Consider the following 71,232-nt stretch of genomic DNA (forward strand, 5'->3'; position numbering starts at 1 on the left):
AAGATGAAGACTAGGGGGACCACACCCTGTCCATGAGGGTGGGGGGCGCGCCCCCCTCTAGGACGCGCCCCCTACCTCGTGGGCCCCCTGGATGCCCTCCGACGCCAACTCCAACTCTATATATCTGCTTTCGGAGAGAAAAAAATCAGAGAGAAGAAATCATCGCGTTTTATGATACGGAGCCGCCGCCAAGCCCTAAAACCTCTCGGGAGGGCTGATCTGGAGTCTGTTCGGGGCTCCGGAGAGGGGGATTCATTGCCGTCGTCATCATCAGCCATCCTCCATCACCAATTTCATGATGCTCACCGCCGTGCGTGAGTAATTCCATCGTAGGCTTGCTGGACGGTGATGGATTGGATGAGATTTATCATGTAATTGAGTTAGTTTTGTTAGGGTTTGATCCCTAGTATCCACTATGTTCTGAGATTGATGTTGCTATGACTTTGCTATGCTTAATGCTTGTCACTAGGGCCCGAGTGCCATGATTTCAGATCTGAACCTATTATATTTTCATGAATATATATGAGTTCTTGATCCTATCTTGCAAGTCTATAGTCAACTACTATGTGTTATGATCTGGCAACCCCGAAGTGACAATAATCGAGACCACTCTCGGTGATGACCATAGTTTGAGGAGTTCATGTATTCACTATGTGCTAATGCTTTGTTCCGGTTCTCTATTAAAAGGAGGCCTTAATATCCCTTAGTTTCCAATAGGACCCCGCTGCCACGTGAGGGTAGGACAAAAGATGTCATGCAAGTTCTTTTCCATAAGCACGTATGACTATATACGGAATACATGCCTACATTACATTGATGAATTGGAGCTAGTTCTGTGTCACCCTATGTTATAACTGTTACATGATGAACCGCATCCGGCATAATTATCCATCACTGATCCGGTGCCTACGAGTTTTCCATATACTGGTTCTCGCTTATTTACTTTCCCGCTCCTACTGTTACAATCACTACAAAAATACCAAAAACATTACTTTTACTGTCTTTACTTTTGCTGCCGTTACCACCACTATCATATTACTGTGCTACTAAACACTTTGCTGCAGATACTAAGTTTCCAGGTGTGGTTGAATTGACAACTCAGCTGCTAATACTTGAGAATATTCTTTGGCTCCCCTTGTGTCGAATCAATAAATTTGGGTTGAATACTCTACCCTCGAAAGTTATTGCGATCCCCTATACTTGTGGGTTATCAACGGGGAGCCTCATGAACAGGGGCTTCTCCAGCTGCCGGATGGCCATCCTCCAATGTTCCTTCATGCTCGTCGTAGTCACCCACTCCGAGTCACTCAACCTCAGGGCAGCCATCGGCGCCACCAAGCTCGCCAGCATGCTCGTCTAGCTTGACGGCGCCATGGTGCTCACCTTCTACATAGGTGTGGCCTTCAACTTTCTCCAGGCTACTGTCATCGGCCTCGGCGTGTAGCGCAGCCTCGCCGGCTGGATCATCTCCAGCAGGTTCCTGATCCTCACTTCCCTCTACTCCATAAGAAACCAACCAACCATCGTGCTTCTGAATTGCTGCTACAGTATGCACAACATGGCTTGCCACTGATCGGCTTTGATTGATTTTACCTAAATTTAGGCTGTGGTCGTGTCCGGCATGTCCTTCATGATGCTGACATGGTGCGTCGACCGAGGACCTAGCCTGGTCAATGGGAAACTCTGACCGCACTAACCAGGTGTGACGCCCCGAGACCGATGTGCCAGGTGTCTTCCAGTTATTCGCTGTTGTTGCCTTGTCATTTGCTTGCATGTTGCATCTTATCATGTCATCATGTGCATTGATCATCATGTTTTAAAACTTGCATCCGTCCCGGCCTCCTCGTTCTCTCTGTTGTCCGTTCTGAGCCCAGGTACACATGCACGCGCCCGCGGCATGTCTGAAATATTATTTTATAAGTGGCCGGAAAATGTTCTTGGAATGGGTTGAAAGTTGGCATGCAGTGTTGTTATGTTGTTAGTAGGTGGCCTGCCAAGTTTCATCGCATTCGGAGTTTGTTTGATAGCCCAACCGTTAAACTATAGCGGCAATATAGTCGGTCTAACGTCGGACGTTTTCGGTCTCCGAAAACAGTCGCCGGGCCTCTCTCTCTTCTCTTCTCTCAGCTCGAGCCCTTCTGCACAGCCCACGAGTTCCAACCGACCCCTCGCGCGCGCGTCCGAAAAGTTGTCCCGGACCCGACCCGGACTGTCGCCACCATTGTGTCCGGATCATCCCCAAACATCTACAAAACATCTCCGTTTTCTTGTTTGGACTCCCTATCTATTTTTTTCGGCCGTCTGATTCCGATCATAGGGACCAAATGCCCCTATCCAAAATCCACTTACTATATATAGATCCCTAACCTAATCTGGACAAAACCCTAAAATCTAGGGATTTGTCCCTTCACCCGCCGCCGCAATCCCCATCGAATCTTCATCGGGATCCAACCCGCAGCCATCCTCTCCCTCCCTCGTTTTCAGCACCACCAACCGGAGCCCGCAACCTTGATCCAAATCCTTCCCGACAGTCTCCCTCTTTTTGCGCGCTTGACGAATTGGGTCGCCCGAGCCCCGAGCCCCTTCGCTGTTCTTTCCCCAAGCTCCTCTTGCGCTGGTATCCTCGGAGCCCCGAGCCTTCCTGTGCGACTCCACCACGCCTCATCGTCCAGCGACCGGCACCGCCGTCGGCGACCGAAATAGCAGCAACGTCGCCCCTGCCTTCTTCTTTTCTCTCGTGCTACTACCTCGTCTCACCTCTGTCTCCCTCACTCTGTTTTGGACCAGGGGCCCCGCGCCATGGAGCACCCTGTCCACCGGCTCGCCTCTGCTTCGATCCGGCAGGGAACGGGATCCCGGCGATCTCCCGCGACCGGATCCGGCCACCCCGACGCCCCGTGCCCTCGGGCCCCGCAGGACCTCCTCCTCACCTCTGCGCCGTCCTCACCGCCCTGCAGCCGAGGCCGTTGCCTCCTCAGTTCGTCGCGCCGCCTCCAGTTCTGCCGGATCCACCGTCTCCAGGCCCTTCCTGGCCAGATCCCGCCACCGCGCTGCCGCTCCTCGCCCACAGCTCCGCCCAGTCGCCGCCATCTTCTTCCCGGAGGTCCACCGGCGCTGCAAGTCCCGCTGTGCCTGTTTTCCTCTCGTCAGAGATGAACGGGTGCTCGCCCGCGTTCGTTGACCGCACCCATGCGGACCAGGCCTTGACCGCCTCCAGCCCAGCAGCCTGCGTCCTGCGCCAGTAGGCCAGCCCAGCACCAGCCGGGCCAAGGCCCATGGGTGAGGACACGCCCAGCCTCTCCCCTGTTCCTGTTGGGCCAACAAGACTCGGCCCAGAATTGTTTTTTCCCTGCTGCTGTGATTTTCTCTTTTATCCAGTAAAGGCAGATTTGCAGAAAAGACCTTCATCTTCATGCATTTAACAACTCACAAACTGTGCATCAGATTAAAAAGATCTATATATGAAACTTGCTTAAAATTATGTGTAGATTAATAACATGCCACTTTCTTGCCATGTTAAAATGCTTAAAATGTTGTTTGTTTAAATTTGCTCAAATAACTTGTTAAAATGGTTTAATTCATAACTAAATAACCGTAGCTCCGTTTTTAACAAACTTTATATGTAAATGGGGTAGAATTTTGCCTAGTTTAACATGGTGGCACCATCTTGCATGTATAATAACTATAAAATATGGTTTAGGGCAGAACAGGACCAAACCTAATATATGCATATGGGGATTTACCGGAATTGTTGTTCGTTGTTTCCGGCCTCATTTAAACTTGCCTAGATAGGTAGTTTTCTTTTGCCTCACCTCTTGCCATGTTAACCAACATTTAATATTGTTGGGTACATAAACGAGAGAGAACTAAATAAGTCATGTGGTGTTTTCTTCAATATGCAACTCCGTTGCATAATGAGCTCCACTTAATTTGTAGGATTTGTTTGTGCACTTTGCCATGCCATGCCTCATTAAACCGGACATGCATCATACTCGATTGTGCATCATGCCATGTTGATGTGTTGGTTGTTTACTATGTTGTTTTCTTCTTTCCGGTGTTGCTTCTTCGGGTTGGTTCCGATAACGTCGTGTGTGTGAGGATCTGTTCGACTACGTCCATTTATCTTCTTTATGGACTCGTTCTTCTTCCTTGCGGGATTTCAGGCAAGATGATCATACCCTCGAAATCACTTCTATCTTTGCTTGCTAGATGCTCGTTCTTTTGCTATGCCTATGCTACGATGCCTACCACTTGCTTGTCATGCCTCCCATATTGTTGAACCAAGCCTCTAACCCACCTTGTCCTAGCAAACCGTTGATTGGCTATGTTACCGCTTTGCTCAGCCCCTCTTATAGTGTTGTTAGTTGCTGGTGAAGATTGAAGTTTGTTCCTTGTTGGAACATGGAGATCGTTCCTTGTTGGAACATTGCTTACTTGTTGGGATATCACAATATCTCTTATTTAATTAATGCATCTATATACTTGGTAAAGGGTGGAAGGCTCGGCCTTATGCCTGGTGTTTTGTTCCACTCTTGCCGTCCTAGTTTCCGTCATATCGGTGTTATGTTCCCGGATTTTGCGTTCCTTACGCGGTTGGGTTATAATGGGAACCCCTTGACAGTTTGCCTTGAATAAAACTCCTCCAGCATGGCCCAACATTGGTTTTACCATTCGCCACCTAGCCTTTTCTTTCCCTTGGGTTCTGCAGACTCAAGGGTCATCTTATTTTAACCCCCCCGGGCCAGTGCTCCTTTGAGTGTTGGTCCAACTGAGCGATGTCCGAGGCTACCAGGGGCAACTCTGGGCTGGCTTACCCGATGTCTTGCTCATCCGGTGTGCCCTGAGAACGAGATATGTACAGCTCCTATCGGGATTTGTCGGCACATTTGGGTGGCTTTGCTGGTCTTGTTTTACCATTATCGAAATGTCTTGTAACCGGGATTCCGAGTCTGATCGGGTCTTCCCGCTAGAAGGAATATCCTTCGTTGACCGTGAGAGCTTGTGATGGGCTAAGTTGGGACACCCCTGCAGGGTTATGAACTTTCGAAAGCCATGCCCGCGGTTATGGGCAGATGGGAATTTGTTAATGTCCGGTTGTAGAAAACCTGAAGTTGACCTTAATTAAAAATGAATCAACTGCGTGTGTAACCGTGATGGTCTTTTTCCGGCAGAGTCCGGGAAGTGAACACGGTGTTGGAGTTATGCTTGACGTAGGTTGTTTTAGGATCACTTCTTGATCATACTTTTATCGACCATGCTTTGCCTTCTCTTCTCGCTCTCATTTGTGTATGTTAGCCACCATATATGCTAGTCGCTTGCTGCAGCTCCACCTCATACCTTTACCTTACCCATAAGCTTAAATAGTCTTGATCGCGAGGGTGCGAGATTGCTGAGTCCCCGTGGCTCACAGATACTTCCAAAACCAGTTTGCAGGTGCCGATGAGTCCGTGCAGATGGCGCAACCAAGCTCAGGAGGAGCTCGATGAAAATCTTGTCCTTTGTGTTGTTTCGTTCTAGTTGATCAGTAGTGGAGCCCAGTTGGGGGTCGATCGGGGACCTTGTCGCATTTGGGGTTCTTCTTTTATTTTGGTTCCGTAGTCGGACCTTGATTGTATTTGGATGTTGTAATGCTTTATTCATGTAATTGTGTGAAGTGGCGATTGTAAGCCAACTATGTATCTCTTTCCCTTGTGTATTACATGGGTTGTGTGAAGATTACCTCACTTGCGACATTGCTTTCAATGCGGTTATGCCTCTAAGTCGTGCTTCGACACGTGGGAGATATAGCCGCATCGAGGGCGTTACACCAGGTCAGCTACATCATGCTTGTGCTGAGATTCATCAATCCATGTAGTTGTACATTGGTGGAGTTAGTGAATCAAAAACTTATGGAATCGACCCGTAGATAACTCATTCCACCCTAGTGATTATCAAAGAACTTATTGCAAGGAGTTTTTCTAAATGATGGCCTGAGGGGCTGCTAAGTTACCTGGGCCTGTAACTTTTGACCGGGTGCTGGAACATACCCCGGTAATTCCCGCGAAAATAGCATGGTAATTTCGCACCGCATGGCTGGTAAGTTAAAATACCCCGTGCCCTGTTAACTTCAATTCGGGGGAAAAAATTTGAAACATACACCGATAACTCCTTCCTAAATAGCATTGTAATTTAACACACCACAGACATGATAACTTCAGTGTCTAGTTCATGGGGAGAAGATTGGGAAACCTTTTTTTTTTGCCTCCCGTACCTTCAGTGTAAACTACATGATAATTTACGCAATGCAGGCATGATAACTTAGGTATAAAAACACGGTAAGTTTGACACCCGGTGGAGCAATGTTGTTGAAAAACATACCCATGTAACTAATGTGTAAATATCATGGTAATATAGGCATCGTAGGCGTGATAACTTAAGTTCAGAACATCGCGGTAACTTTGTCCAAAGAGGAAAAAATTATTGAAAACCGTACCCCGGTAATTTATGTGAAAATAGCACTGTAATATACGAACCACATATCTGACAATTTAGTACAAACATCGCGGTAAACTTAACCAGGGGGAAAAAGTTATTGAAAAGAAACTTCTATGTAAATAGTATGATAGTATACAAACTTAATATCTCATAACTTAAGTACAAACAACGTGATAACATTCTTTACTGGGGGGGGGGGGTGTATTGAAAAATATCCTCGGATAACTTCTATATAAATAGTATGATAATATACAAAGCTCACACGATAACTTAAGTACAATCACCACGGTAACATTTGACAAAGGGAAAACGTTGTTTACGAACATACCCCAGTAATTTCTATGTAAATAGTATGGTAATATATGACCCTCATTTCTGATAACTTAAGTGCAAACGCCGTGGTAATTTGCGTCTGAAAAGGAGGGAAGGGGACTTCTGGGTTTCTGAACCGTGTGAACCGATATGAAACATGCAGAAAAAAATGGAACTAGAATGCATAGTCCTAAAACCCAAACAAATGAGGCTGGTGTCTTGGATTTTCACTTACTGCTGGTTGTCTTTTTTTTTTGTTTAATCTCATCTCAAGTAGATACATCTAGCATGTAGATTGAATCTAATCAATAAAGGTGGCTAGCACAGCTGGATGTCATTACCTACAGTACATAAGATATTTATATGAAAAATAATCAATACCTACATTACTAAAGTTATACAATATGAAAATTAAATTCATGATACATCTAATGATATTGATTTCATTATGAATGTTAATTTTTTCCATAAAGTTGGTTAAACTTTACGAAGTTTGACTACAAAGAAATCTTATATGCAGAGTAAAAAGGACTGGAGAGAGCACTAGGTTGAACTATAATATACATATAGGATGCAGAAGGAACAATAGTCAGGTGAGTGGTAAGATATAAAGGGCAGATGCCGCTGAAATCATAGAAGATGATATGATGAGGGACGGGTCCAGGGTCTATGCGGGAACCACGTCATTTAGATGTGCAATAACAATGTCGCATCTAAATGCGCCTTAGACGGGTTCATAATTTTAGGGTTCGATTAGAGATGCACTAACACCCCCCTCAAGTCTCACATGTCCTCGACCTGAAGAGAGCAACTACGGGCACATCATGGGCACCAACATTGACTTGTTTGTAGGATATCCTTCTGCTAAACATGTTCACACTACTTGTAGGTATGTGCAACGTGAGCTCCATCAGTTCCGAGGGCGACGTGGTATAGTTTAGCATTCTCGATTTGCCGTGCTAGGACCAAGCCGCAGTTTTCTTTTAACCGAATTGACTTCTAATTTACTTCTACCGTAGCAGAGCATATACTAGTAACTAATTCCGACAAGTTTGAATTTGCGTGGAGCCTGCGTAATGCTAATTCCTACTCTTGTGATGCATTGTAGAAGTATATAACATGACGCTTGGCACGCAAGTAAGTGCTTTTTCTATATATAGTACAGGGTACAAGGTAAAAGTCTCTCCACCGATTTGAGAGATTGAGACCCTGGCCGAACATCCAGCTCGTGAGGAAGATGGCTCCGGTTTCAGGTAAAAATTCTCCGGCGTTCTATTTCCTCCCGTCTCAGTGATCCATTCCCACATCATGTACTCTACTGCTACCTTCGATTAATTCATTATTATGACACTTCGTGCCTGGCCATGTTCTGAACAAGCTAAATAAGAGTTACGAGTCCAGTGGCCGCCATGAACATGCATGGAGATTGGCTGTAGCAAATGTGAAGCAGAATCTATTTTAAATCATGAGTGAGTGAGAGAGGTCGTGGTTTTGAACTTTCGAAACCTTTTTTGGGGATGATAGTTGCGATTTTAACTGCAAACGAGCTGAGATTTGTCCACGGTAACAAAGCTCCGTTTGAACCGACTTGAGTTGTGCTTGTGCAGGAGCCAGCCTATGCTGCTTCTCGTCTGTACTGTATGTATTTCTTTGAGAGGTTCTTCTTGCTCTTCCCCAGAGTCCAGACTGCCAAATTATTATCTTTGAGCGAAAAAAACACACTATTCGCAGCCTTTCCATTTTGGGCCAAGTGGGCACGGGAGCGTGTCGAACAGCTAATAGAGCCCAAGTTGACCTCTACAGCGCGGCCTAGCCCAGTAGCTCCCTCCTCACAAAGTGGCCCAACCATGATGACGCCCTCTTCACAAAGTGGCCCAACAAAGAGGGCCCCACACGGCAGCCTCATCGGCCTCCGCGAACGAGCGAACCCCCCAGGCCCCCACACCTAGCCCACAAAAAAAAACCTCCACACCCCTCTTCTTCGGTTCAGGCTCTCTCCTCCTCCCCTCTCCCCTCGCTCGCCAATCCCCTTATCCCCGATGCCGCCATTGTCGCGCCCATAGCAGAACCCACCTAGCCGTCGACCGGCCTGGCGGGGCCCCCTCCCCAACGGAACCAGTTCGAGCTCGCCCGCTCGCTCGCTCGTCTCGCGGCGCCGGCGTCGGATGGACGCCGCCTCCTGCTGTCGCGTAAGCGGCCCCCCCCCCCCCCCCCCCCCCCCCCCCCCCTTGTACTGCCGAAGCTCCTAGAGGCACTCCTCACGAGCCCCCGCTCTTCCGCAGGTCTTCTCGACGCAGAGATGCCGCTTCCCGCTGCGCAGGCTGGGGGCGGCCCCGGTGGCGGCGCGGCGGCCGTTCTCCACCGAGCTGAGCGACCTCTTCGCCCCGTCGTCGTCGGCCTCGAAGCGCCGGTCCCGGGGCCCCGTCATGGCCGCGAAGAAGGCCGCGGAGGGTGAGCCGTCTCTCGCTCGCGTCATTAGGGGTTCAGGGTGGGGTTTTTGGTTTGGGGAATCGGCGACCGTCTGTTCCGTGTTGCAATGGGGCGTCCGTTTTTTGAGGTCGATTGCTCGTGAGTTGCATCCGGCGCTAGGGACTAGGGACACAAGCAGTAGTAGGATTAGACGAATGAATTTGAGTGCAGTTTCCTGAGCTTCGGATCGATTGCGGATCAGGGTTCTGAGTGAAATTTGCCCGTGGTCGTAGTTGGGACTGACGGGGTGTTCACTTGATGTATGCGTGTAACTTGAGCTTAATCTGGTCGGTTTAGCTTGATAGATGTTGCTCTTTGACAAATGTTTCATGCTGGGTCATTCCATTGTAATTAGGTCATTGTGTATGCAATTTTTTATTTAAGGTGTCTACGCCTTCATCACAATTTGTCACCATGTTCTCTTTTTGGTCTGTATGAGACTTCCATCAATATAAGCTTTCTGCATCCAGTGTCTTGGTATCAAAGCAATCTTGGTTTTCATTTTGTGAATAACTAGAAGAACAGGTGAGCTTATTTTAGATGTTGGATGGTGGAAACAGTGCTCAGACGGTGGTGATTGTGCTTGTGATGATGCTAACCGATTGAGATTATATGCTATATATACCCAGAATATGGCAATTTGATGATTTAATGAATAATTCTGCTATTCTTAGAAGTTCAGAGTTAAAAGTTAGAAAAACTCTCCATGTTTAATATACCTGAGTGCAGTCATGGGGATAAAAGTTCCTTCCATTGAGAGTCTCAATAAGACATATGGTAGTCTCTTTTTTTTGCGGGAAACAGTCTAGGTAGTCCGATTTGGCATGTTTCAAAATAAAATCTCTTAATGATATAAGTGTTTTGATCTGGACCATTTGAAACTGAAATAAGCATTTAGTTGATGTTTGACAGGTTGAGTCTCGTTTTAGTCATTGGTCCTCCTTGGGGTGTTAGAACACAGAGGTACCTAGAACTGATAGCTTGTCGGTTTTTCCTAGGTGCAAAACAAGAAGATGGGAAATACAAGCACACGGTGGATCTCCCAAAGACGAGTTTTGGCTTGAGAGCAAACTCTGTTATGCGCGAACCGGAGCTCCAGAAGTTGTGGGAGGAGAACCAGGTGCTGAAGAGGGTGTCCGAAAGGAATACTGGGGTGAGTTTACTTTTTCAAGTAGAGCTATAAATGAAAACGAAACTATTCATCTGACCTAGTTGGTTTTCTTGGTTGTTTGATTAGGCCACATTTACTCTTCATGATGGCCCGCCTTATGCTAATGGTGATCTTCACATGGGTCATGCGCTGAATAAAGTTCTCAAAGATATTATAAATCGCTACAAGGTATCAGCTATCCGTGAATTTCATCTAGCTGTACGCACATGTTTATTTGCAAACAATTGACATATTTCTTTTTGGGGGAAACAATTGGTACGGATTCATATTCTGTGTCAGTTCAATTTCTGGGCCACCCCATATTTTGATGCGTGTGCCATTATCTTCAAATGGTAAAGTCTGCATATTCAGCTTGATGTTGACAGTTCAACAAAGATTGGACCTATGTAAATGCCATTGCTCATGCTAGAATGCTAGATAAACCAGCTTAGGTTCTACAAGACTAAGAGTAATTGATTGTGTATGAGATATAAGATTCCAGATGAGAATTTTTTCTTGTATAAAATCTTATAATATGCTGGCTCTGGGTCACCTAAGTTCTTTTTTTTAGATGGACACCTAATTGTAGTTGATTCTGTATGACATGATGATTTTTATAAAATTTTATTATGTTGTCCTGGCAACTCACTTCTGTTGAAATGTTTTGAAGTCATTTTGTTCAATAATCAATGATGTGCATATTGATTTGGCGACCCTTTCTATTTTCTGATGGTGGTATGATCTAAATCCTTATCAGTACACAAATATGAATTAGAACATGGACCCAATGAAACCATAATTTTCCATTTATTCAGTGTTCTGATCCTCTCTTCTTTTGCACAGCTGCTTCAGAATCACAAGGTTTCCTTTATTCCTGGGTGGGATTGCCATGGCCTTCCGATAGAATTGAAAGGTAAGTTCAACTCTATATGATCTTTGGAAATGTTGCCATATTCAAAAGTGTATTTAATTGTGGTTATTTTGTTGTTGGGGTGGGTTCACTTAGAAGATGCCTGCTTTGCATGTGTTAGATTATAACCAAGTAACAGTTGATCATTTACTGCAGTTCTGAAGTCAATGGACAAAGCAACATTGAATGCTCTAACACCTATAAAATTAAGGCAAAAGGCTGCAAAATTTGCTAAAGTGACCGTTAATGCACAAATGAATTCTTTCAAGGTAATATTTTCTTCATTTTAAATTCTAGTGGCACTTATTTAAGTTTTGTGGTATTTCATGGTGTGTTTACAGTTTTCTAAGGCAAGGCCGAGTCATGTAGTAATGCCTGGCACATGTTCTTCTTGCTTACCGAAAGCCTTCAAAACGTTTTAGGTTTTAGTTCCTTACTGGTATATTAACAAATAACACCGTGCTTGCAGCGGATCGGTATATGGGCAGATTGGGACAGCCCTTACCTAACTCTTTCGCCAGAATATGAAGCTGCTCAGGTTTTCACTCTGTTACTCCTACTATTTATGTAAAAAATCATGGAAATGCATCTATATGTATCTATTCTATTCACTTGAGTGAGAGCTTGGAGCATTGTTTTTAAGGCGGTAAGGCGACCTAAGGCGAGCACCAACCGCCCTGGCGCATAAGCGCCTAAAGCAGGCATAATTGTAAGGTGCTGCCAGGGTGCCTTGCCGCCTAAGCATCCAAGGCGAGACGCCTTATAAACAATGGCTTGGAGATTGGATGACTTGATTGGGTTGTCAGCATCTCTATCTTGCTTGCAATTAGAGCAGCTAATTTTTCTGTTCTTTTGACCTGTTTACCATGCCAGTATAAAGACAATATGCTGGGGTATAATTCTAGTTTATGTTATGATAATTAATATCGACAGTTCTTTTCATCCTTATCAGGAGCCCTTACTGATAATTAAATTTTACCATGGCAGTAACAACCTTTTGTTTTGATATGCTAGTTGGAAGTGTTTGGTCAAATGGTTATGAGAGGATATATCTATAGAGGACGAAAGCCTGTCCATTGGAGTCCATCCTCACGTACTGCTTTAGCAGAAGCTGAGTTAGAGGTATGCTTAATCTTTCTATTCAATTGCATTAATTTATTGTCAAACACTTTGTTGCACAGTAATCTTTAAGTTAGTGTTAAATGCAAATGAATAATCGATAGTGTTGAGTATGCAAATAAACAATTGATAATTCTGAATTATTTCAATGTGGACTTAAATGCTGAATCATGCTTTAATTTTTGTTTTCTTTGTGAAGTTGCTTGGTGTAGTTTACTAGTTGTCTATCTAGTTTTTTGAGCAAAAGTTACCCTGTGTATGCCAACCTGTGTAACATGCTGCATGCCAACCTGTGTAACTTTCGTTTGTAAGTCCTTTCATGTTGAGATTAATGCCTATGTTTACCAACCAACCTGGTGTGTTTTTGCAAAACTTGTTACATAAAGTAGTCTTGCACTAAACCTATGTGTGATAGTATCACATGCTTTTACTGCCAATGGCTTTGGAACTTAAATTTATATGGTCACTCTGGTAGAAGACCTATTTGTGGATAATCTGAGAATCCTAGAAATTTTTATTTGTATTTTTGAGCTGTGTTGGAACTTTTGGGCATACAGGTGCTTATATTTTCTTCTGTTGTTGATTTATCTGTTGATTTTTCCTTACATATGCTCCTTTTACCTTTTCCAGTATTCAGAAAATCACGTTTCCAAAAGCATATATGCGGCATTCAAGGTTACCAGCCCGTCTAGCTCTGGGTTGCTAGATGAATTTCTCCCTAATGTTTGCTTAGCCATATGGACCACTACTCCATGGACAATTCCTGCTAATGCTGGTGAGATGATGCCTTGTTTGCTTTTATTTCAATGGAAACGTCCAGCGACTCTGAACTGGGGTGTCATGACAGCCACCTTAAAACAGTTTCGAAATTTTCAACTGGCGGGAGATGGATGACAGTAAAAGTAAAGTATTTGTCTGATTTCATGCTGTATGTCTATAACCAAATCAACTCATGGAAAATATATATTAAATTTCCATGTGGAGTTCTTTTTATAGCAATATGCTACTTTAGTTCCTAAAGTAGTATGAAATGCCAATATCATAGAATCAGCTAGCAGTATTGAAGATGCCGTAACTGATAATCAAGATAAATGAATATTAAGACTATTAAATAACATAGCTTGAACGCAAATCATGACACATACACTGGTAATGTATTGCATTTGAAGTTTTTTTAATTCCGCTACCTGACAATGACATTGTTTTAATTTCATTGGTACTATGGAATCAGAATTTCCTCTCTTACACTTGCATGGTTGTTGCACATACTGTGTACGAGTTTGCTTCAAACATTCCTTATTTTTTGGAATTGTACTAACTTGTGTAAAAACCTTTTCTTGTGTCAGCCGTTGCTGTGAACCCTGAGCTTAGTTATGCAGTAGTTGAGCTCCAGTCTGTACTGGAAAGTGAGTCAACATCTGGAGGAAAGCAACAAAAACTTGGGAGTATTTTGAGCTCTGGGATCGAGAAACCATTTATCATCGTGGCTTCTGATCTTGTCTCAGTTCTAGAGTCCAAATGGGGTGTGAAGCTTGTAATCAGGAAATCATTTCCTGGTTCAGTCTTGGAGCACTGTAGGTATTTATTTTGCTCTTCTAACTTCATTATGGTTGTGCTTGATTTTTTTTCATGCTATGCTTGGTGCCTTCAGATACCTCCATCCTGTGAATGGCAATGAATGTTCTGTTGTTATTGGAGGAGATTACATAACAACTGAATCTGGAACTGGCCTTGTTCACACTGCCCCTGGCCATGGCCAGGAAGACTACCTGACAGGTTTGAAATATGGTCTTCCTATTGTTTCTCCCGTGGATGATGAAGGGAACTTCACTGCCGAAGCTGGACAATTTAGTGGCTTATCTGTCCTGGGAGCTGGTAATGCTGCAGTTGTGAAGTATCTGGACGAACATGTTTCACTCATCTTAGAAGAGCCTTACAGTGAGTAACGTCACAATATGTATTCAAAGTTTTTGGTATAAAAGCCATGTGAATATCGAGGATTTTATTTAGAAGATTGTGTGCCCATTGTGTTTTTTGGTTGTCAGAACACAAGTACCCCTATGATTGGAGATCGAAAGAACCAACCATATTCCGAGCAACTGAGCAGTGGTTTGCCTCTGTGGATGGTTTTCGGGATGCTGCACTGGATGCAATCAAGAGAGTAACCTGGGTTCCTTCTCAGGTATTTAGCTGCTTTATTTCTTGAACTTAAAATTCGAATCAGCAACTGTGTTTATGTTCCTTTGGTTTATTGTCTCACTGAACCTCTTTGAACTGTTAATCTGCTTAGTACTGAAAACTTCACGCTTGGCAACAGTACTACTACTTGGGATGTTTGCTCAGTGCATATTTCTTATCTTAACTAGTGTACTTGTAGAAGAGCTTTAAGTTCAGTGCATATTTCTTACTTGTCTTGATTTTTTTTCCTTGGGCAACTGATTTCTTTGTTCCATATATAAGTTTCATGCAATATTGTTGTGTTGCCTTCCAATATTGTTGAGTTACCTAATCGTACTCTTGAATTGCTATTGGTGTTGTCTGACAAGTTAACCTGGTTTCTTGCCTGTGTTTCAACATTCTCAGGGTGAAAACAGGATTGTTAACATGATCTCTGGCCGTTCTGACTGGTGTATTTCCCGGCAGAGAACATGGGGAGTTCCCATTCCTGTTTTTTATCATGTAGACACACAAGAACCTCTTATAACTGAAGAAACGATTGAACATATCAAGGGTATGCCGATGATTATGATTTCTTGCACTTCTTTGTTAGGTTCCCTCTGCATTTGCAACACCATCATTCTCAAGCAATTGCTAACTTAAATGTCTTGTTTCAAGGTGCCCCCAAGGTTTTTTAGATAATGCTCCTATATCTTAACTTTCTGGTGCAACATATGGACTGAATTATCTTATGTGCCATATCTCACAGTATTTTCATCTACGACTGCATTTGACAATGTGGCGGTGAATTATGACGATCTAGCTTATCCAACCAGCTTTTGCCTATTTTGGTGCTTGTTTAACCAACTTATCTCTAGTTCCGTGAGTATTTTCTGACAGCAGATTATAGATTGAGCACATTGCATTATCAATATAATAAATAAGCACAGCTCAGCACATTCAGCAACCCTAAACTGAGCCTAAATACGTCTGCTGTATCTGTACCAAGTCCAGTTTAGAAATTTTCGAAGACATCTCTAAGATACATTATGTGATCCTTTATGACATGAAGCTTTGATCCATTTGTACTTGTACTTTCTGAATCATTATAAATGACCTTATGCTTGCCATGCTTTCTTTCCTTCTTACAGATTTTTTTTTCTTTACTAAAGATTGGATTTAGAATCACATGAATGCCCACCAATTCTTTTTTTGTTATGCAGCTATAGTGTCAGACAAAGGCAGTGATGCCTGGTGGTATATGAAAACCGAGGAACTTCTTCCAGATAAATATCGCGACAAAGCATCTGAGTATCGTAAGGGCACTGATACAATGGATGTTTGGTTTGACTCTGGTAGGATCCTGTCTTAATTATTCTGCTAATAATATATATTTTAGAAAGTTCAGTTGGTGATGATTATTATCAGTTGTGACAATGCATAAATCAGTGTTCACCATAGATCACTGTGTGTGTACGGGTGCCCGCACACTGAATCTTGACAGCTGCCATCATTTTAATTGCGAAGCCTTCAAACTGAGCCAAGCCACCCTAGTCATGTGTTATAATCTTGCATTGATGTCATTATTGGGCTTGTTATTGTGTATCCAATCCTCCGACTTATTTGGTTTTCGATGCCACCTTTTGTCCTGACGTCATTAGTCCTTACCTCTCAAAGCACTCATGTTTAATAATATATCTCGAGATTGAGCATTGTTAAGAACACTAATTATTTATTGATTCCACATCTTCTCTTGATTCAGGCTCCTCATGGGCTGCTGTTTCAGCAAAACGGGATGGCCTTAATTTCCCTGCAGATGTATACCTTGAAGGTTCAGACCAACATCGTGGATGGTTTCAGAGTTCGCTGTTAACCAGCATCGCTACTACAGGTAATTATGGGCACCAGAAACACTTGTTGCTACCTTACTTTCTTAGGAATAGATATTGCTTATATAAGATATAAGTTACTGCGTCACACTAAGAGTCTACACCATGATTCATCAACAGTTCATTCTACAAGATATCTTTAAAGACATTTTCGTTATATTTTCTGTAAACTATTATCATATTTATGTAAAAAAATGAAAAATGATCCATATGCAATAATGCAATTATGTTTTATTTGTTTATTTTTTCATGAGAACTCTGAAATCTGAACACTCATCGCTCTTTGCTCTCAATACTTTTGGCATCTGAAATCTGGAGACTGACATAAGGTTCTTCGTTCTCCATTTTTCCCATTAAACAAACAGGAAAGGCTCCATATTCCAGTGTTATTACCCACGGTTTTGTATTGGACAAAGACGGTTTAAAAATGAGCAAATCTGTTGGTAATGTCATGGATCCTGAGAAAGTGATTCTTGGTGGGAAAGATTCTAGGGTATGTTCCTACAGAAACTTGTGTTACTTTCTAGTTTTGAGGAGTGAAATATCTCTCAACCTTGTGCAGAAAGAGCCTCCTTATGGAGCAGATGTTCTCCGTCTATGGGTTTCTAGTGTTGATTACACTGGAGATGTGTTGATTGGTTCGGAAATCTTGCGCCAGATGTCTGACATGTATAGAAAACTACGAGGCACAATGCGTTTTCTATTAGCAAATCTCCATGATTGGAACGTAAGTTCAGGTGGCCAAGTATATATTGTCATTTCATTTTTTGATAATACCGATGCCCTAGCGAACAACAGATATTCTTACGCATTTAATTGTATTTTTTTGATGATTTGAACCCATACTCATTTTAGTGAACTTCTTCAGACTATATGCTTTTAACTTCTTTTCTCAGGCCAAAGCTTTGAACTAATTTTGGTTAGCTGAATATAATGCTTTGAGTTGGGAACTGTTTCATTAGATGTAGATAATAGGGAGGAGGGCATGATATTTCTTATATATACTCCCTAGCTAATACTACGTACTGTTAATATTTTTTAATTATTTCTCTAGTTTCCCTTTCTTATTTATTTTTACAGCGTTCCTTTCAGTGCATGCTTCTTCTCTAATCTTGTCTTTTTTTTATGTTCCTCTTTATAGCCAGAGAATTCTGTGCCCTACAGTGATCTGCCAAAAATTGATCAGTACGCACTTTTCCAACTGGAAAATGTTGTGGCTTCCATGAAGGATAGTTATGATAATTACCAATTCTATAAAATATATCAGGTGTGTAACATTTTTGCGTAGTCACACTAATTCAGACTTTCCCGTTCCTCCTTTTTTTACACTGTGCGTGTGTGTTCACGTGTTTCTATGCACATGCATGCGTAAACTATGTTTATCTGGTTTGGTATATTCAGGTCATATTTTTGATAAACACAAAGTGTGGCTACTGAATATATGGTTTGCCAATTAGGAGTTGGTTGGATTTGGATGATCAAATTTCCTGGAAGTGGAATGATCTTGTTCAGTTACTCCTTTGTTTTCATTCTGCATTCTGGAAGTTGTTTAATTTTCTTATCAGAATTTCAGATCACATGCGGTGCACAATTGTTATAGTATGTGATGCCATATGCTCAGGATGCCATTGTTGACATATGTTTCTCTCTAATTCAGACCCTTCAGAGATTCGCCATCGTTGGTTTGTCCAATTTCTATTTTGACGTTGCAAAAGACCGACTTTATGTTGGGTATGACATTCATCCAATGTTCATTTCCATCTGCATCTAGTTAGAATTGAATCTAGCTAGTGTTGTTTGTTAATGCAACTTATGTGATCTTATCTTATCAGTGGCCGAGTTAGCTACACAAGGAAAAGCTGCCAGACAGTCCTTGCTGCACATCTACTCTACCTTGTTAGGGCCATTGCTCCGATTATGCCACACTTAGCAGAGGATATCTGGCAGAACTTGCCCTTTGAACACACCTTGGAAGATGGATCTGTTGCCAAGTTTGCTTTTGATCTAAAATGGCCAGATAAGAATGAAGAATGGTGCTCGGTTGAAAAGGATGATGTTGATTTTCTGAGTGTTATCCTGGAGGTACACAACACTTCTGCATCACTTTAGAGGCATCCATTCATATACTAATAGTTGTGTTTCTTTGCCATGGTATATGGGTTGTAGGTAGATGTAGGGATGCAAGTGCTGCCCTCCCTGTCCTGCAAAACTATGCAATTAGCGAACTATAGCCACAAAATTAACACTGATGTGTACTGGGGTGTGTGATATGTGGTGCACTGCCTGCATCCCTAGTTGTAGCTTATAACTTGACCGATATATTCCTAGAGGCCAGCCATCTTTTCTTCAATAAATGTTTTATGAAACCCGTGGCGCCAACTTGGAACATTCCAGTTCAACACATCCAAGTTCCATCATATTGACCAGACACAGATGAAACCACTTCTGATGTGTAATACGCGCATTTCTGTTAAATTGGTTAATTAATTGCTACTACCTCTTGAACTGCCAAAACGTCTTTACATTAGTGAACAGAGGGTAACTAATGTAAGACGTTTTGGCAGTTCAAAGTTCAACTAGTGAACAGAGGGTGTAGACTAGAACATTTGCAGCTCTTTTATTATTATTATCATTTTATGGTCATTATTTTAATATATTTTGTTGCCACACATGAGTTCATATCTTCAGCACAGATTTCTTACAGATATTTTGCATTTGCTTGTTGACCAGTTGAGATCAGAGGTGAACAAGATTTTGGAGAACGCTAGAACAGGAAAGCTGATCGGCGCTAGTTTGGACGCAAAGGTTTATCTCCATGCTGAAAATCCCGATACGGTATCCAAACTGAAGGAGCTGGCTTCTGCAACCAATGATGCAGATGCCCTTCATCGCCTATTTATCACATCTCAGGTAGAACATTTGTCTTTCCTCAAAACCAGAGGCCCTCTTTCTGCATTCAATTGTGTTTTGACGTCTCCTCTTTTCTGTCTTTCTGAAGGTGGAGATTCTCCCATCCCTGAGTGAAGAAACCACATCAGGTGTGTCCTATGCGGGAAAGTTCAGCGACCCACGCACGGGAGAGATCTGGATCGGTGTGACTCGTGCGGATGGCGTGAAATGCGAGCGCTGCTGGGTTTACACCAAGGACGTTGGGTCGTTCGATGACCATCCTACGCTATGCTCGCGGTGCCACGGCGTCATTGATCTGCAACCGCATGCATCTCCTGCCGCCGCCGCTGTCGCTTGAAGAGCAGCGACCTGGATCTAACCTCCACTTCAATGTGAAGATTGCAGGTGGAATTCATCGTTTTTTGTTCTACGAAGAAAGCTTTGACCGTTATACTGAACAAAATAGAAGAGAAGATTTTTAGGGGCTCTTGAAACCGGTTTTGAACCCCATTTTCTTTGTATGTAATACAACACACATGCTTTACCAATTTTTAGTAATTAGAGTTTTTGACCTTCCTGTACCTGTATTGCAGAACTCCTCCCACTATACAGTAGATGAAACAATTTTGCACCTAAACTCGATGGATGTTGCTGATAAATAACAAGGCCACTGAAAATCCAGAGAACAATACACTTTTACAACAGCTTCCAAAAACAGCACATATGAGATGAATTACAGATTCCATTATCAATCGCAAAAGGTGTGAGGTCATCTAAGAGACGCATGCGGTGTGGGACCCTCCGGCAACTTAAGTGAGAGAGGTGACGTCACAAGACTGCCCAGGGTACTAGCCACTCGCACATTTTCCTCGGCAGAGAGAGGAGGGGGCTGACTTTTTTTTTGGCAAGGAGAGGGACTGACGTTAGAGCGTACTTTCTCCGTCCATGAAAACGGTACATACACAAATTTTGGGACAGATTATGGAGTGAAGTAAAAAAATGCACAATTATTATATGAGACATGCTTTTTTATGGGGAAACTACGTCCTCGAGGTCAAGGTCTGAATTTCTTCATAATAGTACTCCTACTGACTTTGGCTTTAGTAATGAATAAATTCGCTTTGTCGGAATCCCTATAATGAGTAGCATTTACGGCAGCCGAATAAACCAACTTTAAGATGAGATAAGATCAGTGGCGGAGCTTGAACGAAAAAGTTGGGTGGGCCAGACTGAAGAAGAACACAAAATTTTCTAAATTCTTACTCATAAGGACATATTACAAGCACCCAGGTCACAAGATTGAGCTAGCAGATATGTATATATATAATATATATGAACCAAAGTACAGTTCAACCATGAGTCACTATTGAGTTAGCTAATACAAAAGTGTCGAGACATTAGACATGGACCTACTCACATACAATCAACTCTCCGATCCTTCTTGCTTATAAAATCTGCAATGACTTCTTCGTGGCTGTAGTTTTCTAGAATTTCACCATCTATGTGAACTAACAAGTTATTAGCCAGGTTCTCATCTTCCATCTTATTGCGTAATCTTGTCTTAGTGTTCTTCTTCTTCTCTGAGTCTTATTTTCCTTTCCCATGACTACCTATATTGAAATTTGCATAAGATCAGATCACCAGGCTATTATTTATCACTAGCAGGACTGATCACTGGGTGTATGGAAATGAACAAAATCAGGTTATTGCTTATCAAATTTAGAATTTGGGGGAAATTTTTTACCTGTGAAGTGTGCGTGCGCAGTGGCGGAGACAGGGGGGACCAACAGGGGCCCTGGCCCCCCTGACATTAGGAATTTGCTGCTAATTCACTGATGAACAGTGCGTAATTAGCAATTTTTTGATGCTTAAAGTCTATTTTTTCTATGCTTTGGCCCTTCCCAACCTATTTTGACTACAATCGGCCCCCCGATTCAAATTTCCTGGCTCCGCCACTGTGCGTGCGGCAAGGTGCTAAGTCATGGGGGCGCCAGCGACAGAATACAAAAGGAGAAGGGGCTGGCCTAGGTCATGCGCCAGATTTGGAGACTTGGCGTTGAAGGAGAACAACCGCAGGAATGGATGGCCGGCAGCACGCATGACACACTGGATCCCGGCGGATGATGGGCGGCAGGAGGGAGCTGGGCAGGGGCGAGGTGAGATCCCGGCGGGCGTCGCCACGGCGGTTGCTTCGAGAGATGGCGGGCGGCGCGCTCCGGCGGACCGTGTTCCCTGTCTACGGCGGTGGTCGTCGGCGGCGTGGCTACAACCTACATGAGTCTGGGTCTGAGAGGATGGGAAATTGGGGAAGGCGTGAGTGTGTGCCTGTGCGTGCAGTGTGCGTGAGACGAGTAGACGATGGCCGATCGGGATAGCCAGTGCGTGCGTGGGCTAGTGGATTGGGCTAAGACGACTAGTAGTAAAAACTTTTTTTGTCAAATTCCTGGGCGGGCCATGGTTCAGGTCTGCCCCTACAGAGCTCCGCCACTGGATAAGATGCTCAATAGGGCGTGAGGTTTAGTATCATGACAGTTTTCTTGTAGTAACGCCGGCGAATCTCATCAAGAACTCTTTGTGCTTTGAAATGGGAAGGCGCAACCATCATCTCTTTACTCTTTAATTAACCCAACTCCAATGAGCTAAGTGTATGTAGAAAGTGAGGAGACCATAGGTTGAACGTTATTGGTCTTAATTATTGTACAATGAGAGAGAAGCATTTTTTCTAATTTAAAGTGTATTGACAAGATAGAAGTACACTCTTTTATGAACAAATTTTAAATGCCAAATGTAACATATTAGTGAGAGAAGGGAGTATAGACGGCTGGTCCTATCTAATTCGTCCCCTTAAATGTATGTGATGCGTCCGTCCGTTAACAAATTCTTAAATTCATACAATGCCATTCAATGTAAATTAACTCCACGTACTACATCATAATTTCACACACAGCATAGGCTACTTTATCATAAATGCCATCCGACTACTATACAAAATTGTCATGCTTCTACTTTGTCATACATGTCATTGGACCTAGGAAAAATTGACAATGTTCTACATACCAACTTGGCGACTGGTAAAATCTTATGAAATAAGGGCCGTGGTTAGAGCTATGGAGAAAAGTTCACTAACGATTGCCCTTGCCCTTGCCCTTGCCATCTTCATCATGGAATTAGCGGGCGAAGACTCAATATGGATCCAGCCGACGCTGTCTGATCCATTAGTGGCTTCCTCCTCCTCCTCCTCTGTAGGGAGCAATACAGACCGCTCGACTCTGCTTCTTTGTGAAGGCGCGTGTCGTCCTTCTTTGCTGCTTCTTGAGGATGCAAGCACGGAGGGCCTCCTCATCCAAGTCAGCACGCGACTCCGCCTCCGCGGCCTCGCCCTTGAGAGCTGTCGCGACTTCCCGCGCCGTGTTCCTCGCACGGCGGGCACGCTGCCCTCTTGGCCAGTTGGGCCGTAAACCATGTTGGCGTTGACCTCCAACTCAGAGCCCGACGCCGCGGGGACAAGGTGCCACCAAAGGGGTTGTGCCGCCAGCCGATGGTTAGCACGTCCTGCGCCATTTACGCGGACGAAATGGATTCCCGCCGGATCGACTCGAAACACGGTTGGTCGCACTCCTCCCAGGAGCGGCAAAGAGCCATGCGAACGGACATCTCCTCCTTGTCCCCGCATGACATGAGGTCCAGTCGAAGGATTATGAGATCTCGGAGTCAGAATCCGCTGCCCACCATGCCGGAGAAGGCCGAAGATTGCCGGACAGGATCTTGGGGCGCATGCGGAGTGAAGTGATAGAGTTTGGTCCAAAATACAGGTGGTATGTAGATTTTTTTATTGAGGGGAGGATATTGTAGATATGTGTGTGTGTGCGCGCGCGAGAGTGGGTGTGTGTGCGCACGCGGTTCAGATGGCCAGCGTGGGCCGGATCTATACGTGGCCATGGGATACCCGCCTGGTCATCCCGGCCTGACCTGGCTCGAAAAAGTCTAATCCAGCCCGGTCTGACCTTGTCTATGGGCTGGGCCCGGGCCTAGATTTTGAGCCCGATTGACATTTTTGCAATTTAAGGAAAAGGCCCGGCCCAAAGCTTCAGGGATTTTTTGACTGATGGGATGGGCTTGGGCCTGAAAACCAGGCCCGGCGGTCGGGCCGGGTCAGGCCTGGTCCTAGGTTTTCTGCTTCGGGCTTTGTTAGGCCCCGTTATGGCCAGCTATAGCCTTGGGGAAGGCGGGTAGAAGGGCGGCTGGGTCGCTGTTTCGCGTTCGTGGAGCCCGGCTCCTACCCCCCGCACAGATCATCAATCAAAAAAAAGATGAAACTCATGGGCACTAGCACCCATGGTTTATTGATATAGGAGAAGCATCCCTTGTGAGAAACCAGAAATTCATCCCCGACGTGGCTCGAACCCTGGTTGCTGGAGACGCCACTGCGCTCCCTTGCCACTAGGCTACAGCCTAGTTCTCCGCACAGATCATCAATCAACCCGGAGCCTAGCGTCCGGTTCCTTCTCGACCATCTGAATCCGTTTGCCTGTCCATGGGGCTAGTGATTGGATCAAGTGTCGAGTAGTTTGGCTGCTTGCATTGGTTTAAGCCGCACTGCAGGTTTAATACCAGTGCAACTGTCATCTGAATTTTGTATGAACTCCGCGACCACTGATAGCGATCAGCACGACCAAGGGTGGTGCAGAAACAGAGATAGTTAGATGAGCCGTCTGAGCATCTACGTTATCCTTGCATAGTCCATACTGCTTTAATTTTTTGGCAGTTATAATGTTTTCTCAGGACATACAATCCTTCTTTTATGTAGGCTTATTATTGATTCACTACGTGAAGATCCCCTATATGGTCAACAACTGCCGCCGGTGTCTGATAGTATAAATGAAAATGCATGCCAGCTCTGCAAACAGGAAAAACTCACTTTTGAACCCCCACCAATGTATTGCTTCCCTTGTGGTGCTCGGATAAGGCGAAATGGACCATACTATGCTTATGATACTCGTGATACCCACCACTCTGTCTGCATTCCATGTTACAATAAGTCCCGTGCTCACACCATTGAGGCTGAAGGACAGATGTTTCCGAAGGCCCGATTTCAGAAAAAAAGAAATGATGAGGAAACTCAAGAATGTGTAAGTTCCGTATTTCTATTCTGATGGTTGTATAACTGTAGTTTTGATTATATTTGTTTTTTACTAAATCTCTCTGAATGATGCATTCCACAGTGGGTTAATTGTGAAAGATGTAATTGCTGGCAGCATCAGATATGTGCTCTGTTTAATGACATAAACTATGATGTAGAACAAGCATATACTTGCCTGTATTGCTATATTGAGGAAGTGAAGCGTGGGCTGCACGTGCCTTCACCACAGAGTGCTGTTCTTGGGGCAAGTGATCTGCCAAGAACTGCTCTTAGCGATCATATTGAAGAGCGGCTTTTTTAAACGGCTTAAGCTGGAGAGACAGGCTCGTGCAGTTCAGACAGGACGTAGTTTTGACGAGGTTAGTGAAACTAAGTGTTGGTGGAAGTGCACGTGTACTTCATTTGTTTATGTTTCTCCGCAATGCATGGCTCCTTAATGCACTCTGGTAGTATATTACCTTTTGTGACAAAACATATGCTACCTGATAGTGTTTTTTAAGTGCTTACACACTATGCAAATCCTTTTAAAAAATACCATGCAAATAATTGCAGCCTACTGTAATGATTGTCCTGTCCATGTTTTCGCTTACCGGATTTGAAAGGAGAAAAAACAGACCAAATGTGGGGCCTGTTTAATTTTTCTTTCAGACCCCATAGCAACTTTTTCCATCAACCAGGATGACCTAGCAGTTTATCTAGCTGTATACTCCCACCTGGTATGTAATGAGGAACCATTTTGGAGAATTAACTAATAGTATGAATTACCCATTTATTGTTCGGAAGGGGTGCTTCAACTATATATTAAAGGCTTATAGAAAAAAAACAGATTGTATTGTATTTATAGTTTGCAATACAGGCATATAGTGCAATTTTTTTCATCTGATTATTTACGACCCAATAAAAAAACACAATAACAGCAAATGGACTACAAAAAAGATGGATGGCTTGAACAATCAACCAATGATCTTTTTGGCAGCTCAGAGACCTGAAGTCTGAAGTGTATATGAGCTTTGCTTACTTGTGTACTTGAAGTATGTTATATATCTTGATGCTTTATGCGCTTCTTTTTCTATGATGTCTTGTTGAGTTCTGATTATGTATTATTTGAGACAGGGACTTCCTGTAACTTGAATCACATCAGACACCATATATATTGGCATCATTGTGAACTAGTATTTTGATAGAAATGTTCCCTCCATAAGTCTAATTGTTCCATATTTGTTAGGTTGCTGGAGCAGATGGTCTTGTGGTCAGAGTTGTTTCATCAGTGGATAAGAAGGTTGGAGTTAAACCACGTTTTTTGGAAACTTTTCAAGAAGATAATTACCCGACGGAATTCCCTTACAAGTCCAAGGTAGGAACTTATGCCTAAAGTATAAATTATGCTGACAACAGAGAGAGATATCCATGATTCTATTCCGATGATTGTTGGCAGGCTGTTCTTTTGTTCCAGAAAATAGATGGTGTAGAAGTCTGCTTATTTGGAATGTATGTTCAAGAATTTGGTGCTGAATGCGCTTTCCCGAACCAACGTCGTGTTTACTTGTCATACCTGGATTCTGTGAAATACTTCAGACCTGGGATTAAAGCAGCCACTAGAGAGGCCTTGCGTGCATTCGTCTACCATGAAATTCTGGTAACTTGCTGCATATGCTGAATTTTAATCACAGTTGTGAATATATTTTCTGTTGCTAGGCTAGTCAGAAAAAATTCCTGTATGAAACTACTAGACGTGATGTCTTCCTCTCTGAGCTAGCATTTTCCTGTAATCTTACACCAGTTCTCGATGTGTACAGATAGGATATCTTGAATACTGCAAGCAGCGTGGATTCACAAGCTGTTATATATGGGCTCGCCCACCTCTGGAAGGTGATAACATTTTTTATTGCAATCCTACGATTCAGACGACTCGAACATCTGACATACTCCGGGAGTGGTAAGGCCTTGGATTGACACACGTGTTTCTCTGCTTACATTTAGCTCCTGGTTGCATGATTTCAAATGTCTTACACACTCAGGTGCTTAGCCATGATTCGAAAAGCTACTAAGGAGGAGATTGTTGTTGAGCTTACAAATCTGTATGACCATTTCTTCATTACTACGGGAGAGTGCAAGGCTAAGGTTACTGCTTCTCGTTTGCCTTACTTCGATGGAGGTTACTGGCCAGGAGCTGCTGAAGATATGGTCAATCAACTGCATCAAGAAGAAGATGACCAAAAGTTTCAGAAGAAGGGTAATGCAAAGAAAATTATTAGAAAAAGAGCTCTTGAAGCTGCTTGCCACACTGATCTAAGTGGAAACGCTTCCAAGGATGATATGCTGATGCAAAAGGTAAGTTTATTCTGTGATTCTCTTGCACCTCTTGTAATACTGCATATCTCTCGGAACCCCCTCATTTTTGTGAAAATGTACTTGTTGTTTGTTTCAGTTCGGTGACATCTTTACCATGAATTCGATTTTGATGTATGCAGCTTGGGGAAACCATTTATCCAATGAAGGAGGATTTCATTATGGTCCATTTGCAGTATTCTTGTAGCCACTGTCGTAGCTTTATGTCGTCTGGAAAACGTTGGGCTTGTCATCAATGCAGAAGTTTTTACATCTGTGACAAGTAAGTCAATTTCTTGAACCATATGACGCCTGTGCTATAGAGCCCACGTGTACTTGATCTATATGTGATCACAATTGAAATCGAAAGCATCTGTATGTGCCAACAGGTTTTTGCATCATTGCTCTTTCTCAGGGCCAGGTGCCTTGAAAGAAACAGGTGCCCAGGCACTTGCATGACAAATTATATACTCCCTCCGTCCCGAATTAAGTAGCTTTGTCTACCACACAAACTGTTGTATCCTTGAACTGGGGTGACTCTTGGGGTCACCCCAGATGACCGCATATTCCTCCCCTGGAAAGGCAGGGGGCACTGATGTCCTCATGTCCACCCCAACCATGGCATCAGGCCTAGCTGGGGGCTGGCGACACCTTAATAGCCCAGCTGTATTGGTGAGATTTTTGTGATGAAATTAACCACATGTGCTGGAAAATTCTGTACGTACATAAGAAGTATTCTATCCTTGGGATGAGTTGTTTTGTACTACTCCCTCCATCTCAAGATAAAGTGTCTCAAGCTTAGGTACAACTTTGTAGTAGAGTTAGTATAAAGTTGAGACACTTACTTTGGGACGGAGGGAGTATGAAGTTACGTATACCGCTCGCCGTTTTAGAAAAACCTTTAGCTCTTGTAAAGTTATGTTTGTGAACATTCATATTTTCCTGTTGCATGCAGGTGCTACAGTGCAGAACAAGAGCTTGAAGAGAGGGAGAGGCATCCGAGCAATAGTAGAGAAACACATGAGCTCCATCCGGTAACTAACCAAGACTCTTCTGTCTTCAGGCAAAAATGAAAAGAGGAAATCAGTAGTAACATCTTCTAACTTGATGTTTTTCATTTAGGTTGACATTGTGGGTGTGCCTGAAGAGACAAAGGATGGAGACGGTATCATAGAAAGCAAGTTTTTCGACACCAGGCAGGCGTTTCTCAGTCTTTGTCAAGAGAACCATTACCAATTTGACACCCTTCGCCGTGCCAGGCATTCGTCGATGATGGTGCTGTACCACCTACATAATCCCACTCTCCAGCGTTTCAATAGGGCTGTGTAGTTACTCCAGTCTGTAGGGGGTGTATATATATTTGCATATGTATGCCAGGACCAGCCCTGACGTTCCACTTATGAAGCAGGCCGAGAAACGGTAGTGACTGTTTTACCGAACTCATCTATCTTTGCTCCGTGGAGAAAGCTGTGACTGTTATACCGAATCTCAACTGAACAAGAGGCGATTGAGGCGTGTATTAATGTTGCTGGATATGAGTTTGATGTTTCATGCCAACATGCATTACTTAGTGCTGCTACTTATGGCTTAGCTTTCTGCAGTCATTTTCCACCTGGACACTTTCAAGAAATGTGTAAAATGTTGCGAGATCTAAATGCCTGTTTGTGCCCTGAGTTTGGAATGCCACTTACCATTCAACAGTACAAGCTGCTTACTGCTACCATGCTCGTTGACAGTCTGATTAAGAGTAGGCCGAGAAACGGTAGTGACTGTTTTACCGAATTCATCGATCTTTGCTCCACGGAGAAAGCTGTGGCTGGTGACTGTTATACCAAATCTCGACTGAACAAGATAGAAGAGGAGATTTTTTTAGAAGAGGAGATTTAGGGGTATCTGGAACTTGTTTCTTTGTTTTGGCGAAAGGGTCTAGATCTATTATAAAGGTTCATCAGAAGTACAAAAGATTCCAAACATAATTAAAACTATACCGAGGTCCTTGGACCACCGGACGACCACTACCGTCACCAGAACGAGGTGTTGAAGTACCATTGTCACTGCTTCTCTATCAAAGTCGGTTGGCTTGACCTCATCAATGACAGTCGAAAAGTCTTTGTGCACGTGCCTCTAAGGACCAACGACCTAGAGCCACTGTTGGAGCTACATTGTGGCCGAATAGGCCATGGCCCGCCCAGACTTTTAGCAAAATTACAAAACTATACTACATAGGATCAGCAGCCTAGACTTGGGGTCACTTTCGATCTGGCCCGCCCAACTTTGTATTTGTAGCTCCGCCACTGCCTAGAGTTGCAGCCGGCACGACTGAACTCTTGAATTAATACGAAGCGTCTGACATGCAAACACAGGCCGAGAAACCTAACCTCGCCGCCCGAAAGAGATGGAAGGAATCTATGTCGAGCTCCATTGAACCCATTTTTTATGGATGAACTCGAGGAGGATCAAAACCCGAAAGTCCAACTCAAAGGTGAGACAACGCCATCCACCTGGACGCTATCCATGCTAAAATTATAACACAACCTAAACTACTAGCCGGAGCCAATGCAATAGGATTCCCCTCCCCATCACCAGCCGCTATAGCGGTAGGCAGAGGGAGGACAATCCATGGGTTGGTTAGTGGAGCCGAAAGAGATTATATCTGTAGCCGTCGCCGTCACTTACATCTTTTGAACCCCATATTTTTTCTCATGTGCAACATACAATCTTTACCAAGAGTATTAAAGTTTTGACCTTTCTATAATTGCATTGAAGAGCACAAATTTGTGATTCAGTTTTGCGCATAAACTATGTATGGCACTTCCCCAGAAAAAAAAACTATGTATGGCACTTTTCGGGAAAAAAGAAAGAAAATAAACTATGTATGGCACTAAGCCATGTGCATGTTGCTGATAAGAAAACTATGGCACTGATAATTCAGATTGATAAACCATTACAATGGCTTCCAAAAACGGCAGATGACATGAACTACAAATTCCATTGTAAACAAAAGGTGTGATATTACTTGAGAGACGTTGCGGTAGGGCAAGCTCTCCCCTCTAGGCTTTGCTGGTGAGTCCATGAATTCGCCTTCCCTCTACCTACCGCTCTGATGGCCGATGGCGTGGAGGGGATCCCGGTGCCTTCGCTCCGACTAGTAGTTTAGGTTAGAGTTTTCAGTCCTCGCAAGTGCAGCGCTCAGGCGGACGACGACGCTTTTTCTTCGAGTTTGTCTTCAGAGTTTCGATCCGCCTTGAGTTTGTCCATTCAGACATATTCGGCGAAGCTCTGGTGTAGATTCTCACCATCTCCTTGGAACAACGAGGTTATGGTTTCTCAGCGTGTGTGCGTGACAACGAGGTTTGGTGCCAATTTCTTCATATCTATTCAGGTTGAACGACGACGGCTGCGGCTTCAGGGTGCTGATCCTTAGGGGCCATGCACGAAAACTTCTCAACTATCATCGTTAAGGTCAAGCCGGCTCCAGCAGGGAAGCGACGATAACAGCATGTCGACGGTTCATTCTGACGAACGACTGTAGTGGTTGTTCGCTGGTTTGGAGACCTCGAAGTAATTATTATTATGCTTGAGGTGATTTGTACTCTGATGAACTTTTCTAATAGATCTGATTTTATTTTATTTTTTGAAAAGAATCTAAGAGAGGCTGCCCATGGGACTGTAGGGTGGGACCCACGGACAGCCTCAGAAAGAGTCGACTAGATGACGTCGCAGGACTGCCCAGAGCACTAGCCACTCGCACCTTGTCTTCTTCCTCGGCGGGAGGGCGAGAGGGAGAGGGGCTGACGTTACCCCCCGCACAGATCATCAATCAAACCGGAGCGAGCTCGCGTCAATTCCACCGCCAGGGCGCGCATTAATCAGATTGGAGTCGCGGCCTGAGCCGCTCCGCCCGCGACCACCCCTCGGATCGACCCGGCGGCCGGAGGAGGCGCGCGCGCGCGGGCTGCGGAGCGGGGCCCGGGGGCGACTACCCCACTGCATCGGCGATGCCGCAGCGGGGCGGCGCGGCGCCCGCCGCCCCCGCCCCCGAGGAGGACGCGCTGTGAGTCCCTGCCCTAACCCCTAGGTCGGTCCAGTAGACGCTCCGTCTGTGCGCGCGCCTGCGGCGATCTCTGATCTCAATTCCGCGGGAATGGCGGTGGAATTTCGGGCCCGTCTCGTCCCATGTCAGGCTCCGTGGTGTGGTCCGCAGTTCACTCGCGGCAGGGTTTTGATTCCGCGGTGTTGGTGCCGCATGCCCCAGCCATGGGTTGAAATTTTCCGCGCTAGTGCGTTGAATGCGAGAGCAGAGGTGGGGCGGGGAGCGGCGCAGCGTTGGCTAACGTTTTGGCCTTCTGTATTTGTGTCCTGTCTGTGGTCCGGAGTTTTGTTGAAGGTGTGTGAGGTTTGCAGCAATAATGTGAAAAAAACAAGGCGCGGGGCTAGTTTTCTGAATCTGCATTTCATCCCCCATGTTACTGTTTGGTGCTTGTGCGTAGGTTTCCTTCTTGATGGTCTGAATCCCTTTGCCTGTCCATGGGGCTGGCGATTGGATTGAGTGTTTCTTCAATTGGCTGCTCGGATTAGCTTAAGTTGCAATGCAGGATTAATCTCAGTGCAATTGTTAACTGAATTTTGTATGAACTCCATGATAGCTAGCAGCACGACCAAGGGTGATGCAGAAATAGAGTTAGTTAGCAGAAACAGAGATAGTTAGCTGAGCTGTCTCGGCATTTACGTTATCCTTGTATAGTTCTTATTGCTTTAGTTTTTGGCAATCATACTGTTTCTTCTGTTTGCGTAATCTTTTTTTCTATGTAGGTTTATCGATTTACTACATGAAGCTCCCCTGTCTGGCCATCGAGAGCCTAGGAGCATAGTCAGTGGCACCTTGTACTGTATATTGTTGGTAAGGACAAGTTTCTTAGTACCAATCTCATTTATTGTTATCATGCATAAAGAAGATTGCCTTGGGTATAAGTTTGTTTTGTAAATTATCCAAACCAACTACAAAATTATGTATTTTATCATCCCATGGGACTGTCATTAGTCAGCAAAACGTTGTTTCACTTTCTGTATCCACTTTTATGATAGCTGTTCTTTCTTATTCTCTAGGTAGGTTATGCTGCTGTGTCTGTGTCAGCTCCATGGATATTTCTTCGTGTACCAGGCATGATCCCTCCATTGCTATGCAGCTCCAATGTTATCCTTCTGCTTCTTACAGGTTTTCTATCAGATTGACTGGCTCATTTTTTTTTGTTTGTTTCAAGTTATGTCTCTTGACGTGATGTATTTACTTAATGTTCATGCGGAATTCAACGCAGGCATTTTTCAACAATATTGGGTTCACCAGGTCAGGAAAGTGAGGTTGCAGGTACGGCCGATCAAAAAGATACTATACTTTAGTGTGTTTTGTTTCTTCATATTTCATGTAATAGTGGTGATATGTTTGTTGGGGTAATCAATTTGATCGACACTTCGTAAGTTTCATGAATATATGCTTCCCAGTGAAAAGTCTTTTCTATTATTCTCCTCAATAGGTTTCAGTGTTATGTTTGAATATAAATATGATCAGCTTTTATGTCCCCTTATCATTCTGTTACCTTCTGTGCTATAGTTGCATTTTGTTACCTTTCTTTTTATTGTACTTTAACATGCCGTGTCTCTTTTGACATGCAGGGCTATTATGATTTTAGCCAAAAACTGAAGCACATTGCTCGACTTCCATTTGCCACTATTGCTTATGGTGAGCAGTACCAAACAAATTTGTGCGATGCTCTAAACCAGAATTTATCATTATTTTATAAATTATAACTAGCATTATAGTGAGCTGCTGCTTCATTTATGTGCTCACATTTCACCTTGGTTCCATCTCTTGAGAGTGTGTATAGCTTTTGGTTCTAACTTTTATCTTCTTAGGGCTGATTTAATAATCTATTAACACAATGAATTAAGGTCTAGGTGATTCATGCATTCTAATGTTTCGCAGTGAAACTGACTCATTGTTATTGTGTATTGCTTCTGCAGGCACTGCTTTAATGCTCTTAATCATAGTCTGGCAACCTTTTGTACATATACTATCAATTTCATTGTTACTAAGGTACACCTTTGCCACTGTATTTAGCCTCTGTAAATTTGTGAGATCTCTCTTGAATCATAATTGTTTACTGGAAGTTGAGGATACCTAAGCTTACCTGGGATGATTTTCTGCAACTTGGCAAGAAAAGCATTATGCCATTTAACTTAATCTATACATTGTACTACAAAGCAAAATACATGGGCATGTTCTCAAGCAAAATGGCAAGAGAAGGCAATGCATGGGCGTATATGGCATGTTTCTGTTGTTTCATTCTAAAGTTTCAGTTGGTTACTTATGTTGTTGTGTTTAAACCCGTATTCTAGTATTCTGTTCTGTTGACATAGGTTCAGCTGTCAGTTGGCCCAAAAATTAGAGTTCCTGGGCTGAAGTTTAACATGTTTATCGCTTCGCGGAGCCTGTTTCTAACTTTTATAGTATAGTATGCCAAGCTAAACTGATCTTACAATTCCAGTTGCCATAATGCAGGATTACTATCGTGGTTGAAGCAACATGTGCTGGATGCTTTATGAGCTTATACATATGTGAGTTAAATTGTTGTTTGTTACTCCCTCCGTTAACAAATATAAGATGTTCTAACTTTTTCTGAATCGGATGCATATAGACACGTCTTAGTGTTTTTATTCACTCATTTCAGTCCGTATATAATCCATATTGAATTATCCAAAACATCTTATATTTGTGAATGGAGGGAGTACCTTTTAGATAGCTAGAATCATGTCAATTTGTTCTGTAAGTTTGTTACCATGGCACACATCTTCAAATTTCTGTGAAATCTTCATTTTTACAACCACGATTAGCTTTATTTCTTTCGGAATTATACTAAACAAGCAATGCTGCCATTCCTTGAATGGTATTCCACATGTTTCTCATGATATTCTTTCAGTTTCATCCACCTAATGAAATACATGTGCCTTGTGTTTTTTCCCCTTATAAATGCATGTTTGCTCCCATTAGATGGTCTTAAGATGCAATGTCTGATTGGTTCCTTTTACAGGGTATATCCATAAGTACAACTCTTTGGATGGGCGGCCTGATATCTTGCAGTCATTATATTCTGCACTTCAACCATCTACTACGACTTTGGAAGATCGAAGGTACTTAAGTAACACTCAGTATCAGCAGCCAGCTGATTGAAATGATATTTATTACTGCACATACAACATCTGTCTTCTTCACACAGTCTGCACCACGGCAGACTTGGGGGGGGGGGGGTGTTTCCTGTGTCGGATAGGATTCTTGAACTCATATCTAAAGAAAAAAAATCAAACATATCTACTGAACTTCATGTCTAGCAGCAAGTGACTTCAAAGAGTTAAAACTATGTTATATAGATCACTGAACATGGTACTGCTAGTAGAGCTAGCTAGGCGCACTGATGCATTTATTTTCGACCAGATATTATGATGGCCGTCTCTCTGACCAGCAGATGGCATTACTTCAATACCAAAGGGAGAATATTCATTACCTGAGTGAGGAGGTACGTAGAAAAATGAAAACAGCTGTGATGCTGAATAGTCAAGACCCATTTCACTAAATCTATTCTCTTTTGTATACTTAGATCCTTTTAACAATTTTAGAGAAGGTAACATGTAGCGTAACTATGAGCATTTTAAAATCTTATTGCCTTAAATTGCAATAGTTTCATTTAAATCTTTGTGCAACATAAGCAGCTGAACTTTTAGTCATACTATTTCCTGAAAGGAGGAATGAGCTGAACCTTTCTAATTCTCCGCTGCCTTCCTCAGTCAGATCATACTCGGCACAGAAGGATTAGATTACATTTCTGGTCAAATTAGCATGGATTATAATACTAAGTTAGTTGCACATTGAGAACTTTGCTTGTTGACCAACGTTTCCTTTTTCTTTTCTTGAAAGGTGCTGCGCTTGCAAGAATGTTTGAGCAAATACCAGAGAACTGATGTTGGGAACACTCCTCAGGTCTGCACGACACTGACTACTTATTCTGCATTAGTTTTCTTTAACTGGCACTTGCATAGACTCAAAATTGGAGAAGAAACTCAGCTGTTATATGAACTATATGAAAGTGATGGATTGCCTGAAGTTATTCCCTTCTCTAATTCTGCAGGTTGATCTTGTCCATCTTTTAGCATCTCGTGACCAAGAACTTCGAGCACTCTCCGCCGAGGTAATAATCTGTACTATCTTAAGCAACGCGACCATTTTTCATGAGCTCGCAAGGCATGTGCCCAAGGTCAAATCACCTGTGTCGGGCCACTTAAAGGAAATGCTTACATGAACTTATTACATAGAGTATATATCTTCTGTGCAAACTAGTTGCTGGCACTGCCATGTGTTTGTTGACTGTTTGTGTTAATTGTCTAGTCTTTTAATTTGAAAATCATACTATAATTTAGAAAAGCTGTCAATATTGATATGAGAACCATTTACTTGAGCCATTCATCTTTAATTCCATTAGTGAATCTTCCATCATGAAGTATCCCATACTAATTAAATGTTCAGATGAATCAAGTGCACTCAGAGCTTCAGCTTGCTCGTGGCCTGATTGATGAAAAGGACTCGGAGATCCAGCGTATTCGTTTGAGCAACAGTCAGGTATGTTTTAGCAAATACTAGCATTCTTCCATGGCGTGACGATCAAGTCAATGTTTCCCACGCCTGCTTGCAAAGCATTCTTACTTGATTATGAACATGCTGGGTGCAGTACGTTGAAGAAAATGATAGACTCAGAGCTATTCTTGGAGAATGGAGTTCTCGAGCAGCAAAGGTACTCTGGATAATTAAAGTTGTTATTGTTTGACCTGTAGCATTCTCATACTCTCCCCCGTCTTAACATTTTGGATGCGCTCAACAGCTTGAACGGGCACTGGAGGCAGAGCGACTGTCAAACATTGAACTGCGGAAGAACATTGCAAAATTCCGAGGGCAATTGCATAAGGAGCAACACGCCTGATTCCCCTGTTCTAGGAATAGAATAGATTCATCTGGTGGTGTGTAATAGCTGGTTAGCAACTCTTCACCTGCAGACGGTTTCGCCCAGGACAACTGACCAGAGATCTTAGAACTCCAAACCCCTGCTGTTGGCAGTTCAGGAGCATCAGTGGTTTCACTAAAATTGTAACGTAGTACAAGATCAGCATGCTGCCTGATATGCATCAGAAAGAAGGAATATGCATAGGTGGCAGCTCTTGTGAATGCACAGTTTGATGTATAAATCTGAAAAGAGTTGGTTAATGCTTTAATGGAGTATTGGGTATTTAGAATAGGCTTGGTTGGATCTTCAGCTTTTCCATTTGATGCTTATGCGATGACATCTCGGCAGGTAAAGAGCAGTGTTAAAAAAAACAGACCAGACCGCCGGTCGGACCAGAAAAAACCGGAACCGGCAGGCTCATCGGTTTTTTAAGCTGTGAGGATCGTTCTGCAATCAGACTGGTGAAAACTCGAATGCCCAAAACCCGGGTGATAAACCTAACCGATAAAATGATTGAGCAAAAAAGAAAATATATTCGCTAGTGTTAGGATTGAAAACTGGAACCGGCAGGCTCATCGGTTTTTTAAGCTATGAGGGCCGTTCTGCAATCAGATTGGTGAAAACTGGTCGAACTGCCCCTTTTTTGGGGGGAAAACCGGGTGATAAACCTAACCAGTAAAATGATTGAGAAAAAAGGAATGTATATTCGCTAGTGTTAGATTCGAACCTGCACCCTCCTGCAACGAGCAGGAGCGGCTATACTCACGATTTGTTGCTTACACATGAAAGAAAACTACTTGAACTTTTTTTTCTGTTAGAAAGTTGTACCTACCGAACCAACATCGAACCGAATGAACTGGCGGTCCGACCAATGAAAACCTGAACCGCGAGGCTCATCAGTCCGGTTACTATGGTAAAGAGTAGCATGTTATTTTCTGACAAATTATATATCGGTTGTATTAGTTGACGTAAATTTATATTTTTATTTATTTAATCAATCATGCATACAACACTTTGACCATATGTACATGAGTTCCCATGTGATACTATATTTTTTTAATTACGAAACTTGGAAAGACCCATTGCTCGAGGGGCAAAAATAATGTTGGGCTGTCAAAACATCATCCATACAAAAAACTAGGGGCACAATAGACTTTTCCCACCAAATATTTTCATTTTTGAAGTTGAGGCCAAACAGGATAAAAAAGCTGCAACTCCTGAGTGAAACTGCTCCAAAGTAAATTTGATTGAGTAGAGTTGATTTTGGTGGAGCGGAGCAGTCCCAAACAGGCCACAAATCCTCCATGAGGCTGAAGAGAGCTTCAGCAGGCGCCATAGCTCTTGCCCGAACACCACTGAGGATGAGGTCCATGAACGAATTGGTCTCGCAACTCGATGGAGTCTTGATATCTCTCATTCCACCTCTCCCCTTCCTCCGCCATGAACGGCTAGAAGAGGGTGAGCACGACAAAGCGGGTACCTCACCTCGATATCGCACCACTTGGGTTGCCTAATTGTCCCCTCTAGGGTTTGCTTTGTTGGGGAACGTAGCAGAAATTCAAAATTTTCCTACGTGTCACCAAGATCTATCTATGGAGAGACTAGCACCGAGGGGAAGGAGAGTGCATCTACATACCCTTGTAGATCGCTAAGCGGAAGCGTTCAAGTGAACGGGGTTGATGGAGTCGTACTCGTCGTGATTCAGATCACCGATGATCCTAGTGCCGAACGGACGGCACCTCCGCGTTCAACACGCGTACAGCTCGACGATGTCTCCCACGCCTTGATCCAGCAAGGAGAGAGGGAGAGGTTGAGGAAGACTCCATCCAGCAGCAGCACAACGGCGTGGTGGTGATGGAGGAGCGTGGCAATCCTGCAGGGCTTCGCCAAGCACCTACGGGAGAGGAGGAGGTATCACGGGAGGGAGGGAGGCGCCAAGGGCTCAGGTATGGATGCCCTCCCTCCCCTCCACTATATATAGGGGCAGGGGAGAGGGGGGAGGCGCAGCCTTGCCCCTTCCTCCAAGGAAGGGGTGCGGCTAAGAGGGGGGGAGGAGTCCATCCTCCCCAAGGCACCTCGGAGGTGCCTTCCCCTTTTAGGACTCTCCCCTTTTTCCTATATCTTGGCGCATGGGCCTCTAGGGGCTGGTGCCCTTGGCCCATGTAGGCCAAGGCGCACCCCCTACAGCCCATGTGGCCCCCCGGGGCAGGTGGCCCCACCCGGTGGGCCCCCGGGACCCTTCCGGTGGTCCCGGTATAATACCGATGACCCCGAAACTTGTCCCGATGGCCGAAACAGGACTTCCTATATATAAATCTTTACCTCCGGACCATTCCGGAACTCCTCGTGACGTCCGGGATCTCATTCGGGACTCCGAACAACATTCGGTAACCACATACAAACTTCCTTTATAACCCTAGCGTCATCGAACCTTAAGTGTGTAGACCCTATGGGTTCGGGAGACATGTAGTCATGACCGAGATGTTCTCCGGTCAATAACCAACAGCGGGATCTGGATACCCATGTTGGCTCCCACATGTTCCACGATGATCTCATCGGATGAACCACGATGTCAAGGACTCAATCAATCCCGTATACAATTCCCTTTGTCTAGCGGTATGGTACTTGCCCGAGATTCGATTGTCGGTATACCGATACCTTGTTCAATCTCGTTACCGGCAAGTCTCTTTACTCGTTCCGTAACACATCATCCCGTGATCAACCCCTTGGTCACATTGTGCACATTATGATGATGTCCTACCGAGTGGGCCCAGAGATACCTCTCCGTTTACACGGAGTGACAAAATCCCAATCTCGATTCGTGCCAACCCAACAGACACTTTCAGAGATACCCGTAGTGTACCTTTATAGCCACCCAGTTACGTTGTGACGTTTGGCACACCCAAAGCACTCCTACGGTATCCGGGAGTTGCACAATCTCATGGTCTAAGGAAATGATACTTGACATTAGAAAAGCTTTAGAATACGAACTACATGATCTTGTGCTAGGCTTAGGATTGGGTCTTGTCCATCACATCATTCTCCTAATGATGTGATCCCGTTATCAACGACATCCAATGTCCATGGTCAGGAAACCGTAACCATCTATTGATTAACGAGCTAGTCAACTAGAGGCTTACTAGGGACATGGTGTTGTCTATGTATCCACACATGTATCTGAGTTTCCTATCAATACAATTCTAGCATGGATAATAAACGATTATCATGAACAAGGAAATATAATAATAATCAATTTATTATTGCCTCTAGGGCATATTTCCAACAGTCTCCCACTTGCACTAGAGTCAATAATCTAGTTCACATCGATATGTGATTAACACTCAAGGTCACATCCCCATGTGACTAACACCCAAAGAGTTTACTAGAGTCAATAATCTAGTTCACATTTACCATGTGATTAACACTCGATGAGTTCTGGGTTTGATCATGTTATGCTTGTGAGAGAGGTTATAGTCAACGGGTCTGAACCTTTCAGATCCGTGTGTGCTTTACAAATCTCTATGTCATCTCCTAGATGCAGCCACCACGTTCTATTTGGAGCTATTCCAAATAATTGTTCTACTTGGAGCTATTCTAAATTGTTGCTCCATTATACGTATCCGGTATCTCTACTCAGAGCTATCCGGATAGGTGTTAAGCTTGCATCGACGTAACCCTTTACGACGAACTCTTTTACCACCTTCATAATTGAGAAAATTCCTTAGTCCACTAGTTACTAAGGATAACTTTGACCGCTGTCCTGTGATCCATTCTTGGATCACTCTTGTACCCCTTGACTGACTCATGGTAAAGCACACTTCAGGTGCGGTACACAGCATAGCATACTGTAGAGCCTATGTCTTAAGCATAGGGGACGACCTTCGTTCCTTTCTCTCTATTCTGCCATGGTCGAGCTTTAAGTCTTAACTTCATACCTTACAACTCAGGCAAGAACTCCTTCTTTGACTGATCCATCTTGAACACCTTCAAGATCATGTCAAGGCATGTGCTCATTTGAAAGTACTATTAAGCGTTTTGATCTATCCTTATAGATCTTGATGCTCAATGTTCAAGTAGCTTAATCCAGGTTTTCCATTGAAAACACTTTCCAAATAACCCTATATGCTTTCCAGAAATTCTACGTCATTTCTGATCATTAATATGTCAACAACATATACTCATCAGAAATTCTATAGTGCTCCCACTCACTTCTTTGGAAATACAAGTTTCTCATAAACTTTGTATACACCCAAAATCTTTGATCATCATCAAAGCATACATTCCAACTCCGAGATGCTCACTCCAGTCCTCAGAAGGATTGCTGGAGCTTTGCATACTTATTAGCATATTTCAGGATAGACAAAACCTTCCGGTTGTATCACATACAACCTTTCCTCAAGAATTGTCGAGGAACCAATGTTTTGACATCCTATCTGCAAGATTTCATAAATAATGCAGTAATTGCTAATATAATTCCAACAGACTCTTAGCATCGCTACGAGTGAGAAAGTCTCATCGTAGTCAACTCCTTGAACTTGTCGAAAAACATCTTAACGACAAGTCGAGCTTTCTCAATGGTGACACTTACCATCATTGTCCGTCTTCCTTTCAAAATCCATATGTACCTAACAGCCTTACGACCATCAAGTAGTTCTTCCAAAGTCTACACTTTGTTTTCATACATGGATCCTCTCTCGGGTTTTATGGCCTTGAGCCATTTATCGGAATCCGGGCCCACCATCGCTTCTCCATAGCTCGTAGGTTCATTGTTGTCTAGCAACATGACTTCCAAGACAGGATTACGTACCACTCTGAAGTAGTACGCATCCTTGTCATCCCACGAGGTTTGGTAGTGACTCGATCCGAAGTTTCATGATCACTATCATAAGCTTCCACTTCAGTTGGTGTACGTGCCACAGGAACAACTTCCTGTGCCCTGCTACACACTTGTTGAAGTGACGGTTCAATAACCTCATCAAGTCTCCACCATCCTCCCACTCAATTCTTTCGAGAGAAACTTTTCTTCGAGAAAGGACCCAATTCTAGAAACAATCCATATTGCTTTCGGATCTGAATTAGGAGGTATACCCAACTGTTATGGGTGTCTTATGAAGATGCATTTCATCCGCTTTGGGTTCGAGCTTATCAACCTGAAACTTTTTCATATAAGCGTCGCAGCCCCAAACTTTTAAGAAACGACAACTTAGGTTTCTCCAAACCATAGTTCATATGGTGTCGTCTCAACGAAATTATGTGGTGCCCTATTTAAAGTGAATGTGGTTGTCTCTAATGCCTAACCCATGAACGATAGTGGTAACTCGATAAGAGACATCATGGTATGCACCATATCCAATAGGGTGCAACTATGACGTTTGGACACACCATCACACTATGGTGTTCCAGGCTGTATCAGTTGTGAAACAATTTCCACAATGTCTTAATTCTGTGCCAAACTCGTGATTCAGATATTCATCTCTATGATCATATCATAGATCTTTTATCCTCTTGTCACGACGATCTTTCAACTTCACACTGAAATTACTTGAACCTTTCAATAATTCAGACTCGTGATTCATCAAGTAAATATACTCAACATCTACTCGAATCATCTGTGAAGTAAGAACATAACGATATTCACTGCATGCCTCAGCACTCATTGGACTGCACACATCAAAATGTGTTACTTCCAACAAGTTGCTATCTTGTTCCATCTTACTAAAAACGAGGCTTTTCAGTCATCTTGCCCATGTGGTATGATTTGCATGTCCCAAGTGATTCAAAATCAAGTGAGTCAAAACGGTCCATTTGCATGGAGTTTCTTCATGCATATACACCAATAGACATGGTTCGCATGTCTCAAACTTTTCAAAAACGAGTGAGCCCAAAGATCCATCAATATGGAGCTTCTTCATGCGTTTTATACCGATATGACTTACGTGGCAGTGCCACAAGTAGGTGGTACTATCATTACTATCTTTTGGCATGAACATGTGTATTACTACGATCGAGATTTAATAAACCATTCATTTTAGGTGTAAGACCATTGAAGGTATTATTCAAATAAACAGAGTAACCATTATTCTCCTTAAATGAATAACCGTATTGCGATAGACGTAATCCAATCATGTCTATGCTCAACGCAAACACCAAATAACAATTATTTAGGTTTAACACCAATCTCTTTGGTAGAGGGAGCGTGCGATGCTTGATCATATCAAGCTTGGAAAAACTTCCAACACATATCGTCTGCTCACCTTTAGCTAGTCTCCATTTATTCCGTAGCCTTTTGTTTTGAGTTACTAACACTTAGCAACCGAATCGGTATCTAATACCCTGGTGCTACTAGGAGTACTAGCAAAGTACACATTAACACAATGTATATCCAATATACTTCTATCGACCTTGCCAGCCTTCTTATCTACCAAGTATCTAGGGTAATTCTGCTCTAGTGGTTGTTCCCCTTATTACAGAAGCACTTAGTCTCGGGTTTGGGTTTTACCTTGGGTTTCTTCACTAGAGCAGCAGCTGATTTGCCGTTTCATGAAGTATCCCTTCTTGCCCTTGCCCTTCTTGAAACTAGTGGTTTCACCAACCATCAACAATTGATGCTCCTTCTTGATTTCTACTTTCGCGGTGTCAAACATCGCGAATACCTCAAGGATCATCATATCTATCCCTGATATGTTATAGTTCATCACGAAGCTCTAACAGCTTGGTGGCAATGACTTTGGAGAACCATCACTGTCTTATCTGGAAGATCAACTCCCACTCGATTCAAATGATTGTTGTACTCAGACAATCTGAGCACAAGCTCAACAATTGAGCTTTTCTCCTTAGTTTGCAGGTTAAGAAAGTCATCGGAGGTCTTATACCTCTTGACATGGGCACGAGCCTGAAATCCCAATTTCAGCCCTCAAAACATCTCATATGTTTCGCGATGTTTCAAAAACGTCTTTGGTGCCTCAACTCTAAACCGTTTAACTGAACTATCATGTAGTTATCAAAACGTGTATGTCAGATGTTCGCAACAACCACAGACAACGTTCGAGGTTCAGCACACTGAGCGGTGCATTAAGGACATAAGCCTTCTATGAAGCAATGAGGACAATCCTCAGTTTACGGACCTAGTCCGCATAATTGCTACTATCAACTTTCAACTAATTTTTCTCTAGGAACATATCTAAACAGTAGAACTATAGCGTGAGCTACGACATAATTTGCAAAAACCTTTTGACTATGTTCAGGATAATTAAGTTCATCTTATGAACTCCCACTCAGATAGACATCCCTCTAGTCATCTAAGTGATTACATGATCCGAGTCAAACTAGGCCGTGTCCGATCATCACGTGAGACGGACTAGTCATCATTGGTGAACATCTTCATGTTGATCGTATCTTCTATACGACTCATGCTCGACCTTTCGGTCTCCGTGTTCCGAGGCCATGTCTGTACATGCTAGGCTCGTCAAGTTAACCCTAAGTGTTTCGCGTGTGTAAATCTGTCTTACACCCGTTGTATGTGAACGTTAGAATCTAACACCCGATCATCACGTGGTGCTTCGAAACACGAACTGTCGCAACGGTGCACAGTTAGGGGAGAACACTTCTTGAAATTGTTGTAAGGGATCATCTTATTTACTACCGTCGTTCTAAGCAAATAAGATGTATAAACATGATAAACATCACATGCAATCAAACAGTGACATGATATGGCCATCATCACTTTGCTCCTTTTGATCTCCATCTTCGGGGCTCCATGATCATCATCGTCACCGGCATGACACCATGATCTCCATCATCATGATCTCCATCATCGTGTCTTCATGAAGTTGCCTCGCCAACTATTACTTCTACTACTATGGCTAACGGTTAGCAATAAAGTAAAGTAATTACATGACGTTTAAGTTGACACGTAGGTCACAAATAAATAAAGACAACTCCTATGGCTCCTGCCGGTTGTCTTACTCATCGACATGCAAGTCGTGATTCCTATTACAAGAACATGATCAATCTCATACATCACATATATCATTCATCACATCCTTTTTGGCCATATCACATCACATAGCATGCCCTGCAAAAACAAGTTAGACGTCCTCTAATTGTTGTTTGCATGTTTTACGTGGCTGCTATGGGTTTCTAGCAAGAACGTTTCTTACCTACGCATGAACCACAACGTGATATGCCAATTGCTATTTACCCTTCATAAGGACCCTTTTCATCGAATCCGATCCGACTAAAGTGGGAGAGACAGACACCCGCCAGCCACCTTATGCAACTAGTGCATGTTTGTCGGTGGAACCGGTCTCACGTAAGCGTACGTGTAAGGTTGGTCCGGGCCGCTTCATCCCACGATGCCGCCGAATCAAGATAAGACTAGTAACGGCAAGCATATTGAACAATATCGACACCCACAACTACTTTGTGTTCTACTCGTGCAAAGAATCTACGCAATAGACCTAGCTCATGATGCCACTGTTGGGGAACGTAGCAGAAATTCAAAATTTTCCTACGTGTCACCAAGATCTATCTATGGAGAGACTAGCACCGAGGGGAAGGAGAGTGCATCTACATACCCTTGTAGATCGCTAAGCGGAAGCGTTCAAGTGAACGGGGTTGATGGAGTCGTACTCGTCGTGATTCAGATCACCGATGATCCTAGTGCCGAACGGACGGCACCTCCGCGTTCAACACGCGTACAGCTCGACGATGTCTCCCACGCCTTGATCCAGCAAGGAGAGAGGGAGAGGTTGAGGAAGACTCCATCCAGCAGCAGCACAACGGCGTGGTGGTGATGGAGGAGCGTGGCAATCCTGCAGGGCTTCGCCAAGCACCTACGGGAGAGGAGGAGGTGTCACGGGAGGGAGGGAGGCGCCAAGGGCTCAGGTATGGATGCCCTCCCTCCCCTCCACTATATATAGGGGCAGGGGAGAGGGGGGAGGCGCAGCCTTGCCCCTTCCTCCAAGGAAGGGGTGCGGCTAAGAGGGGGGGAGGAGTCCATCCTCCCCAAGGCACCTCGGAGGTGCCTTCCCCTTTTAGGACTCTCCCCTTTTTCCTATATCTTGGCGCATGGGCCTCTAGGGGCTGGTGCCCTTGGCCCATGTAGGCCAAGGCGCACCCCCTACAGCCCATGTGGCCCCCCGGGGCAGGTGGCCCCACCCGGTGGGCCCCCGGGACCCTTCCGGTGGTCCCGGTACAATACCGATGACCCCGAAACTTGTCCCGATGGCCGAAACAGGACTTCCTATATATAAATCTTTACCTCCGGACCATTCCGGAACTCCTCGTGACGTCCGGGATCTCATCCGGGACTCCGAACAACATTCGGTAACCACATACAAACTTCCTTTATAACCCTAGCGTCATCGAACCTTAAGTGTGTAGACCCTACGGGTTCGGGAGACATGTAGTCATGACCGAGATGTTCTCCGGTCAATAACCAACAGCGGGATCTGGATACCCATGTTGGCTCCCACATGTTCCACGATGATCTCATCGGATGAACCATGATGTCAAGGACTCAATCAATCCCGTATACAATTCCCTTTGTCTAGCGGTATGGTACTTGCCCGAGATTCGATCGTCGGTATATCGATACCTTGTTCAATCTCGTTACCGGCAAGTCTCTTTACTCGTTCCGTAACACATCATCCCGTGATCAACCCCTTGGTCACATTGTGCACATTATGATGATGTCCTACCGAGTGGGCCCAGAGATACCTCTCCGTTTACACGGAGTGACAAAATCCCAATCTCGATTCGTGCCAACCCAACAGGCACTTTCAGAGATACTCGTAGTGTACCTTTATAGCCACCCAGTTACGTTGTGACGTTTGGCACACCCAAAGCACTCCTACGGTATCCGGGAGTTGCACAATCTCATGGTCTAAGGAAATGATACTTGACATTAGAAAAGCTTTAGCATACGAACTACATGATCTTGTGCTAGGCTTAGGATTGGGTCTTGTCCATCACATCATTCTCCTAATGATGTGATCCCGTTATCAACGACATCCAATGTCCATGGTCAGGAAACCGTAACCATCTATTGATTAACGAGCTAGTCAACTAGAGGCTTACTAGGGACATGGTGTTGTATATGTATCCACACATGTATCTGAGTTTCCTATCAATACAATTCTAGCATGGATAATAAACGATTATCATGAACAAGGAAATATAATAATAATCAATTTATTATTGCCTCTAGGGCATATTTCCAACATGCTTGTCCTCCGGCGGCGGCCCGCCGAGAGTCTGTCCCTATGTCGTCACTGGTCGAGATTAATCCCCGCAACCACTGATCTGTTTCCCTGATCCGGTTCTCATGGGTGCGCCGGGTGCTTTCTTTGGAGGTCATTCTGCTTTATAGATGGCGGAAACTGGAGGATCCGACAAAACGCCCATGGGACGCCGGGAACCGACCAAGGAAACCTTGAGTCGTCTGAATCTGCGGGAGGGGGGATCTAAGGATTTTGTTTGGGTAGACAAAATCGTTGAGCCACTGATCCACGTGAAGTGCCTAGCCATTGCTAGGGTTCATGCGACTAGGGGTTTTAGCCCCACAACACTATATTCCGATATGCGATCGACATGGAACCTCGCGAGGGATGTGGTCATGCGGAAGATCAATGAGAATCTTTTCACAGTTCAATTTAACTGTCTTAGAGACTGGAACAAGGCCATGTTGATGGGTCCCTGGTTGTTTAGGTACCAAGTCCTAATTCATGAGGAATATGACGGGTTCAAGAACCACAATCTGTAATCCTAGATAAGCTAGTTGTTTTGGCATGAATATTGATACTCCCGGATAATTACCTCCATGAAACCATGATCAAGGGGATGTGCAGGCCAATGGACGAGATCACTAAAGTTCATATCAGACTACCGGCTGGGTATGTTGGGGAGTATGTCAGGGTCGGGGTTAAGATCAATGTCAATAATAAACTCGTTTGCTTTGTTGCGATAACAAAAGAGTTGAAGAGAGTGTGGTATCAGGTGTAGTGCGGGAAGACATCACTCAAGATTGTGATGTTAACTTTGATGAACTTGCTATTATGTGTGATGGTCAATATGAACAGGAAGAATGAGCTTTTAACTAAAGAGCTAAACACTCTTAAGTTGGCCCATGAAACTCTTCAAGAAGATCATAGAGAGCTTTTGAAATCTCATGAGAAACTACGCTTCGAGATGCTTAATTTGAAGTAAGAGCATGAGTTATTAAAAGCTACCAATGATGATCTTCTAAAGAAGAGTTCCTCTCATATCGCCAAACAACTTCTATTGTTTACTTTTATTCCACAAGTTAAACCTAAGAAATCACATCACAAGTCTAAAAAATGGTTCAACTTCTAGTAAAAATGCTTGCAATGTTAAATCCAAATTTGTTACTTCTAGTCATTCTATTGATTCCACTAATGATTCTCTTAGCCAAGTTACACTTGAGAAATAAAATGCTTTATTGAAAGGAATTATAGAAAAGATGTCTACAAAAGTCTTGCCAGAAGTAAGCAATTTGATGAGATTGTGTGCAAGCAAGGAAGACATTGAAGGAACCATGGTGTTGGTTTTGAATGCAAGTTCAATGCCGATGGAGTAGAGTGGGAAGAAGATCAATATCCAAGACGAATTTTATCCCCAAAAGGATAAGTATGATCCTACTTCCTTCAAGGGAACACAAGTTCAAGATGATCTTCCTCCACAAGACCTCAAGAAAAAAGGAAGTAAAATCTACAAGATGGCTTAGACTCATATGAGGAACCCTCCTAAGCTATGTTCAAGTGGCTCCCTAAAGCTCCATTGAGCTCCGCTTCTTCAAGTTATACATCAACTACAATGATCCCATCAAGTTGATGTGGATTCCCAAGAAGAAGAACTAGAGAGTTCTTGAGGGTCACTCCGCCAACAAGTTTCAATCATATCCATTCATGGTAAGGAGTTACTGCAAACCACTTCAACATCATGCACTAATTCATGGAGGCACATAACCTCTTTGTTGGTAAGGCAAAGGAATAAGGTAACCAAATGCATCCATAGACATCATTATGTGCATGCTTCACTCTATGTACATTGGATATCCTTGTTGTTCCCTGTGTTACTAACTCGTGTAGATTGAAAGTGCTTCAACTCAAATGGATTGCTCGCAACTCTTGATGGTCATCATCAACCTTGAGCGTCCACAGCAAGTACAACTACACGAAGTCATCAGTGACAAACCCAATGTAAGTCCAGTGGGGTATCACATTTAGGGGGAGCTTTACTCTAAGAATTGAGCTAAAACAACTTTAATAATGTGAACAAATAAATGCTTAATCTAAAATGGGTAACCCCATTTTATGCTTAAACGATAGGTATAACCTATGATCAAATGTTCTCATTTGGTACATAAGTCTATTAATATACTCATATATAGGTGACCTAGTCGCCGACCAATTTCTTGATAGATGTTAGGTTGATTGTGCATATTCTAGTCATGTTTTATTTGCCTATTCGTTCCTTTGGCTAACGTGTCGGATTGCATGTTTTCCATCCGAGTTCGTCCAAACTGTGGCTTGTTTGATTTTATTCTTTTGACCAATTGTATGTAACAAGAATGCCTAAGCACCCTTCCTAGCTATCTATCTCGTAAACTTGTCTCAATTCATATTCTTGTTGATCAAAAAATTTGAACGGGCTCTATTCGGTCTCTTTGAACGAGGGGCGTTCAGAGTCACCGACTTGTATAGGGATGAACATTAAAACATTCTGTTAGTTCCTAGGTCTGACCGATTCAACCTTCCTTGGTCCCACCGATGCAATCAAATGAATCTATTTCTTTGCCCCACGGACATCTTAACTGGAAATCACCAGTCCCACCAAGCCACTATTCACAAAGCGACCATACAGCCCGGTGTCACCGACAGATTTTAGCCGGTTTAACCGACAAAGTGCGAGTATATATACTTCCCCACGAAAGGTTTTCAGAAATTCCTCCAAAAAAATCTTGTCGTGCCTCGCCTCTACCGTGAAGGTCTGTGGACGATCGCCTTACACTCTCGCGACCATCAGCCGCCGGATTTCCCCATCTTTATCGTCAAATCTCACCCGACGTCACCGTGGTATCTCGACATCACCAAGTTAGGGTATGATCCGACCCCCTGCATGCACTTAGTTTGCAATTCTGCACAAAGGGGTCGATACATTATCTTGCCACATTGATTAGATCTTCATCCACCACAAGAATTAGTAGAATCTAAGTTTTGAGCCATTTTGTTAGGCTCGGTAATACCGATTGGAAGCCACTCGGTGCCACCGAGATGGCTTAGCCATTGCATAGAGTTGACTTTTGGTCTCGCTGATGGGAAGTCACTAGGTGACTACAACTAGTAGTTTTTAGGGTTTCTTATGCACTTTGGAGAGACATGGCACACTTATCAGTGCCACCGAATTGAGTTGGCCATGTCTCTGTTGTTGCTTTGGAATTTCCAAACCATTCCACCCGGTGATACTGACTAGCTCACAGAGAAAACCTAAAGTTGACTTTTGAACTCAAATATTTTCAAAACCAGTCGCATTTTGTGATCCTTATATTTTCCACTCTTATCTATCTAATTCACATGGTCCGCTCAGTGTCAGTATGTCTGGATTATATGGATATGATAGCGAGAACATGCAAGGTTATGAGGATGTTCAGTTGAGTGATGGAACTAGTCTAGATAGCTCATCATCTTCTGACCCAGGTAGCCCTAGTGACCATGGCTTACCTCCAGCTGCTACTAGGTCAAGGAAAGAGGAGGAATTCAGATGATGATCATTTTGCTCCTATTGAGGTGGAATCCTCCGGGAATGAAAGAGTGTTTGCAAACAAGCTTTCTACCTTGGCTACTGCAAAGAGAGGCGTTACTCTTACACACGAGGGTGGTAGCTCAACTCAGGGCCAACCTAAGCCCGAAAAGGAGAGGACTAGGACTGTCTATCTCAAGAACTAGAAATCCACCATGTTTGTGGGTCCTCGTGCAAAGCAAGAGGAAGAGACTAGAGAATAAGAAGAACAGGAAGCACCTCAGCCTCCTATGCCCCAGAAGACAACCTAGTTAATGCAAGATGCAATGCCCAAGGGTCCTGCCAAGACCAAGCCTGGTCCTAAGGAAAAAAGAAAAAGTTGTTATTAAGAAGAAGAAGAAGAAGAAGAAGAAGAAGAAGAAGAAGAAGACAGTTGCTGCTCAAGATGATGACGACGAAGATGAACCTATTCATCTCAAGAAGCTGAGACCATCACTGCCTATGCATAATGATGAGCATCCAGTAGCTGAAAATATGAATGATATGAAGGATAGAGGCCTGAGAGCAGGAAAATGATCCACATGCCCCAAGAACCAGAAAGACTGTAGTTGATCCAAGGTTCTTCACAAAGAACAACGAGACTTCTATGAGACCATCCTGTTTGAGAAGAAGCTAGAGTCTATCGTATGAAGTGGGTTGATTGAGATTACATTGAGAGGCACCCCCCAGCAACTTCACTAGTGTGCATGAAAAATTCAAGACTCTCAAGATTGCTGATGTGTGGGAAATGTCATGTCTGACTGGTGTGAAGAGCTTTCATGCAATTATTTGCTCGAGTGCACTTCTATCCAGATGGACATATCAAGTGAATGACAGATGGCACTATGTATGAGTCCACGGTGCAAGAATGGGCTAATTTTCTTGGACTGCCACCTAGTGATGAGAACTTCACAAATGTGTATAGAACGGATGTGTACAGAATTGGTCATCTCAATCATGACACCATGAAGAATATGTACAAGGACATCCCTGCTGACTACCATGACAAGTGGAAGCATGGATTAGTGTACTACCTCCTGCCAGGATTTGCCACTGTCAACTCCATCCTCAAAGTCACATTGATGCCCAAGTCTGGATGATAGGATGATCAACGGGTATTCTATTGATATGCTGTAGATTGTGGATAAAATGGAGATGTTCAATGGATCTTATTGTGGAGACTGTCAATAGGACATCTAATTACCATAAGTGCTCATGTGGCTATGCTCCCTGTTGGAAATATGCCCTAGAGGCAATAATAAAAGCATTATTATTATATTTCCTTGTTCATGGTAATTGTCTTTATTCATGCTATAATTGTGTTATCCGGAAATCGTAATACATGTGTGAATAATAGACACCAACATGTCCCTAGTAAGCCTCTAGTTGACTAGCTCGTTGATCAACAGATAGTCATGGTTTCCTGACTATGGACATTGGATGTCATTGATAATGAGATCACATCATTAGGAGAATGATGTGATGGACAAGACCCAATCCTAAACATAGCACAAGATCGTATAGTTCGTTTGCTAGAGTTTTCCAATGTCAAGTATCTTTTCCTTAGACCATGAGATCGTGTAACTCCCGGATACCGTAGGAGTGCTTTGGGTGTACCAAACATCACAACGTAACTGGGTGACTATAAAGGTATACTACGGGTATCTCCGAAAGTGTCTGTTGGGTTGACATGGATCAAGACTGGGATTTGTCACTCCGTGTGACGGAGAGGTATCACTAGGCCCACTCGGTAATGCATCATCATAATGAGCTCAAAGTGACCAAGTGTCTGGTCACGGGATCATGCATTATGGTACGAGTAAAGTGACTTGCCGGTAACAAGATTGAACGAGGTATTGGGATACCGACGATTGGATCTCGGGCAAGTAACATACCGATTGACAAGGGGAATTGTATACGGGGTTGCTTGAATCCTCGACATCGTGGTTCATCCGATGAGATCATCGAGGAGCATGTGGGAACCAACATGGGTATCCAGATCCCGCTGTTGGTTTTTGACCGGAGAGCGATCTCGGTCATGTCTACATGTCTCCCGAACCCGTAGGGTCTACACACTTAAGGTTCGGTTACGCTAGGGTTGTAGGGATATGTATATGCAGCAACCCGAATGTTGTTCGAAGTCCTGGATGAGATCCCGGACGTCACGAGGAGTTCTGGAATGGTCCAGAGGTAAATAATTATATATAGGAAGTGCTGTTTCGGGCATCGGGACAAGTTTCGGGGTCACCGGTATTGTACCGGAACCACCGGAAGGGTCCCGGGGGTCCACCGGGTGGGGCCACCTGTCCTGGGGGGGGCACATGGGATGTAGGGGGTGCGCCTTGGCCTACATGGGCCAAGGGCACCAGCCCCAAGAGGCCCATGCGCCTAGGGTTTCAAGGAGGAAGAGTCCTAGGAGGGGAAGGCACCTCCTAGGTGCCTTGGGGAGGAGGGATTCCTCCCCTTGGCCGCACCCCCCTAGGAGATTGGATCTCCTAGGGCCGGCGCCCCCCCCCCCCCTTGGCCCTCCTATATATAGTGGGGAGATGGAGGACTTCTTACTTTGATCTTTGGTGCCTCCCTCTCCCTCTCCAACACATCCTCCTCCTCCATAGTGCTTGGCGAAGCCCTGCCGGAGTACTGCAGCTCCATCAACACCACGCCGTCGTGCTGCTGCTGGTGCCATCTCCCTCAACCTCTCCTCCCCCCTTGCTGGATCAAGAAGGAGGAGACGTGGCTGTTCCGTACGTGTGTTGAATGCGGAGGTGCCGTCCGTTCGGCGCTAGGATCTTCGGTGATTCGAATCACGTCGAGTACGACTCCCTCATCCCCGTTCTTTGAACGCTTCCGCTCGCGATCTACAAGGTACGTAGATGCATCTAATCACTTGTTGCTAGATGAGCTCCTAGATGGATCTTGGTGAAACCGTAGGAAATTTTTTGTTTTCTGCAACGTTCCCCAACAGTGGCATCATGAGCTAGGTCTATGCGTAGTTCTTCTTGTGCGAGTAGAACACAATTTGTTGTGGGCGTAGATGTTGTCAACTTTCTTGCCGCTACTAGTCTTATCTTGCTTCAACGGTATTGTGGGATGAAGCGGCCCGGACCAACCTTACACGTACGCTTACGTGAGACCGGTTCCACCGACTAACATGCACAAGTTGCATAAGGTGGCTGGCGGGTGTCTGTCTCTCCCACTTTAGTTGGAGCGGATTCGATGAAAAGGGTCCTTATGAAGGGTAAATAGAAGTTGACAAATCACGTTCTGGCTTTAACGTAGGTAAGAAAACGTTCTTGCTAGAACCCTACTTCAGCCACGCAAAAACTTGCAACAACAATTAGAGGACATCTAACTTGTTTTTGCAGCAAGTGCTTTGTGATATGATATGGCCAAAGTTGTGATGAATGATGAATGATCTATATGTAATGTATGAGATGTTCATGCTATTGTAATAGGAATCACGACTTGCATGTCGATGAGTATGACAACCGGCAGGAGCCATAGGAGTTGTCTTTATTTTTGTATGACCTGCGTGTCATTGAGAAACGCCATGTAAATTACTTTACTTTATTGCTAAACGCGTTAGCCATAGTAGTAGAAGTAATAGTTGGCGAGCAACTTCATGGAGACACAATGATGGAGATCATGATGATGGAGATCATGGTGTCATGCCGGTGACAAGATGATCATGGAGCCCCAAGATGGAGATCAAAGAAGCTATGTGATATTGGCCATATCATGTCACTATTATTATTTGATTGCATGTGATGTTTATCATGTTTTTCATCTTGTTTACTTAGAACGACGGTAGTAAATAAGATGATCCCTCATAATAATTTCAAGAAAGTGTTTCCCTAACTGTGCACCGTTGCGACAGTTCGTTGTTTCAAATCACCACGTGATGATCGGGTGTTTGATTCAGAAGTTCACATACAACGGGTGTAAGACAGATTTACACATGCAAACACTTAGGTTGACTTGACGAGCCTAGCATGTACAGACATGGCCTCGGAACACAGAAGACCGAAAGGTCGAGCATGAGTCGTATAGAAGATACGATCAGCATGAAGATGTTCGCCGATGTTGACTAAACCGTCTCACGTGATGATCAGACACGGCCTAGTCAACTCGGATCATGTTATACTTAGATGACTGGAGGGATGTCTATCTAAGTGGGAGTTCATTGAATAATTTGATTAGATGAACTTAATTATCATGAACTTAGTCTAAAATATTTACAATATGTCTTGTAGATCAAATGGCCAACGTAGTCCTCAACTTCAACGCGTTCCTAGAGAAAACCAAGCTGAAAGACGATGACAGCAACTACACGGACTGGGTCCGGAGCCTGAGGATCATCCTCATAGCTGCCAAGAAAGATTATGTCCTACAAGCGCCGCTAGGTGAAGCTCCCGTCCCACAAAACCAAGACGTTATGAACGCTTGGCAGACACGTGTTGATGACTACTCCCTCGTTCAGTGCGGCATGCTTTACAGCTTAGAGCCGGGACTCCAAAAGCGTTTTGAGAGACATGGAGCATATGAGATGTTTGAAGAGCTGAAAATGGTTTTTCAAGCTCATGCCCGGATCGAGAGATATGAGGTCTCCAACAAATTCTTCAGCTGTAAGATGGAGGAAAATAGTTCTGTCAGCGAGCACATACTCACTATGTCTGGGTTACATAACCGCTTGACTCAGCTGGGAGTTAATCTCCCGGATGACGCGGTCATTGACAGAATCCTCCAGTCGCTTCCACCAAGCTACAAGAGCTTTGTGATGAACTTCAATATGCAGGGGATGCAAAAGACCATTCCTGAGGTATTTGCAATGCTGAAATCAGCAGAGGTAGAAGTCAAGAAGGAACATCAAGTGTTGATGGTCAATAAAACCACTAAGTTCAAAAAGGGCAAGGGTAAAAAGAACTTCAAGAAGGACGGCAAGGGAGTTGCCGCGCCTGGCAAGCAAGCTGCCGGGAAGAAACCAAAGAATGGACCCAAGCCCGAGACTGAGTGCTTTTATTGCAAGGGAAGTGGTCACTGGAAGTGGAACTGCCCCAAATACTTAGCGGACAAGAAGGCCGGCAAAACAAAAGTTATATGTGATATACATGTAATTGATGTGTACCTTACCAGTATCCGTAGTAGCTCCTGGGTATTTGATACCGGTGCAGTTTCTCACATATGTAACTCAAAGCAGGGGCTGCGGAATAAGAGGAGATTGGCAAAGGACGAGGTGACGTTGCGCGTCGGGAATGGTTCCAAGGTCAATGTGATCGCCGTCGGCACGCTACCTCTACATTTACCTTTGGGATTAGTTTTAAACCTTAATAATTGTTATTTAGTGCCAGCTTTGAGCATGAATATTGTATCGGGATCTCGTTTAATTCGAGATGGCTACTCATTTAAATCCGAGAATAATGGTTGTTCTATTTATATGAGAGATATGTTTTATGGTCATGCTCCTATGGTGAATGGTTTATTCTTAATGAATCTCGAGCGTAATGCTACACATATTCATAGTGTGAATGCCAAAAGATGTAAAGTTGATAATGATAGTCCCACTTATTTGTGGCACTGCCGCCTTGGTCACATAGGTGTCAAACGCATGAAGAAGCTCCATGCAGATGGACTTTTAGAGTCTCTTGATTATGAATCATTTGACACGTGTGAACCATGCCTCATGGGTAAAATGACCAAGACTCCGTTCTCAGGAACAATGGAGCGAGCAACCAACTTATTGGAAATCATACATACAGATGTGTGCGGTCCAATGAGTGTTGAGGCTCGCGGTGGCTATCGTTATGTTCTCACCCTCACTGATGACTTGAGTAGATGTGGGTATGTCTACTTGATGAAACACAAGTCTGAGACCTTTGAAAAGTTCAAGGAATTTCAGAGTGAGGTTGAGAATCAACGTGACAGGAAAATCAAGTTTTTGCGATCAGATCGTGGAGGAGAATACTTGAGTCACGAATTTGGCACACACTTAAGGAAATGTGGAATAGTTTCACAACTCACGCCGCCTAGAACACCTCAGCGTAATGGTGTGTCCGAACGTCGTAATCGCACTTTATTAGATATGGTGCGATCTATGATGTCTCTTACCGATTTACCACTATCTTTTTGGGGCTATGCTTTAGAGACAGCCGCATTCACTTTAAATAGGGCTCCGTCGAAATCCGTTGAGACGACACCGTATGAATTATGGTTTGGGAAGAAACCTAAGCTGTCGTTTCTAAAAGTTTGGGGATGCGATGCTTATGTCAAGAAACTTCAACCTGAAAAGCTCGAACCCAAGTCGGAAAAATGCGTCTTCATAGGATACCCTAAAGAAACTATTGGGTATACCTTCTACCTCAGATCCGAAGGCAAGATCTTTGTTGCCAAGAATGGATCCTTTCTAGAGAAAGAGTTTCTCTCGAAAGAAGTAAGTGGAAGGAAAGTAGAACTTGATGAAGTATTACCTCTTGAACCGGAAAAGGGCACAACTCAAGAAAATGTTCCTGAGGTGCCTGCACCGACTAGAGAGGAAGTTAATGATGATGATCAAGATACTTCTGATCAAGCTCCTGCTGAAATTCGAAGGTCCACAAGGGCACGTTCCGCACCAGAGTGGTACGGCAACCCTGTCTTGGAAATCATGTTGTTAGACAACGGTGAACCTCCGAACTATGAAGAAGCGATGGCGGGCCCGGATTCCGACAAATGGCTAGAAGCCATGAAATCCGAGATAGGATCCATGTATGAAAACGAAGTATGGACTTTGACTGACTTGCCCGTTGAGCGGCGAGCCATAGAAAATAAATGGATCTTTAAGAAGAAGACAGACGCGAATGGTAATGTGACCATCTATAAAGCTCGGCTTGTCGCTAAGGGTTATCGACAAGTTCAAGGGGTTGACTACGATGAGACTTTCTCACCGGTAGCGAAGCTGAAGTCCGTCCGAATCATCAAAGACCCCAGATGCTTGGTGTTCAAGAGGAGAGATGTCACATGTCTTTAAGAGGGGAAAGACATGTTCGGTTGCTTGCTTTAGCTCAAGCTCTGTTGTTTCTTTTTTGTTGCTCTGATTTTCTGTTCCCTATCTTCTGCCAATATCCCATGCAGATTCAGGGGGAGCAAGACATCTAAGGGAAGGAAATCTCTGATTTTATTGCATATCTTTACCTTTGGGGACATGTCTATATCCAATGTGGTACTTAGTACTCACTCTACATATCATCCCAGTCTTGGTTCTCTTGTGGTTTCTCTTGTTTGCTCTGGTTAGTAGGTGTATCTGTGTTATTTAACCTTGTTTGCGCAGGTTCATCCCATCCTAATCCAACTCAAGACCACAAGGTAAGTATATGCATCACAGTCATGTGAATGAGAAGTTCTTGCTGATGTACATACTGTTTGCAAGAAGGACTCACGAGCATGAAGGTACATTTCTCACATTCACATCATTTGCTATGATGCATATAGCCAAGATACATGTAACACATTGCTTACTCTGTCATGTTTACGCATTCACATGCTCCTATATTCAATATTCACATGATTGCATACATGTAGGGGGAGCCTATGCTTGTTACATGTCTTTCCAAAGCTTTACTTGCTATTCTCTATATCTTTATCTAACGCTTTGATGTATGTTGTCATCAATTACCAAAAAGGGGGAGATTGAAAGCACAAGTGCTCCTTGGGTGGTTTTGGTAATTAATGTCAACATATCTCTTGTTGGACTAACACTTTTACCTAGTATGTTTCAGATAAGTTCAATAATGGAGTCGCATGGACTAGAGGATGCGGAACCCCTTCAAGATGCTAAGGACAAAGGATTGTCTCAAGCTTCAAGATCAAGACTCTACATTTTCTATTTTAGTGATCCAAGATCACATTGAGTCTATAGGAAAAGCCAATACTATCAAGAGGGGATGAGGTGTTGCTTAATGGCTTGCTTGCTCAAAGTGCTTAGTGATATGCTCCAAAACCCTCAACTACCTTCCCACATCCACATATGACCTAAACCAAAAGTCAAACTCGGCCCCATCGATTCTTTCTATCCGGCGCCACCGAGTTTCAGATGTCATAGCCACTGCCACAAACCCTAGCAAATCGGTTTCACCGACAGGGATCTCGGTCTCATTGAGATGGGATTGTAATCTCTCTGTGTATGTCCATTACCAAAACCGGTCTCACCGAGTTTGAGCAATCGGTACTACCGAGATTACAATGCAAACTTTATGGTTAGCTTATTACCAAATCGGTCCCTCCGAGTTTGTGTAATCGGTCTCACCGAGTTTGCCTGACCAACTCTCTGGTTAGCTTATTACCAAAATCGGTCTCACCGAGTTTGTGTAATAGGTCACAATGAGATTACATTATGCCCTAACCCTAACCATATCGGTCCTACCGAGTTGCATCTCAGTCCCACCGAAAATCCTAACGGTCACTAGGTTTGCTGAATCGGTCCGACCGAGTTTAACCATTCGGTCCCACCAAGTTTGGCAAATTGTATGTAACGGTTAGATTTTGTGTGGAGGCTATATATACCTCTCCACCCACTCTTCATTCGTGGAGTGTCGGGGGTTTGGTGCGACATATGCCAACGGATGGCTTATCATGGTGGGGGCAAGTAGAACGTCGCCGGTGCCTGGAAACGGGATGAGGCGAAGACATGCACGCCGGCGAATCTTACCCAGCTTCGGGGCTCTCCGGGGAGATAATACCCCTACTGCTGCTCTGCGGGGTCCCCGCATGATCACTATGGCAAAGTGCTTACACGGTTGCTCCTTGAGCTGTTTTTGGTGGTCGGAGAGGGCAAGGCTAGCTCTCTCCCTTCTATATGATCTGGTCTAGAGCTAATGGGTTCCAACCCTTTGCATGGGTGCCCTGGGAGGTTTATATAAGCCTACCCCCCGGGGGTACAATGGTAATCCGGCTGGGCGCAGGCCTAGCTGTCAGTGTCTCTGGCCTCCGTCTTCTCTGCTGACTGCTGGGGCCCGCCGGCTGGCGGGCCCCGCTGACTGGCCGGGTACGGAGCCGACAGGCCACGTCCGCCGCGGGCGGGTCTTGCCGGCTGCTGATTACTGTAGTCGTACTTCTGATGACGCGGGTTTGATCATGAGGTCATGGCAACAGCCCCGCCGCCTGGCGGGCGATCACTGTTGCCACTCCCCATCTCGTCTTGATTAATGGCGCATGGGCCCCGGGGGAGGGCTCGGCCGACTCCCCCGGGCTGACTCTCGTCGGGTCCGACTGGAGGTTCTCCCGCCGTCTCCCGAGGTCTCACTGACTGGTGGGCCCTGCTGCTTCCAGGCCATACATACAAGCTGTCGTGGGTCTAGGATTCGGCCCTGCGGTGCTGATGTCAGGGCCGGCATGGCAACAGTGCCACGCCGCACGGAGATCTTCCGGGGTACGACGTGCTGTGGCCATGCCTGCCCTTGGTGGGGGGCGGGGGTGGGCTTGTTGTAGCCACGCCCCTGCCTCGTCCCCTTTGATGAGGTCATGGGATTTGTTGGAGTCGCAGGCCGACTCCCCAAAGCCGTCTTCTCTGGAAGTCGTCCCTGGGACTCGGCAGTGAGCGGGCAGTCGGCCGCCTTGCCGTCGACTCCTTAGGAGGCGGCTCTTTGTCCTGGGGTCTTGAGGGGCGCAGCCTGCCCCGATGTCTTGAAAGGTTATGGGACTCGGGTTGGCCTACCCGTGGCCCATTACTCCGACAGTAGTCCCCGAAGCTGGTGAGGCGCCGCGGACGATCGGCCGAGAAGCCTCAACAGTTTCTCTTTCCGGGTGCTCAACACATGGTCTTTGATTGATTTCTGCCGGGCCGACTAGAAGGAGTCGGACTTGCTCAACTCGGACTCACTCAATTCCGACTTGCTCAGTATTTCGAACGTCGCGGCGGGATTCAAGTGGCGTGCTAGCTAAGCCTCCAGGCAGCCGCCCGTTCTTGGCCTGTCACACGAGGGCACATGGCTAGGCCGTCCTGCCAGCCTACGCGCGCGACGGGACAGGCCCATAGGCGGGGCCCGCCACTACCGCGCCTCAGCGCCCGAGCGGATCCGCTGCGGCCCCGGTGGATGGTTGGGATTCCCGTGGAGTTACTGCACGCAGTAACTTTATCGTGGATCGTGGGGGTCGTGGGGTTGTGGGCGCAGTAAATCCCCACGTCCGCCCCCTCGGCTTCGCAGCCCACGAGGCTATAAGTAGGGGGAAGAGGGGGGCACACGCGCCCCTCCTTCCCACTACTCGTTCTCTTCCTCCTTGCTGCTCCTCGCTCTCCTCCTTCCTCTTCTCTTCTTCGCTCCGCCGCACGCCCAAGCTCCGGCGAACGCTGCAGCGACAGCTCGCGATGAGTTCTTCCTCGGCCGCCCCGCCTCCCCCAGTGCGCTCCGGCACCTGGGACGGCTCCGAAGTTCATGAAGACCACATTGAGTTCGTCCGCCGGACCCGTCGGCTTCCCGGCGAGGATCGCGTGCAGGTGCGTCTTGCGCCGAAGGGGGAGATTTCCCCCGCACCGCAGGAGGGCGAGCGGGTCATCTTCCGCTCGCACTTCCTGCGCGGGCTGGGGCTGCCGGCGAGCAGTTTCTTCCGGTCTTTCCTAGAGTTCTACGGCCTCCAGCCGCACCACCTCACCCCCAACGCAGTGGTGCTGCTGTCCGCCTTCGTGGCCATGTGCGAAGGCTTCCTCGGAGTCCTCCCCACCCTCGAGCTCTGGGGGGAGTTCTTCTTCTCCAAGCTCGGCACCCAGGCTGCGGGCGTGCCGGCTCAGTGCGGCGCTTTCATCGTCGTGCGAAGGTCGGGGGCCGACAATCCCTTCCCCTCCATCTCGCTGATCAAGTCGGTGAAGATGTGGCAGAGATCCTACTTCTACGTCAAGAACGCCTCCGCGAGGGGAGACTGGGTCAACTTGACGGCTTCCGAAGCCGGCCCGCCGGCTGGGCGACTGCCCAACTGGTCGTACCGGGCCAAGTCGCTGACGCCTGCGGGAGCCGGCGCCAGCACGCGACTCCGAGTGCTGACGTAATCGGAGGGTCTGACTGGTCCGGATCTGCTGGCCACCTTCGTTTCGTGCCGAGTTCTCCCACTCCAAGACCGCCCTCATATAATATGCCAGATGAGCGGGCACCGCGACCCGAGTCGGATGTGCACCAAGGACATGCCTCACGAAGAGGTGGCCTTCATGGTGAACTACCTCTCGGACAGCAGGCTCCTGGAGGACTGGCGATTCGGCAAGGAGCCGTACTCCCGCGCCAACCCCCCGCCCGTGGTGAGTCGCCTTTTTTCTTTCTTTGGATTGTCTTCTTCTTGCCGAGTTTTGTTTTGACCAGTCGGCTTTGGTTAGAACCCCTCCTTCACCCACCAGCCGGCACCTCGGGGCCGGCCTGCGAGTTCCTCGCCGACCGGGCGGAGAGCAACGTCGACGACCCCGATCTGGGGGCGGCGGCTCTGGAAGATGACGCCGAGGGAGGAGGAGGAACAGCAGGCGACTTCAGGCCTTCGGCCACTTTCACCGACTGGCCTGACGACGACGCCGAGGGAGAAGTCGCCCCTCGCCATCGGCCAGGAGCCAGCCAGCCTGGCGCGGGTTCTTCTGTCACGCCGGGCGCTCCAGGCGGCGGGAAGAAGCGCAGGGTCGTGCCCACCTTGTTCGACAGTCGGCCGAAGAAGCCCAAGGGTTCGGCTGCGGCGACCCGGCGGGACGAGGCGGCCACAAAGGCCATCCGCTTCCGTAAGGAAGTGAAGAAGCCGTCGTTGGTCTCCACGTAAGTATTCTATTTTCAAAGTTTTATTCTTTCTTCGTGATTTTTCTGAGTCTCTGCTTGCCCCTCTTGCTTCAGGGCTCCCCTCTCTCTTGAGAGGGTCTCCGCCGCCTCCGTCATGGGGTCAGCGGAGACGTCCGCCACCACTCGGTGGATTGACCCCGTTGCTGACCTCCGGGAGGCGACGGAGCGGAATGCGCAGGAGAAGCGCAATGAAGAAGAGGCCCTCCGCCTGGAGAAGGCGGAGGCCGACAGGGCGGAGGCCTCTGCTAAGAAAAAACTAGCGGAGGCCGAAGCCGCCGCCGCGGCGAAGCAGCAGGCTGAGGAAGCCGCACGCCGCCAGTCGGCAGTGCTCGTCACCCCGTTTAACTCTGCACCGCCGCCTGCAGAGTTCGTGGGGCAGACTGGGGAAGCCGGCGGGGAGAACCCCGTCATGGAGGGGGAGGGCGGCGACCCCTGTACGCCGGATGCGAACGTTCCGCCGCCGCCTCTGCCGCCGTATGAAGGTGCGCAGGGCGAGCAGCCGGCGGGCCCTCCGGTGCCGCCGACCAAAGACGAGGCCGTGGCGAGGCTACTCCTCCAAGTCGGCTCGCCAACGCGCTGCCGTCTGGAGAAGGCGACTTCGGCGCCCCGTCCCCTGGAAACCGGTGCTGCCAGCTCGGCGATCTTCCGGGGTACGGCGTGTTGTGGCCATGCCTGCCCTTGGTGAGGGGCGGGGGTGGGCTTGCTGTAGCCACGCCCCTGCCTCGTCCCCTTTGATGAGGTCATGAGGTTTGTTGGAGTCACAGGCCGACTCCCCAAAGCCGGCTTCTCTGGAAGTCGTCCCTGGGACTCGGCCGTGAGCGGGCAGTCGGCCGCCTTGCCGTCGACTCCTCAGGAGGCGGCTCTTTGTCCTGGGGTCTTGAGGGGCGCAGCCTGCCCCGATGTCTTGAAAGGTTATGGGACTCGGGTTGGCCTACCCGTGATGGGGTGGTACTTGGGCGGTGGTGGCCCAGTTGTCTCGGTTATCCTCCTCCTCCTCCTCCTCCTCCTCCTCCTCTCCTGTCTCATCCCCTACTTGACGTCTAGCTTAACTTGGGCAGCAGGTTTCTAGTCTCTCTGTTCGTTTCTTCTTATTTAGGGTACTGGATTCAGCGCGCTCTTGTGGTGGTCATGCTGTCCTTCTCTCATATGGGTTGTGTTAAATTTCAGAACATGTTCTTTGTTTGTGGTGAGGTTTTTACATGTGCTTTGTCTGTGATCATGACCATGTGTCATCTTTCTGTTTCATGTGCTGCAACTGTATGCTCACAAGTGTATACTCCTCTTGGGCCTATGTACCGCTCTGTTGAATTTGATAGTCTGTCAAGTTTGCATCTTTAAATATGCTGCTAAATGTTTTCTATGGATTGTCATCATGTACTGCACCTAATCACTCCTGGTGATGAATTCATCTTCATGTCCTGCACATATCTATACTTTAGAGAACTACTCCCTCCGTTCCAGAATGTAAAGTCTTCGTAGAGATTTCACTATGAACCACATACGGATGTATATAGATGTATTTTAGAGTGTAGATTCACTCATTTTGCTCTGTATGCAGTCCATAGTGTAATCCCTACAAAGATGCAAGTTACTGCTACCGTAATATCTATGTAGTGACCAAGTTATGCAGCTCATCTATGCAAGTCCGTCTACTGTATATGTCGAAAACTATAAGTTCAGTCCACAGAGTACTTAGAGAACTAAGTTATGCAGCTCATCCGTCTTTGAGTGTTTGTTGAACAATCTATCTGAGTTACCAACTTCACTTCACCTATGTTTCTTCCCTTCATCTATTTGTCGTATGGACGACTCTTGTTTGTTTGCAATTCTTACAATTTGGGGTCTAGTCTCTTATCTGTTTGTGTAGGGTAGTTAAGTTTATGTATGGCTTTACAGTTCAGAACCTTTTTTTTGTTTGCTGAGGTTTGAAACAGTGAATGTACCTTGCGTGTGATCATGACAATGTGTTACCTGTTTCATGTGCTAGATAATATCCATGTCAACCATGTTTATACTCCTTAGCTTATGCTATGGCTTGCTTTTGTTTATGAATTGAAAAAGTTGAGCTTGGTTCAGTGTACTGTCCTGTTGGGTATGAACCGTCCTGTTGACCTTGGTTACTTGATAACCTGTTGAGTTTTCATCTTCGAATCTGTCACAATATGATGGCTGTCATGTTTTTCCATTCTTGCATTCTTCATGTTTTGCCATCTTTCATGGAAGGATACTAAATTTGTTTTAGAAGATGAATTGAGAATAGGGTATACTGGGTTGTGCGCTTGTGGTGGTCAATTGTTCATGCCCATAGAAATTTATGCATGCTCATGTGTCCTTCTCTCATGGATTGTGTTACATTTCAGAACATTTTGTTTTGTTTTGTTTTTGCTGAGGCTTGAAACAGGGCATGTGCTTGACCATGTGTTGTCTGTTTCCCGTGCTAGAATTGTACGCGCATGAGTAATATCCATGTGTATACTCCTTCGCTTGTGTTATAGTGGTCCCATTCACCGTCCTGTCGACTTTGGTTACTTAATAACCATGTTTTGCCATTTATGCAAAATAAACTGTATGATTTGAGTATTGTCATTTTCATGGAGCAGCTAATGCCATAAGAAAGATTCGAAATGTGTTTCCGGTGTGACATTGGAGAATTGTCTGTTTCACGTGTGAGAATTCTATATGCACAATTGACATCCTTGTCGATCATGTTTTATGTCATTTATAAAATCCTTCTCCCTGGCTTCTGTTTTCGCTTGCTTTGACCGTTAATTACTTAATGTATCAAGTTTGCATCTTTAAATCTGCCGTGATATGTTAGCTTGACTTGTTAAAATCAACATTCTTCCAGTTTTGCCTTTTCAAGCAAAATATATGATGTACTGGCAGTTCACGGGTCTGACTCTGTATAGAAATCTTAGCTCCTGAAGGTGAAAGCTTTCGTTTTATATCTTCCATGAGTGACATGGCTATTCCAATTTATATTACATCTATGTGATTACTCAGAGCTTATATGACTCCACTTCACAGTCTCATGCTTCCTCACAAAGACATCCAACTAGTAAAAAGGTCCCGGGCTACCCGGCCATACCAGGGTGCTGTGCTCGCGCTTTGATTTTTATGGTCATCCGATGAATTTACTGCTCATGGTTTTACCCCTCGTCAATAGGTCGGCCGTTCGCACTGCTCTCAACCGCCTGGCGGTTGTTTGAGTGTGTGAGCGTTGGGTCCGCGCGTGTGTGGGGCCCGGGGTCTAGTGGCAAGAGGGCAGGCCGTGCATGTGGCGTTGGCATTTGGGTCGTCAATGTTTGCCTCTTGTGAGCGGGTCGCGTGCTCGTCCTGGTTTGTCTTTTGAGCTTTTGAATGGGCAAGGGCGACACGAGGATTGTCGGTGGTGTACTCGCATGTGCTCTATCTAACTGACTTCTTCAGTGCTCGTAGTTGCTGCTTAGACCCACTGTAGTGGCTTGGGTGATTAGGTGGCTGGGTTTGTTGTTTTTTGGTTCTTTTTTACTTGGCGAGGGCCACGTGTCGGTGTGGCCCGTACTGCGACAGCGAGGTCAGAGGAGTGGATGAGCATGGCATGGTGAGGTGGGTTTCGTACGTGCGTCTGTTCTACCTAGGTGTGTTGCACTCTGGTGCGTTGACGGTCCCAGTTGTAATTTCGGCCCATGTTACAATGACATGGGTGTTTCTGAATCGGGGAAGGGTGTCCGCTCGTTTTGCCCGCTGTATAAAAGGGTGGGCTCGCTGGGTAAAAGAGAGACGGTTGGCAGGTGAGATTAGCACCTCTCGTTTTCCCTTACTTCCCCGATGACTTCCCTTGCTACCGGGCCCTCCCCTTGCTTGTCCCCACACGTTGGTCATGGGTTTCTGTTGTCTGTGTTGTTTTTGTTTTATAGGTTACATTGCTTGGAACACCGATCTATCGGCGCCGCACGGTCCTTCTCTTAGAGCAAGTATAATAGAATGATGTAGGCGGGTTATAAAAGATGCCACATCGAATTTATGCCTAGTTAGAGGAGAGAAGAGGGAGAGAAAAGAGAAGCGGGCTACAAGCTTACAGCCGGCTGTAGCACGAGACCCAACAAAGTAGATGAGCCATATATTAATTGTATGACATACTAACACTAGTAGAAAAAGGGTCAAACGTGAAGCACATTAGTGCCGGTTTGAATTAGAGTCGGCACTAATGTGTACATTAGTGCCGGTTCGTGGCGGCGATCAATAGTACCGGTTCGTGGCGAACCTTTAGTACCGGTTCAGGCCACGAACCGGTACTAAAGAGGCTGTGTCAGCTTGCGGTCAGGCTATGGCCCCACCATCACCATTTAGTGTCGGTTCGTACCACGAACCGGTACTAATGAGGTTATGGCAAGTTGTTTTTAGTCCCACCTCGCCAAGAGAGAGGCAGTATGAGCGGTTTATAAGCCGTGAGTGCACAGACAATGACGAAGAGTTGCAATGCTCACCTACATGTTGATTAGCTTCAAGCCTTGCGGAATAGCATAGATTGCACTGAGCTATGTGCAGTGCAGTCTACACTGTTCCGAATGGCTTGAAGCAAATTAACCAGCATTGCACCCCTTTTTTATTTTTAATAACTTATTTAAACTTCGGACTTCTTTTGTGTTCAGTATGCAGCATTTAAAGCGACGTCATCAATTTCCAACATGTTCTGACATCATTTGTTGTTTTTCGGTCATTTACCTAATTGTTTAGAGAGCTAAATAACCGTGAAATTGAAAATCACTACAAAATGAATCCTGAAAATGTTAAAACTTGGCATGGTATCATCATATCACCCGCATAGCATGCGCGAAAGAGTAGAGAGGGTCACGGCAAAAACTGGACGCACTTCGTGTACAAACTGGACAAACTCTTTCCGAGTATCAGGGTTTCGGAGTCCGGAGTGGGTACTAATGTGCAACTCTTTGCTTGGTTTTGTTAGGGTGGTCCCTAGGAAGTCCCAAAACAATGGCATGAACCACCTCTACACAAGATTCCCTCATGTTCGTCGGTTATGGTACTTTCAGCCTATAAGTACTTAGACTCGGAGTGAGGAATCGATGCCGGTGAAGACCCTACACAAGGAGTGAGTGAATATTTGGCATGTACCACCCTAAGAGCACTTTTAAACACATGGTATGCCAACTCCTAGCTTTTCGTGCCATCCCGATGCTCCGGAGCCCCTCTATGGCGAAACCCTAGCCCCTCTACAACTTTCACCGAAGCCCAGAGTGGGTACTAATGTGCATCCCGTCGGTGCCGTGGCCGTCGCCGTCTTCACTGGCCGCCGGTGTCGTCGTCGTCGCTGACAAGGTCGACGTAGTCCGGCGGCGTCCAGAGGTGGGCCGGAGGTGCGTGGTGGACGGGGGCCGGCTGGACGGCCGGAGGTGCCTGCACCACCTCCTCCCGTGGCGAGGCCTCCCGCTTCGGTGACCGCGGCAGAGTGGGGCACCAGTTCACGCCCACGCCGGCGGCCATCTCCGGAGCAGTGCAGAACCAGCCCCACTCCTGGCCCAGCAGCTGCTGGAACGCGGCCGGCGGGTCCTCCCTCCTCTCCTCCTCGACGGGGAAGGCGACGTCCCCGGCGGCAGAGAGGGCCATGGCCTCGTCCAGGCCGTCCCACTGCCGCTCGTCGTGCGTGTACATGGAGTCGTCCATGACACGCTGCAGGAGACGGGCCTCCTCCTCGTCTGTCATGCGAGGAGGTGGAGGGGGCGACGGAGACGGCGACGGCGTGGGCATGACGCCGCGGACCCGCCTACGCCCGCGCTCCTGGGCGCGCTCCCGTGGCCGCCGCGGCCCCGTCGAGGTGCCGGTGAAGGAGGCGCGCCTGGTGTCATGCTCGTCACGAAACCACGTGTCCCACAGCGGGGAGTCGGGGGCGTACCTGGCGTCATAGAAAAGGTCGTCGGGGAGGAGGCGGCGGCGGCGCTCGATCTCCTCGGCGCGCGCACGGCCGCTCTTCGGGACCGGCGGGATGGGGACCCGGTCGGCGGAGAGGTGCCAGTCATTGGGGAGATGGGCGTCGCTCCAGGGAACGGCGTCCTCGTCTCCCAATAACGGCGGCAGACCGACGCCAGGACGTAATGCCGGTCGCGCTCGCCGGCGGACGTGGGCGCGATAGAGAAGGCGGGCGGCGCGGGGGCCCGGCGTGGTGGCGATGGCGAGGCGGGCTCCTCCTTCACCGAGCCGCGGCGGCGTCCCGACGAGGAGCCGGCCTCGCGGTCATGCCTGCCTTTGCGGCCGTAGTTCCAGAGGCCCATGTCTGCGGGCGGCCGGCCGGCGAGGTCTAGGCTAGGGTTTGGGACGTGGTCGCCGTTGGTGGGTTTCGAGGAGGCCGTGGGGTGGCATGAGGCAGTGTGGACGACAACCCGTCCATGCTTCCCACTTAAAGAAGGACGACGACCGCTCGACGTGCGGATGACAGGTGGGGCCGCCCGCCCGTGTGCATTGATGTGGGCGGGTGGGAGGTAGGTGGCCGCCTGCCACGCGGCCCCGACACGGACGAGCGCGCGTCCGTTTGGTGTCCGCCACGACCCAAATCCGGCGCAAGTTTGTGCTCGAAATGGATCGGCCCGGACACAAAACGGGCAAGATGGGTTCGGGCCGTCACACGCTGGGCCACCTCCTTTGTCCATTTTACCCCAAACAAACGGGGCCGGACAGGATAAGGTCGTACGGTGGAGTTGGCCTTACCTCTTGTGAGCAGGTCGCGTGCTCGTCCTGGTTTGTCTTTTGAGCTTTTGAATGAGCAAGGGCGACATGAGGATTTTCGGTGGTGTACTCACATGTGCTCTATCTAACTGACTTCTTGAGTGCTCTGTAGTGGCTTGGGTGATTAGATGGCTGGGTTTGTTGTTTTTGGCTCTTTTTGACTTGCGAAGGCCACGTGTCGGTGTGGCCCGTACTGCAACAGCGAGGTCAGAGGAGTGGATGAGCATGGCATGGTGAGGTGGGTTTCGTACGTGCGTCTGGTCTACCTAGGTGTGTTGCACTCTCGTGCATTGACGGTCCCAGTTGTAATTTCGGCTCATGTTAGAGCAACTCCAGCGAGCCGACCCGAACGGACGGCGTTTTTGTTTGTTTTTTGTTCGTTTCGGTCGGCCAGGCGGACACGGATGTCCGCTTTCGCGTTTGGGCCCATTTTAACGGTGCTAGAAAAAAATAACGCATACATATTAAAAAAGAAAAACAACATTAATAAAACATAAAGCTGGCCACAAAGGCCAGCGAGAGTCCACGCGTTCATATTTGCATTTAAAGAAAATAAAAAGAGCCTAAACTACGAGGCAGCGCGCTGCCCTAGGCGGTTGCGTCGTCGTCGTCCTCGGGGCCCGTGAGGTCGAGCGTCGGCGCCGGCCCGGCCCAGGAGAACGCTGTGTTCCAGAGTGCGGTCATGTCAGGCACAGGCGGTGCCGGCGCGGGGGGCTGTGCGGCCGCCTCTGCAGCCGCGGCTTGGCGCTGCTCCTCCTCGAGGTCGCGCTCGAGCATCTCGAGGTACTCGCCGTCGCGGCGCTCCTCGGCCACCTGGATCTGGCGCCAGTGCTCGAGGTACGCCGCCTTCTGCGCCGGCGTCGCCCCCATCCAGACCGGCGGAGCGCGTACCCACTCACGCACTACTCCCGTCCATGAGTAGCGCTCGATGGGGGACGGCTCGGGCTCCAGCTGCTTCTCCGACTTGACGAGGCATCGGCGGGGGGACGGCGGGACCACCGACGGCACCACATAGTCGCCCGACGCGGGGAGGGCAAGTGCCTGCGCCATTGCCGCCTCGTAGCAAGCCTCCTCTTCCTCCGTCGCCTCCGCCCTGCGCCGCTCGTCCTCCTCGCTCTCCTGGTAGACGGCCGCAAGGGCCACCTGGTAGGCGTTCTCGGCCGCCTAGTCCTCCTCGCGGACGATGAGCGGCGGCGGCGGCTCGCTCCGGTCGACCTCGCGCACGCCCCGTCGCCTCGCCTCCTCGTGCTCGAAGGCGAACCACCTCGCCCAGTTGGGCGAGTCGGATGCGTAGGCCGGCTCGCGGTGCTGCTCCGGCGTCAGCAGCGCCCGCCGGCACTGCACCTCCTCCGCGTGAGCCCTAGCCGTCCACGGCGTCGCCGGCACTGGGATCCTATCTGGATCCAGATGCCAGTCGTGCGGTAGGGTCACGTCGGGGTATGGCAGAGGCTGGCGGTGCCGCCAGTGCCACTCCGCTTGGTGCACTGTCACATTCATGCGCTGCCTCTGCCGGCGAGGCGCCGGCGGAGGCGGGAGGAATTCTGCGGGGAAAGGGGTGGCGGGGGCCTTGCCCTTGGCCTTGCTGCTGCCGGCGTCGAAGAAGAGCCCCATCTCGTTGAGGTTCTGATGGCTAGGGTTTCCGGCGATGGGGGAGCAAAGCTTGCCAGATGTGGATGGCGAGTTTGAATGGGGACGGCCCTGCCACACGGTTGGCTTAAAAAAGGATGAGCGCCGTCGCTGACGCGTGCGCCTGATTCCACTGTTCTAGGGATAGAATAGGTTCATCTGGTGGTGTGTATTAGCTGGTTAACAACTCTTCAACTGCCGACGGTTCCGCCCAGAACAACTGACCAAAGATAATCGTCTCATGTGAGATCTTAGAACTCCAACCCCCTGGGTGTTGGCAGTTCAGGAGTATCAGCGGTTTCACTAAAATTGTAACGTAGTGCAAGATCAGTATGCTGCCTGATATGCATCAGAAAGAAGGATTAGGCATACGTGGCGGCAGCTCTTGTGAATGCAGTGTGATGTATAAATCTGAAAAGAGTTGGTTAATGCCTTAATGGAGTACTGGGGGATTTAGCATAGGCTTGGTTGGATCTTGAGCCTTTCTAATTGATGCTTCTGCAGTGACATCTCGGCATGTAAAAAGTAGCGTGTTATTTTCTGACAAATTACAAAATGGAGGGTGGTCAAACTTTTTTTATGACAGTAATGGCGGCGAGCTTTCAGGTTCAGGAGCTAAAATTCTAGATAAAGTCAACCCGTACCAATTTAATATACTCCTTTGTTACTCAAACGGATGTATCTAGTATCATTTGAACGACAAGTAATTTCGGACGGCGGAAGTATGTTGCAATAGCCATGTTACTCATGGAAGATATCAAACAGAACATACTATTTTTCATAAAAGGTGCAGCAGAATAAGGAATCAGATTCACGTGGAGGAAAATTAATCACATGAGATTCTTCAGCTTTCAGGTTCAAGAGCCAAAATTCTACATAAAGTCGACCTGTATAAACTGCCAAGAATCTCATACATGTAATATAAATTGCAATAGCCATGGCACTGGCAGGTACTAGGGATCAAAAGAAACATATGTTTTTTTTTTCACAAAGTGCTGCAGAATAAGGAATCCGATTCATGAACAAGCGCACACTGATCCTCATGTTTTGTATCTATATTTATCACACCAATTCCTTCGTTGCAAAATAGATGACTCAACTTTTTACTAACTTTAATCCAAAGTTAGTGCAAAGTTCTGTCATCTATTTTGAGACGGAGGAAGTACCTATCATCCTGTGATCTATTCACTCCGATCCATAATATAAGAGCGTTTTTTGACAATAGTGTAGTGTAAAAAACGCTTTTATATTATGAGACAAAGTATCTGTCTATCTATATCAATGTATCTATCATACTTTGCATAGCTGCTTCATCTATCCTGGGGGATGCACTCAACGTACGACCTGGGGAGCTCGAGGCAGTGGATTTCTTGAGCCTACGCACCCGGGTCGCGCTATCTCGGCCGCTGGCTTCCGACGCCCTACCTCGAGATG

The 71,232-nt window shown here is 45.9% G+C and overlaps 3 protein-coding genes and 1 pseudogene across 7 annotated transcripts in view; 3 read left to right on the forward strand and 1 right to left on the reverse strand.

Annotated features, from left to right (window-relative positions):
- Positions 1 to 8,724: 8,724 nt before the first annotated feature.
- Positions 8,725 to 19,946, forward strand: LOC123128611 (isoleucine--tRNA ligase, chloroplastic/mitochondrial). Of its 4 annotated transcripts, XM_044548657.1 has the most exons (22): positions 8,725 to 8,975; positions 9,069 to 9,237; positions 10,254 to 10,408; positions 10,493 to 10,594; positions 11,249 to 11,318; positions 11,472 to 11,584; positions 11,785 to 11,853; positions 12,330 to 12,437; positions 13,065 to 13,209; positions 13,781 to 14,012; positions 14,086 to 14,372; positions 14,480 to 14,616; positions 15,018 to 15,165; positions 15,815 to 15,946; positions 16,354 to 16,482; positions 16,846 to 16,973; positions 17,043 to 17,207; positions 17,622 to 17,747; positions 18,138 to 18,211; positions 18,313 to 18,562; positions 19,211 to 19,390; positions 19,479 to 19,946. In XM_044548657.1, the coding sequence occupies exons 1-22, from the start codon at positions 8,952 to 8,954 to the stop codon at positions 19,725 to 19,727; spliced, it is 3,192 nt and encodes a 1,063-aa protein (XP_044404592.1). In that variant the 5' UTR covers positions 8,725 to 8,951; the 3' UTR covers positions 19,728 to 19,946. The 4 variants fall into 4 exon arrangements, with proteins under 4 accessions (XP_044404592.1, XP_044404591.1, XP_044404595.1 ...); XM_044548656.1 differs by having other exon boundaries at positions 16,846 to 17,207; XM_044548660.1 differs by lacking the exon at positions 8,725 to 8,975 and having other exon boundaries at positions 9,086 to 9,237; positions 10,168 to 10,408.
- A 2,530-nt stretch (positions 19,947 to 22,476) lies between these two features.
- LOC123129721 (probable histone acetyltransferase HAC-like 1) lies at positions 22,477 to 28,166 on the forward strand (annotated as a pseudogene).
- A 2,405-nt stretch (positions 28,167 to 30,571) lies between these two features.
- LOC123128612 (protein FIP1) lies at positions 30,572 to 36,172 on the forward strand. Its single transcript, XM_044548661.1, has 14 exons — positions 30,572 to 30,891; positions 31,650 to 31,737; positions 31,944 to 32,052; positions 32,153 to 32,202; positions 32,508 to 32,574; positions 32,856 to 32,928; positions 33,394 to 33,449; positions 33,923 to 34,022; positions 34,324 to 34,405; positions 34,804 to 34,866; positions 35,015 to 35,074; positions 35,410 to 35,502; positions 35,612 to 35,674; positions 35,762 to 36,172. Exons 1-14 carry the CDS (start codon positions 30,836 to 30,838, stop codon positions 35,858 to 35,860), a joined length of 1,059 nt encoding a protein of 352 aa, XP_044404596.1. The 5' UTR covers positions 30,572 to 30,835; the 3' UTR covers positions 35,861 to 36,172.
- Positions 36,173 to 70,706: 34,534 nt separating this feature from the next.
- The window catches only part of LOC123128613 (uncharacterized), a 2,102-nt gene continuing 1,576 nt past the window's right edge, over positions 70,707 to 71,232 (reverse strand). Inside the window, exon 2 of one of the 2 annotated variants that reach the window (XM_044548663.1) lies at positions 70,707 to 71,155. In XM_044548663.1, the coding sequence (XP_044404598.1) occupies positions 71,109 to 71,155 (47 nt within the window). In that variant the 3' untranslated portion in view covers positions 70,707 to 71,108. The remainder of the gene's footprint in view (positions 71,156 to 71,232) is intronic. The other variant, XM_044548662.1, reaches the window with a different exon arrangement.

The sequence above is a fragment of the Triticum aestivum genome, chromosome 6A, assembly GCF_018294505.1.
Source record: "Triticum aestivum cultivar Chinese Spring chromosome 6A, IWGSC CS RefSeq v2.1, whole genome shotgun sequence".
Classification (NCBI taxonomy): domain Eukaryota; kingdom Viridiplantae; phylum Streptophyta; class Magnoliopsida; order Poales; family Poaceae; genus Triticum; species Triticum aestivum.

Bases quoted from the DNA above. Each gene is read 5' to 3' on its own strand.
- LOC123128611 (XM_044548656.1), top strand. From the start codon at position 8,952: ATGGACGCCGCCTCCTGCTGTCGC. The intron at 8,976-9,068 runs GTAAGCGGCCCC...GCTCTTCCGCAG, and splicing joins ACGCCGCCTCCTGCTGTCGC to GTCTTCTCGACGCAGAGATG. The intron at 15,947-16,353 runs GTAGGATCCTGT...CTCTTGATTCAG, and splicing joins GGATGTTTGGTTTGACTCTG to GCTCCTCATGGGCTGCTGTT.
- LOC123128612 (XM_044548661.1), top strand. From the start codon at position 30,836: ATGCCGCAGCGGGGCGGCGCGGCGCCCGCCGCCCCCGCCCCCGAGGAG. The intron at 32,929-33,393 runs GTACACCTTTGC...GCCATAATGCAG, and splicing joins TCAATTTCATTGTTACTAAG to GATTACTATCGTGGTTGAAG. The intron at 34,023-34,323 runs GTACTTAAGTAA...ATTTTCGACCAG, and splicing joins ACGACTTTGGAAGATCGAAG to ATATTATGATGGCCGTCTCT.